The sequence below is a fragment of the Perissodus microlepis genome, chromosome 20 (genome assembly GCF_051167445.1).
Source record: "Perissodus microlepis isolate ML-2025 ecotype Zambia chromosome 20, ASM5116744v1, whole genome shotgun sequence".
NCBI lineage: Eukaryota > Metazoa > Chordata > Actinopteri > Cichliformes > Cichlidae > Perissodus > Perissodus microlepis.
This window is the reverse complement of record NC_140480.1, coordinates 12,479,389-12,551,385: the sequence shown is the minus strand read 5'-3', so window position 1 is coordinate 12,551,385 and position 71,997 is coordinate 12,479,389. Positions and strand designations below refer to the sequence as shown.

At 38.6% G+C, this 71,997-nt stretch overlaps 2 protein-coding genes and 2 long non-coding RNA genes across 12 annotated transcripts; 2 read left to right on the top strand and 2 right to left on the bottom strand.

The window, feature by feature from the left end:
* Positions 1-16,307: 16,307 nt before the first annotated feature.
* LOC146364219 (uncharacterized) lies at positions 16,308-20,311 on the bottom strand. Its single transcript, XM_084916736.1, has 2 exons — positions 20,234-20,311; positions 16,308-17,168 (listed from the first exon to the last, which is right to left on the bottom strand). Exons 1-2 carry the CDS (start codon positions 20,309-20,311, stop codon positions 16,476-16,478), a joined length of 771 nt encoding a protein of 256 aa, XP_084772862.1. The 3' UTR covers positions 16,308-16,475.
* LOC146364218 (kinesin-like protein KIF1B) lies at positions 18,566-38,936 on the top strand. 6 transcript variants are annotated; one of them, XR_014798861.1, is made up of 12 exons: positions 18,566-18,679; positions 20,126-20,343; positions 23,118-23,199; positions 24,205-24,424; positions 25,130-25,207; positions 26,394-26,439; positions 26,529-26,595; positions 26,743-26,827; positions 29,291-29,405; positions 29,504-29,636; positions 29,737-29,798; positions 29,893-38,936. XR_014798861.1 is itself a non-coding variant. In XM_084916398.1 (11 exons), exons 6-10 carry the CDS (start codon positions 25,183-25,185, stop codon positions 29,383-29,385), a joined length of 318 nt encoding a protein of 105 aa, XP_084772524.1. In that variant the 5' UTR covers positions 18,566-18,679; positions 20,126-20,343; positions 23,118-23,199; positions 24,205-24,424; positions 24,928-25,024; positions 25,130-25,182; the 3' UTR covers positions 29,386-29,405; positions 29,504-38,936. The 6 variants fall into 6 exon arrangements, 3 of the variants coding, with proteins under 3 accessions (XP_084772524.1, XP_084772522.1, XP_084772523.1); XR_014798860.1 differs by having other exon boundaries at positions 29,737-38,936; XR_014798859.1 differs by having other exon boundaries at positions 29,504-30,361; positions 30,541-38,936.
* Positions 38,937-45,761: 6,825 nt separating this feature from the next.
* LOC146364217 (uncharacterized) lies at positions 45,762-50,803 on the top strand. Of its 2 annotated transcripts, XR_014799086.1 has the most exons (4): positions 45,762-47,940; positions 48,667-48,824; positions 49,250-49,307; positions 50,256-50,803. It is a non-coding gene; the product is annotated as an uncharacterized LOC146364217 (long non-coding RNA). The 2 variants fall into 2 exon arrangements; XR_014799085.1 differs by having other exon boundaries at positions 45,762-48,824.
* Positions 50,804-52,710: 1,907 nt separating this feature from the next.
* Positions 52,711-56,157, bottom strand: LOC146364216 (uncharacterized). 3 transcript variants are annotated; one of them, XR_014799000.1, is made up of 5 exons: positions 55,116-56,157; positions 54,469-54,625; positions 54,108-54,216; positions 53,881-54,002; positions 52,714-53,738 (listed from the first exon to the last, which is right to left on the bottom strand). It is a non-coding gene; the product is annotated as an uncharacterized LOC146364216 (long non-coding RNA). The 3 variants fall into 3 exon arrangements; XR_014798999.1 differs by having other exon boundaries at positions 52,711-53,738; positions 54,108-54,625; XR_014799001.1 differs by having other exon boundaries at positions 52,711-53,738; positions 54,108-54,620.
* Between the last annotated feature and the right edge of the window lie 15,840 nt (positions 56,158-71,997).

Here is a 71,997-nt window from a genome sequence, read left to right as displayed (position 1 = left end):
AAATGTTTTATAAAAATGGGCAAACTTGATTTAATGACATTAGAAAGAAAAAATGGGATGTTTAAAAAGGTAATAAATAAAAATGATTTTTATATTACTTGAAAAAATGATGTTGGTTAGTGCAGCTGTATTTGGAAAAACTGCTGGGTCACTAGTAAGATGAGATTTAATGTGATAAACTGAGGATAGGTAATATAATCTGCACACTCGCTATTATTGTTGTAATCCACACACCACCATTATTGTTGCATCCATACACCAGCTAATGTTTTATCAAACATTAATCATAATTGGTGATCAATGCAAGTTTTAAGCAATTATATTTATTTGGATTCAAAACCAATTTACAAAATATAAAAAAGAATCTTGTTTTTTTTAAGATAAAAAGACGTTTCTAACTGACTTCAGTTAGCTGAGCTGTAGAGGAGATTGATGAGCACGCAATAAAGTGAACTTGTTAGGGAGAGTTTGCAATCAACTCAAATTTTGATGATAGACACAGATAAAAATGAGCGTTTTTTTAGACACTGATGTGTGGACCGATCACATGGTTATAAACCAGGTGAAAATTGACTTCAAACTTTTGAGCTGTGCTGTAGATTGATTACAATGATAGCGTATAGTTATCTATTACAGAAGAATATATAGAAGTATGAGGACAGAGAGACACTGTTAAAAGGTTATGAGCTGTCTTGATGCAGAGAAAGTGGAGTTTGTCATCCTGGAGCTGTTGCCAAGATTGAACGATGCTCTGGCTCTGTGGTCAAGTTCAGACATAGGCTTTAAGCAACCATGAGCCACTGATAAGCGTGATAGATTAATAAGCATGTATAAAGTGGACTTGTTAAACAGCTCTGATAGGAGAAAGTCAATGAGCACGCAATAAAGTGGACTTGTTAGGGACAGTTTACCATCAGCCTTGATAAAGTTTAACTTCATTTGTATTGAAAGACAGACTTTAAAGAAGATTCTTATTTGAAACTGGTGATAACATCCAGGTCAGATACAGTTACATACAAGCATACAGTACACACTACTGCTCAAAGGTCAGAGGTCAGTTAGAAAAGACCCTGATTTTAATAGAAAATTGGCTTTAATGCAACATCACATGAAGTTTATCAGTAATGTTTCACAGCTTTAATCAAATCCTTCATCATCCATAAATTGTGAAGGAAAAATGTCTGCAAGCGTGCAGGAGCCCATTTTTAGAGACAATCATTCCTGTGTTATAATGCTCATTGAAGTTTATCAGGTCAGACGACCAACAGATGATAAGAAATATAATCTTACTAATTATTCGAGTTGAAAAGTACTTTGCTAAGAAAAATTCAATGAGGTTAGGCTGGAGATTGAGACGTTAACATAAAAGGGTCAGTTGGTGATGCATGAAAAAAAAGAATTTCTTCTAAAAATCTATTGGAGAATTCTGATTGTAAGAAATGAAAAATATTCAAATACTTAAACTGTTAAAAAAAGTGAAGGTTTTGTGCAGCTGGGTGTTGCAGCCCCTTTAGAGGAAAATGGAAACTTGGTTTCATGAGGGTAAAAACAAACACTGGGATGATCCAGACACATTTATTGTTTCTTTAATCACCACAATAGTTTCAGTTTGTGCTAAAATCTCTTAAAAAGCTGTTTTGAGTGATAAGTTTGGCTTTAATGTGTTAAGCTTGCATTAGATAAGACAACGTACCACTGAACACAGGAGGGATTATTGCTGAAAATGGGTCTCTGAACACCTCTGTAGATATTCTATTAAAAATCATTCATGATTTGTGATCAGTGTTAATATTAAGCATTTATATGATTATTTTGATAAATTGCTGTGATTCAATCTGAAACCAAATTTGAGTCTATTCTGAAAACAAGACATTTCTAATTCACCTCTGACTTTTGAGCTGTAGTCTACATTGTAATGATAGTGTATGGTTATTGATTAGAGCAGATGATATGAGACTATCAGAAGAGACTGTTAAAAAGTTATGAGCTGTCTTGATGCAGAGAAAGTGGAGTTTGTCATCCTGGAGCTGTTGCCAAGATTGAACGATGCTCTGGCTCTGTGGTCAAGTTCAGACATAGGCTTTAAGCAACCATGAGCCACTGATAAGCGTGATAGATTAATAAGCATGTATAAAGTGGACTTGTTAAACAGCTCTGATAGGAGAAAGTCAATGAGCACGCAATAAAGTGGACTTGTTAGGGACAGTTTACCATCAGCCTTGATAAAGTTTAACTTCATTTGTATTGAAAGACAGACTTTAAAGAAGATTCTTATTTGAAACTGGTGATAAAATCCAGGTCAGATACAGTTACATACAAGCATACAGTACACACTACTGCTCAAAGGTCAGAGGTCAGTTAGAAAAGACCCTGATTTTAATAGAAAATTGGCTTTAATGCAACATCACATGAAGTTTATCAGTAATGTTTCACAGCTTTAATCAAATCCTTCATCATCCATAAATTGTGAAGGAAAAATGTCTGCAAGCGTGCAGGAGCCCATTTTTAGAGACAATCATTCCTGTGTTATAATGCTCATTGAAGTTTATCAGGTCAGACGACCAACAGATGATAAGAAATATAATCTTACTAATTATTCGAGTTGAAAAGTACTTTGCTAAGCAAAATTCAATGAGGTTAGGCTGGAGATTGAGACGTTAACATAAAAGGGTCAGTTGGTGATGCATGAAAGAAAATAAATTTCTTCTAAAAATCTATTGGAGAATTCTGATTGTAAGAAATGAAAAATATTCAAATACTTAAACTGTTAAAAAAAGTGAAGGTTTTGTGCAGCTGGGTGTTGCAGCCCCTTTAGAGGAAAATGGAAACTTGGTTTCATGAGGTTAAAAACAAACACTGGGATGATCCAGACACATTTATTGTTTCTTTAATCACCACAATAGTTTCAGTTTGTGCTAAAATCTCTTAAAAAGCTGTTTTGAGTGATAAGTTTGGCTTTAATGTGTTAAGCTTGCATTAGATAAGACAATGTACCACTGAACACAGGAGGGATTATTGCTGAAAATGGGTCTCTGAACACCTCTGTAGATATTCTATTAAAAATCATTCATGATTTGTGATCAGTGTTAATATTAAGCATTTATATGATTATTTTGATAAATTGCTGTGATTCAATCTGAAACCAAATTTGAGTCTATTCTGAAAACAAGACATTTCTAATTCACCTCAGACTTTGGAGCTGTAGTCTACATTGTAATGATAGTGTATGGTTATTGATTAGAGCAGATGATATGAGGCTATCAGGAGAGACTGTTAAAAAGTTATGAGCTGTCTTGATGCAGAGAAAGTGGAGTTTGTCATCCTGGAGCTGTTGCCAAGATTGAACGATGCTCTGGCTCTGTGGTCAAGTTCAGACATAGGCTTTAAGCAACCATGAGCCACTGATAAGCGTGATAGATTAATAAGCATGTATAAAGTGGACTTGTTAAACAGCTCTGATAGGAGAAAGTCAATGAGCACGCAATAAAGTGGACTTGTTAGGGACAGTTTACCATCAGCCTTGATAAAGTTTAACTTCATTTGTATTGAAAGACAGACTTTAAAGAAGATTCTTATTTGAAACTGGTGATAAAATCCAGGTCAGATACAGTTACATACAAGCATACAGTACACACTACTGCTCAAAGGTCAGAGGTCAGTTAGAAAAGACCCTGATTTTAATAGAAAATTGGCTTTAATGCAACATCACATGAAGTTTATCAGTAATGTTTCACAGCTTTAATCAAATCCTTCATCATCCATAAGTTGTGATGGAAAAATGTCTGCAAGCGTGCAGGAGCCCATTTTTAGAGACAATCATTCCTGTGTTATAATGCTCATTGAAGTTTATCAGGTCAGACGACCAACAGATGATAAGAAATATAATCTTACTAATTATTAGAGTTGAAAAGTACTTTGCTAAGCAAAATTCAATGAGGTTAGGCTGGAGATTGAGACGTTAACATAAAAGGGTCAGTTGGTGATGCATGAAAAAAAATAAATTTCTTCTAAAAATCTATTGGAGAATTCTGATTGTAAGAAATGAAAAATATTAAAACAGTGAAACTGTTAAAAAAAAGTGAAGGTTTTGTGCAGCTGGGTGTTGCAGCCCCTTTAGAGGAAAATGGAAACTTGGTTTCATGAGGTTAAAAACAAACACTGGGATGATCCAGACACATTTATTGTTTCTTTAATCACCACAATAGTTTCAGTTTGTGCTAAAATCTCTTAAAAAGCTGTTTGAGTGATAAGTTTGGCTTTAATGTGTTAAGCTTGCATTAGATAAGACAATGTACCACTGAACACAGGAGGGATTAATGCTGAAAATGGGTCTCTGAACACCTCTGTAGATATTCTATTAAAAATCATTCATGATTTGTGATCAGTGTTAATATTAAGCATTTATATGATTATTTTGATAAACTGCTGTGATTCAATCTGAAACCAAATTTGAGTCTATTCTGAAAACAAGACATTTCTAATTCACCTCAGACTTTTGAGCTGTAGTCTACATTGTAATGATAGTGTATGGTTATTGATTAGAGCAGATGATATGAGGCTATCAGGAGAGACTGTTAAAAAGTTATGAGCTGTCTTGATGCAGAGAAAGTGGAGTTTGTCATCCTGGAGCTGTTGCCAAGATTGAACGATGCTCTGGCTCTGTGGTCAAGTTCAGACATAGGCTTTAAGCAACCATGAGCCACTGATAAGCGTGATAGATTAATAAGCATGTATAAAGTGGACTTGTTAAACAGCTCTGATAGGAGAAAGTCAATGAGCACGCAATAAAGTGGACTTGTTAGGGACAGTTTACCATCAGCCTTGATAAAGTTTAACTTCATTTGTATTGAAAGACAGACTTTAAAGAAGATTCTTATTTGAAACTGGTGATAAAATCCAGGTCAGATACAGTTACATACAAGCATACAGTACACACTACTGCTCAAAGGTCAGAGGTCAGTTAGAAAAGACCCTGATTTTAATAGAAAATTGGCTTTAATGTAACATCACATGAAGTTTATCAGTAATGTTTCACAGCTTTAATCAAATCCTTCATCATCCATAAGTTGTGATGGAAAAATGTCTGCAAGCGTGCAGGAGCCCATTTATAGAGACAATCATTCCTGTGTTATAATGCTCATTGAAGTTTATCAGGTCAGACGACCAACAGATGATAAGAAATATAATCTTACTAATTATTAGAGTTGAAAAGTACTTTGCTAAGCAAAATTCAATGAGGTTAGGCTGGAGATTGAGACGTTAACATAAAAGGGTCAGTTGGTGATGCATGAAAGAAAATAAATTTCTTCTAAAAATCTATTGGAGAATTCTGATTGTAAGAAATGAAAAATATTCAAAGAGTGAAACTGTTAAAAAAAAGTGAAGGTTTTGTGCAGCTTCGTGTTGCAGCCCCTTTAGAGGAAAATGGAAACTTGGTTTCATGAGGTTAAAAACAAACACTGGGATGATCCAGAGACATTTATTGTTTCTTTAATCACCACAATAGTTTCAGTTTGTGCTAAAATCTCTTAAAAAGCTGTTTTGAGTGATAAGTTTGGCTTTAATGTGTTAAGCTTGCATTAGATAAGACAATGTACCACTGAACACAGGAGGGATTATTGCTGAAAATGGGTCTCTGAACACCTCTGTAGATATTCTATTAAAAATCATTCTTGACTTGTGATCAGTGTTAATATTAAGCATTTATATGATTATTTTGATAAATTGCTGTGATTCAATCTGAAACCAAATTTGAGTCTATTCTGAAAACAAGACATTTCTAATTCACCTCAGACTTTTGAGCTGTAGTCTACATTGTAATGATAGTGTATGGTTATTGATTAGAGCAGATGATATGAGGCTATCAGGAGAGACTGTTAAAAAGTTATGAGCTGTCTTGATGCAGAGAAAGTGGAGTTTGTCATCCTGGAGCTGTTGCCAAGATTGAACGATGCTCTGGCTCTGTGGTCAAGTTCAGACATAGGCTTTAAGCAACCATGAGCCACTGATAAGCGTGATAGATTAATAAGCATGTATAAAGTGGACTTGTTAAACAGCTCTGATAGGAGAAAGTCAATGAGCACGCAATAAAGTGGACTTGTTAGGGACAGTTTACCATCAGCCTTGATAAAGTTTAACTTCATTTGTATTGAAAGACAGACTTTAAAGAAGATTCTTATTTGAAACTGGTGATAAAATCCAGGTCAGATACAGTTACATACAAGCATACAGTACACACTACTGCTCAAAGGTCAGAGGTCAGTTAGAAAAGACCCTGATTTTAATAGAAAATTGGCTTTAATGCAACATCACATGAAGTTTATCAGTAATGTTTCACAGCTTTAATCAAATCCTTCATCATCCATAAGTTGTGATGGAAAAATGTCTGCAAGCGTGCAGGAGCCCATTTTTAGAGACAATCATTCCTGTGTTATAATGCTCATTGAAGTTTATCAGGTCAGACGACCAACAGATGATAAGAAATATAATCTTACTAATTATTCGAGTTGAAAAGTACTTTGCTAAGCAAAATTCAATGAGGTTAGGCTGGAGATTGAGACGTTAACATAAAAGGGTCAGTTGGTGATGCATGAAAGAAAATAAATTTCTTCTAAAAATCTATTGGAGAATTCTGATTGTAAGAAATGAAAAATATTCAAATACTTAAACTGTTAAAAAAAGTGAAGGTTTTGTGCAGCTGGGTGTTGCAGCCCCTTTAGAGGAAAATGGAAACTTGGTTTCATGAGGTTAAAAACAAACACTGGGATGATCCAGACACATTTATTGTTTCTTTAATCACCACAATAGTTTCAGTTTGTGCTAAAATCTCTTAAAAAGCTGTTTTGAGTGATAAGTTTGGCTTTAATGTGTTAAGCTTGCATTAGATAAGACAATGTACCACTGAACACAGGAGGGATTATTGCTGAAAATGGGTCTCTGAACACCTCTGTAGATATTCTATTAAAAATCATTCATGATTTGTGATCAGTGTTAATATTAAGCATTTATATGATTATTTTGATAAATTTCTGTGATTCAATCTGAAACCAAATTTGAATCTATTCTGAAAACAAGACATTTCTAATTCACCTCAGACTTTTGAGCTTTGGTCTACATTGTAATGATAGTGTATGGTTATTGATTAGAGCAGATGATATGAGGCTATCAGGAGAGACTGTTAAAAAGTTATGAGCTGTCTTGATGCAGAGAAAGTGGAGTTTGTCATCCTGGAGCTGTTGCCAAGATTGAACGATGCTCTGGCTCTGTGGTCAAGTTCAGACATAGGCTTTAAGCAACCATGAGCCACTGATAAGCGTGATAGATTAATAAGCATGTATAAAGTGGACTTGTTAAACAGCTCTGATAGGAGAAAGTCAATGAGCACGCAATAAAGTGGACTTGTTAGGGACAGTTTACCATCAGCCTTGATAAAGTTTAACTTCATTTGTATTGAAAGACAAACTTTAAAGAAGATTCTTATTTGAAACTGGTGATAAAATCCAGGTCAGATACAGTTACATACAAGCATACAGTATACACTACTGCTCAAAGGTCAGAGGTCAGTTAGAAAAGACCCGGATTTTAATAGAAAATTGGCTTTAATGTAACATCACATGAAGTTTAGCAGTAATGTTTCACAGCTTTAATCAAATCCTTCATCATCCATAAGTTGTGATGGAAAAATGTCTGCAAGCGTGCAGGAGCCCATTTTTAGAGACAATCATTCCTGTGTTATAATGCTCATTGAAGTTTATCAGGTCAGACGACCAACAGATGATAAGAAATATAATCTTACTAATTATTAGAGTTGAAAAGTACTTTGCTAAGCAAAATTCAATGAGGTTAGGCTGGAGATTGAGACGTTAACATAAAAGGGTCAGTTGGTGATGCATGAAAGAAAATAAATTTCTTCTAAAAATCTATTGGAGAATTCTGATTGTAAGAAATGAAAAATATTCAAAGAGTGAAACTGTTAAAAAAAGTGAAGGTTTTGTGCAGCTGGGTGTTGCAGCCCCTTTAGAGGAAAATGGAAACTTGGTTTCATGAGGGTAAAAACAAACACTGGGATGATCCAGAGACATTTATTGTTTCTTTAATCACCACAATAGTTTCAGTTTGTGCTAAAATCTCTTAAAAAGCTGTTTGAGTGATAAGTTTGGCTTTAATGTGTTAAGCTTGCATTAGATAAGACAATGTACCACTGAACACAGGAGGGATTATTGCTGAAAATGGGTCTCTGAACACCTCTGTAGATATTCTATTAAAAATCATTCTTGACTTGTGATCAGTGTTAATATTAAGCATTTATATGATTATTTTGATAAATTGCTGTGATTCAATCTGAAACCAAATTTGAGTCTATTCTGAAAACAAGACATTTCTAATTCACCTCAGACTTTTGAGCTGTAGTCTACATTGTAATGATAGTGTATGGTTATTGATTAGAGCAGATGATATGAGACTATCAGGAGAGACTGTTAAAAAGTTATGAGCTGTCTTGATGCAGAGAAAGTGGAGTTTGTCATCCTGGAGCTGTTGCCAAGATTGAACGATGCTCTGGCTCTGTGGTCAAGTTCAGACATAGGCTTTAAGCAACCATGAGCCACTGATAAGCGTGATAGATTAATAAGCATGTATAAAGTGGACTTGTTAAACAGCTCTGATAGGAGAAAGTCAATGAGCACGCAATAAAGTGGACTTGTTAGGGACAGTTTACCATCAGCCTTGATAAAGTTTAACTTCATTTGTATTGAAAGACAGACTTTAAAGAAGATTCTTATTTGAAACTGGTGATAAAATCCAGGTCAGATACAGTTACATACAAGCATACAGTACACACTACTGCTCAAAGGTCAGAGGTCAGTTAGAAAAGACCCTGATTTTAATAGAAAATTGGCTTTAATGCAACATCACATGAAGTTTATCAGTAATGTTTCACAGCTTTAATCAAATCCTTCATCATCCATAAATTGTGAAGGAAAAATGTCTGCAAGCGTGCAGGAGCCCATTTTTAGAGACAATCATTCCTGTGTTATAATGCTCATTGAAGTTTATCAGGTCAGACGACCAACAGATGATAAGAAATATAATCTTACTAATTATTAGAGTTGAAAAGTACTTTGCTAAGCAAAATTCAATGAGGTTAGGCTGGAGATTGAGACGTTAACATAAAAGGGTCAGTTGGTGATGCATGAAAGAAAATAAATTTCTTCTAAAAATCTATTGGAGAATTCTGATTGTAAGAAATGAAAAATATTCAAATACTTAAACTGTTAAAAAAAGTGAAGGTTTTGTGCAGCTGGGTGTTGCAGCCCCTTTAGAGGAAAATGGAAACTTGGTTTCATGAGGTTAAAAACAAACACTGGGATGATCCAGACACATTTATTGTTTCTTTAATCACCACAATAGTTTCAGTTTGTGCTAAAATCTCTTAAAAAGCTGTTTTGAGTGATAAGTTTGGCTTTAATGTGTTAAGCTTGCATTAGATAAGACAATGTACCACTGAACACAGGAGGGATTATTGCTGAAAATGGGTCTCTGAACACCTCTGTAGATATTCTATTAAAAATCATTCATGATTTGTGATCAGTGTTAATATTAAGCATTTATATGATTATTTTGATAAATTGCTGTGATTCAATCTGAAACCAAATTTGAGTCTATTCTGAAAACAAGACATTTCTAATTCACCTCAGACTTTTGAGCTTTGGTCTACATTGTAATGATAGTGTATGGTTATTGATTAGAGCAGATGATATGAGGCTATCAGGAGAGACTGTTAAAAAGTTATGAGCTGTCTTGATGCAGAGAAAGTGGAGTTTGTCATCCTGGAGCTGTTGCCAAGATTGAACGATGCTCTGGCTCTGTGGTCAAGTTCAGACATAGGCTTTAAGCAACCATGAGCCACTGATAAGCGTGATAGATTAATAAGCATGTATAAAGTGGACTTGTTAAACAGCTCTGATAGGAGAAAGTCAATGAGCACGCAATAAAGTGGACTTGTTAGGGACAGTTTACCATCAGCCTTGATAAAGTTTAACTTCATTTGTATTGAAAGACAGACTTTAAAGAAGATTCTTATTTGAAAATGGTGATAAAATCCAGGTCAGATACAGTTACATACAAGCATACAGTACACACTACTGCTCAAAGGTCAGAGGTCAGTTAGAAAAGACCCTGATTTTAATAGAAAATTGGCTTTAATGCAACATCACATGAAGTTTATCAGTAATGTTTCACAGCTTTAATCAAATCCTTCATCATCCATAAGTTGTGATGGAAAAATGTCTGCAAGCGTGCAGGAGCCCATTTTTAGAGACAATCATTCCTGTGTTATAATGCTCATTGAAGTTTATCAGGTCAGACGACCAACAGATGATAAGAAATATAATCTTACTAATTATTAGAGTTGAAAAGTACTTTGCTAAGCAAAATTCAATGAGGTTAGGCTGGAGATTGAGACGTTAACATAAAAGGGTCAGTTGGTGATGCATGAAAAAAAAGAATTTCTTCTAAAAATCTATTGGAGAATTCTGACTGTAAGAAATGAAAAATATTAAAACAGTGAAACTGTTAAAAAAAAGTGAAGGTTTTGTGCAGCTGGGTGTTGCAGCCCCTTTAGAGGAAAATGGAAACTTGGTTTCATGAGGTTAAAAACAAACACTGGGATGATCCAGACACATTTATTGTTTCTTTAATCACCACAATAGTTTCAGTTTGTGCTAAAATCTCTTAAAAAGCTGTTTTGAGTGATAAGTTTGGCTTTAATGTGTTAAGCTTGCATTAGATAAGACAATGTACCACTGAACACAGGAGGGATTATTGCTGAAAATGGGTCTCTGAACACCTCTGTAGATATTCTATTAAAAATCATTCATGATTTGTGATCAGTGTTAATATTAAGCATTTATATGATTATTTTTGATAAATTGCTGTGATTCAATCTGAAACCAAATTTGAGTCTATTCTGAAAACAAGACATTTCTAAGTCACCTCAGACTTTTGAGCTGTAGTCTACATTGTAATGATAGTGTATGGTTATTGATTAGAGCAGATGATATGAGGCTATCAGGAGAGACTGTTAAAAAGTTATGAGCTGTCTTGATGCAGAGAAAGTGGAGTTTGTCATCCTGGAGCTGTTGCCAAGATTGAACGATGCTCTGGCTCTGTGGTCAAGTTCAGACATAGGCTTTAAGCAACCATGAGCCACTGATAAGCGTGATAGATTAATAAGCATGTATAAAGTGGACTTGTTAAACAGCTCTGATAGGAGAAAGTCAATGAGCACGCAATAAAGTGGACTTGTTAGGGACAGTTTACCATCAGCCTTGATAAAGTTTAACTTCATTTGTATTGAAAGACAGACTTTAAAGAAGATTCTTATTTGAAACTGGTGATAAAATCCAGGTCAGATACAGTTACATACAAGCATACAGTACACACTACTGCTCAAAGGTCAGAGGTCAGTTAGAAAAGACCCTGATTTTAATAGAAAATTGGCTTTAATGCAACATCACATGAAGTTTATCAGTAATGTTTCACAGCTTTAATCAAATCCTTCATCATCCATAAGTTGTGATGGAAAAATGTCTGCAAGCGTGCAGGAGCCCATTTTTAGAGACAATCATTCCTGTGTTATAATGCTCATTGAAGTTTATCAGGTCAGACGACCAACAGATGATAAGAAATATAATCTTACTAATTATTAGAGTTGAAAAGTACTTTGCTAAGCAAAATTCAATGAGGTTAGGCTGGAGATTGAGACGTTAACATAAAAGGGTCAGTTGGTGATGCATGAAAGAAAATAAATTTCTTCTAAAAATCTATTGGAGAATTCTGATTGTAAGAAATGAAAAATATTCAAAGAGTGAAACTGTTTCACACAGTAGAAATTTGTATTCATCGTTTATATTGTTTTTTTTTCTGATTTTAGTGTTTATTTGTGAGTGTTGTTTTTATTTGCATGATTTTATTCTGTTTGTATCACATTGTTTCAGTGTGTTATTTTACATTGTTTTAATCCACTGTGGATTGGCTGGCAATGGGACAAATTAGCTGATAGTGATCACATGTTGAGGCATGGGTGTGTCCAGAGGTGTCCTTTCAGCTGTTTAAAGGTCGTATTAAAAGGAAGCAAGCTGAGCACTGGGAGGAGAGAGGCCCTAGATTGGAAGAGGAACGCATGAAGGCCAGGTGGAAAAGAGGGAGCCGCTGCGTGATCGTGGGGGGTGCGACGCCTCGTCTGGAGACCGGTCAGCGTGATGTGGTGACCCAGTCCCGACAGCAGGAACGGCGACAGTAGGAGACAACGTCTGTGATTGACATCAGGGCAGATGTATACTGCCTGCATTTGTGAGTAGTGTCTCACTGTTGTTCACTGGGTGCAGCCGTGTTGGGAGAGGGTCGCCATGGCTATAAGCCAGGGCAGCTTCCGGGATGATGGTTCTGGCTCCTATTTGTTTTTACTTACAGGTGATGACGTGAGGGGAGCCGCGGTGGTATCGAGCGACGGACTCCAATGCAGAATGCGAACTGGGTTGGGATGTGATGGACCCAGTTGACGGACGAGACTGGGACAGGAGGCTCCTCGTCTGCCTGACACGAGGCTGGCGTGGACCCCGCTCAGCAAGAGGAATTTCTGTCCAGCTCAAGAACACACAAGGAATATTTGTCCTGGGTTGTGGGACTGGGTGGGATTTCTGTGCATGAAGAGAATTGTATTTTGACCAGTTTTAGAATAATCTTATCCAGTCTCAGTGGGAATTTTAGCATATCGAGAATATTTCATTGTATACTTTATTTCTTAGTATCTGGTTTGTTCTATTCCTGCTGTCCACCTCGTGGAATAAACATGAATGAAACAATACTTTCCTGTCAAAAACAATATTTTAGTCAGGGCTAGCGGAAAGTTTCATATATATCATGAACATCTTTCCTCTTTGTCTTCCTATAGTTTCGTTTCATTTTCTTACCCCAACCGGTGGAGGCAGATGGCCGCCCCTCCCTGATTCTGGTTCTGCCGAAAATGGAGTTTTCTTGCTCATAGGGGGTCATTTGATCGTTTGGGCTTCCTCTGTATTATTGCACAACCTTTATCTTACCATATATTTCAAGTTTATATGTTGTGAATTGGCTTGATTTAAATCAAATTGAACTCATTCAATTAAAACCAAATATAACTTGTAATCGAATCTATTCAAATGTAAAGTCATCTCACTCAATTTGTACAACTAGCACTGAAACATACACTGACATCCTCTGTTTCCCAATTAGCAGATCAGAGGTTGCTGTTTTATTCATGACTCAATACTTGAATGGTTTTAATAAACATTTAAAAAGTACATTGCTTCATTGTATGATTAATTCTTTGTCTGTGTCAGTCCTTAATACACACATGTATACAATAATTCTAGTTGCCACAGTCTCCGGAGATCCTATGCTCCCTTTTCTCATACTTTTCTTCACTGTTTACCTCATTTTGCGGAATAAAATGTATATTTTTGTAAACAATGACTTGTTTTGGGCCATTAAAAAAACTGTCTCCATATGAGGACGTACTTGAAGAGAAAAACTCATCACTTTGCATTTTACAAATCAAGTAAACAAACACGGGGCTGTTTATCATATAACTAACTTTTAGGTCTGTGGGATGGAAGGACAGGAGCTTTAAATGTTGTGCCTCCATAATTATTCTAGAGTCTTTACAGTGTTCAGCGCCTGCTGTGATTTAGTGCTACATACATAAACTTGAAATGAATGAATCCACCTGTTCACAGGAGATCACAGGAAGATGACACCAAACATCAGAAGATCTTATTGTGCGCCACAGGGTGGTTTCTTGGGGCTAAAAGCACATAATAAACTACAGCAGAAGCTCACATAAAGCAGGAAATAAGCAGGCACCACTTGATCTGCTAATGCACGTTTCCCACTTTTATTGTTGCCTCATTCACTAACAGTTCAATGGTGCAAGATTACCATACACAGAATTAGGATATCTGCATGACACATCTATGCTGTACAGCTAATGGATTATAATTATTACAAATACAGTAAACATATTTACATTTTAGTTCAAGCTCCATACAACATAGATATTTACAAAGCATGAAAATGAAACCGGTCTGACAAATAATAAACAGCGTTAATGACGTTTTATTTTTATTTTCTTTTGGTGAACAAATCTGAAAGGGGGCGGGGTTAACTGATATTAATTGTCAGAGGGGGAAGGTGGAAAATATCATGGCTAGTTTTGTTTGAAAGGCATCAACAGAAAAATAAACACACAGAAAAAAGTGATGAGGTGAAGAAAGACACAATAAGTCTGCTGTCGTTTTAGATGTCACCAGCTACTTTGTATAGTCCTATATCTCTGATATTAGAAAAAATTAAAATGAGTTCAAATACACCTTTATTTTGATAGAGCTCAGATGGATGCCTCGCATGACTAATGAGTAGACCTCCTCCAAAAAAATAACAGACTTCTAATTCACTCAAACCGCTTTCTAATAAAGAGGAAGCACTAATGTAACTCACCTCCTCAGTCGAGCTGCAGGGGTTACATGTTAGGTCTGCTTTTCCTTTCCCCCCTCTCTTACATTCAAAGCCTCTCTTAGTTCACACTAGAACAGGCCGCCACACCATCATTTGGTTTAATATGAGTGGAACAACTAAACCGCACAGACTTTATTTGATCAGTTAGTTGAACCTTTTATTAATATGTGCAAAGAGCTGCAAACTAATATTTAAAGATTGCAAACAATAAATACACAATCCAAAATAAAAACACCTCTGCAAATGCAGTGGAAACGTTTGCTCTGGCAGCGCTTCGCATCAACATGTATATGAGGTACATTGCACTTTTCAGACTTGATCTGTGCATAGGTGCATCTTTGATGTGCAGCTCAGAGATCCACAATCCAGCACGTTTCTGTTTCTCTGACCGTCAGGCTGGCTGACCCGAGGTCACGTCAGAGCTTTATTTTTTATCTATATGTAACAGACAGTTGGTACCTCTCCTTCCATCCATTTCATACGACACAGCAGGCAGACTGCTGGTTGGTTGACCAGAGTTTTTCAATACCTTTCTGCATTAACACATCTCGAGAGGCGTAGGTACCAAAAAGTGAATCCGAAGCCGAATGTAGCAGCTGCAGCACGGCACACAGAGCAAATATTTTCATGGGGTAGTATCAGAAATAAGACCTTTGAATATGTAGTCCCTTTAACTTCTTTCCTTCTATTAAACCATTCATTCATTCTTTTTCCTTAAGTCCTTCTAACCTTTTCACTGTGTTTTCTTTGCGTCTTTACAACAAGAGTGTAAAGTTAATAGCAGTAAATGTCAAGGCTTTCTGATTCTCAGTGAGATAGAGCGAGCTAGAGGAGCAGAGAGGAATGTGTTAAATGAGGGTTAACTACCACACTGATCCCAGAACAGACTGCATGTACAAATCAAGTTCTCTCCTTAGTTTGTTTTCATCCTCCTAGTCCTCGTCCTCATCTCCTTGTAACCCTGTTTTTTTTCCTTGGGATGAAAAAGCAAAAAGGGGCCCAAATCTACTCCTGCAGGAACAATCGGTCATTGTTTGTTTTTTAAACTGCTGAGATATGAAGCGATCCGCGCTTGTTTGTCTCTAGTTAGTCTGCAGTTTTTATGTTAACACAAATGCATGAGTATTTTACTGACTCACTAACTGACACTGGCACTTTCGGGGGTTTAGAGGCGGCGTATGTACACAGATTGAGGAGGATCTAAGTATGACGTGGATGACAGTGGAAATCGGGCGTGGCCCTCCTGTCAAAGTTCATTCCCACTTTGAGTTTTTGTTTCAGAGACGGTTCAGCCTGATGCAAATTCACTGCGAGAAGAAAAATACCCTATAAATCTATTAGCAGCTATAGTTTAGGTAGCAGAGCGTAAACTAACACGTCACTTGGAGATGTAAGCTGTCTGATTTGGTTCATTTTTGTTTTTTGTTTGAAACTGAGTAAACCTGGTCTTCTCCTGAGGACTGCTGCAGGTATCATGCGAGCATGTTAATTTAATAAAAAACCAACAACAAAAAAACCCAAAATAGAATGAAACTCATTTCAGGAGACAAATAAAACTGATAGAGGCAGGGGCAGACCCAAGACAGGCTGAGAGATTATATCTCCCGGCTGGCCTGGGAACGCCTTGGTGTTCATATTCATATTAATATTCTTATTCTTCTATGACAAAAAGTACAAGTGTTCATTTAAGGAAATAAACAGAGCAGTAAGAGATATTTTTCAATTTTTTATTTTTTTATTTTTGATTTGCCGCCAATTACATGTTTTTATTTGTAATTTTTGTAGTGCTCCCTACTATGTGAACCCCTCACCTGATGTTTTATGTTTATTAGTTTAGTTTAGATTCTAAACTATCAACCCCAACAATCGAATGATCTCCTTTAATAGCAAGCGCTTGGCAACGGTGGAAAGGAAAAACTCCCTTATAAAAAGGGAGAAACCTTTGACAGAACCAGGCTAAGAAAGGGGCAGCCATCTGTCGTGACTGGTTGGGGGGTGAGAGGCAGAGGAAAAGAAAAAAGAGAGCACATGTTAGCTATATGTTGCTCACATTGCCTAAAATGAACAACGTATGGTTTTCTGGACTGTTCATTTCCTTTCTTGGAGAAATGAACTCCGTTGCGCAAAAAAATGGAGTTGTCGAAAAACCTGATATGCGGATGCTCAATAATCACTCCATCGAAGCGGTCGACAGCCTTTCTAATGCTGGCATTCACAGTCTTCCTGTCCTTATTGATTTTGCCTGGATTTCCATATATCCACACTTGACGCTCGTTGATGGATGAATATGCAATTGTCATTGAGGGGAACTCTGTGTGCAATTGCATTAATTCCTTCTCAATGACAGAAGAAAGTTTATAAGCAGAAAAGAGTCCCAAATCATTGCCCCCAGCATGGATTACCAGTATGTCAGGTGGGCTCTGTGTGGATAGCTCCTTATAAAAACGAGGAAGGACTCCCCACCAGCGCATTCCTCCTTTGCCAAACCACTGGACTTTGGTATTAAGTCCGAAATTTTCTCCGAAAATCTCTTTTGCTTCACCCTCGGCTCGTCTGATGTAACTGGACCCAATGATCCACACATTTGTTTCTCTCTGGTCTTCTGGGCTCTCTTTCTATTTCGGTGTGTTTTCACAGGTGTTGGTATCACTCAAGGCCGTATTGTTTGTTTTCTGACGTGGGAGTCGGATAGTCCTGGACCAGGGACTTTTTTGGATGCTCTGTGTCACTACTGCTTGTTCTGGCCTCTTGTTGTCTTTCAGTGTGTTTTCAGAGGTTTTGGTATCACTCAAGGCCGTATCGTTTGTTTTCTGACCTGGGAGTCGGATAGTCCTGGACCAGGGACTTTTTTGGCTGCTCTGTGTCACTGCTGCTTGTTCTGGCCTCTTGTTGTATTTTGGAGTGTTTTCAGAGGTTTTGGTATCACTCGAGGTCGTAACGTCCATTTTCTCAACTACGTGTTGGATAGTCCTTGACGAAGAACTTTTCTGGATGCTCTGTCTAACTGCTGCTTGTTCTGGCCTCTTGTTGTATTTTGGAGTGTTTTCAGAGGTTTTGGTATCACTCGAGGTCGTAACGTCCATTTTCTCAACTACGTGTTGGATAGTCCTTGACGAAGAACTTTTCTGGATGCTCTGTGTCACTGCTGCTTGTTCTGGCCTCTTGTTGTCTTTTGGTGTGTTTTCAAAGGTTTTGGTATCACTCAAGGTCATATTGTTCATTTTCTCAACTAGGAGTCGGATAGTCCTTGGCGAACAACTTTTTTGGCTGCTCTTTGTCACTGCAGCTTGTTCTGGCCTCTTGTTGTCTTTTGGTGTGTTTTGAGAGTTTTTGGTATCACTCAAGTTCATATCGTTCTTTTTCTGAACTTGGAGTTGGATAGTCCTTGAAGAAGAACTTTTTTGGATGCTCCGAGTCACTGCTGTTTCTTTTTTCTCAGTGTCTATTCTCATCCTCTTTCTCTCTGGAGAGTAGCTCTCAGAGTTGTTTTTGCTGCCTTTGGAAATCTGACTGTATTTTCTTTTCAACACAGTTTTTTCTTCACAGATTCGTCTTTTTTTCCTTGGTGGAGAGCAGCTGTCGTCACTTCTGCAATTCTGTGCAACATAATTCGGGCCTCGCTTCCTCTTGAGTGGAAGCTGGAAATGTGTTTCATCAGAATTTGGCTCTGGATTTTGGTGGTCCATTGTAGTAAAGCCTTTGCCGTGTTTACTCTGAGACATGTCAGAGTGTTGATGAAGTGACTGTCTTAAAGATTCAACTGTTTTAAAATTTTTCTCAGGCGTACCTTTGAATGCTGCAATCTCGAGTGTTACAAGTAAACTGCATGAAAGTTTGGGCTTCTTACCCGGATTTAAGGATTCACAGATCAAAGGCATGTTATGACATCATGATGATGTCATAACATAATGTAACAACAACATTCTTTTTTTCTTCTTTTTTTAAAAATTTGGTTCTATTGTCTATGGGGCTTTGGAGCGTGATGTCACGGCAGGGGGCGTGGCCGCCGGGGCGCCAATTTAGCAGGCCAAACAAAGCTGCAGTCATGGAGAAACTTGCTTATCTCTGTTCGGGAATGGCAGATAGAGCAGGACGCTGAGAGGAGGTCCGCTGCTTGTTTTTTCTGGTAAGTTAAATGTGTTTGTCAGTAACTACCGTCCTTGCTAGGTCCTGAAATCTAGGCAGGTAAGATGAGAAGTGGGCTCTTCGGGGAAACTTGTTATGTAAAGTTGGTTTAGCTAATCCATAGAAGGGAGTCATTGATGCTAGCTAAGAGGATGTAATAAAGGCACGGTAGCAGAGATGAAAAAGGAGTGGTTGTTGAGAAATAAGTGTAGAAAGAGGTGTGCAGGGAAAAAAGCAGGTGTGGGTGTGTGAAATTTGTTGAGTATTTGAGTGCAAAAATGTGTGGTCTCCAGCTAATTTGGAAAGGCTGGTTGCGCGATGTGCACGTTGTGCTCTTTAAAAGTGTTTCCCTGAGCTTTTACTTGCAGCTTGAAATCTAAATAAATGGTAATGGAAAAAAAAGCTGGAAAAAGGAGGAGCCCGGAGCTTCGTCTTTCGCTCGGCCTACCCCGCTGTAGCAGACAGACCGTCAGAGACTCGAACTTGGCCGTTAAACTCTGGGGTCTGAATGCTGGCCTGTTAACGCTGTGCACCACACAGCAGGCCAGTTAACGATATAAAAAAAGGACATTTATCTTCTGTTCTTCAACAATTTTTTTTTTCGTTTTTCTAAATCTATTTAGCTTCTTGTGCAGTATTGTTCCACACAAATTACACATGGAAACCTAGTTATTTTTTTAATTGGCTTTCACAAAATGGGACTGCCAATGTTGGAGGTGGTACCCAGAGCCTTCCTGCTAGCCGGAAACCTGCTGGCAGCGCCACTATGTTCTCAACACACTCTTCAGCTTTGTTGCCTCTTTTCGGCACACCTACCTAGTCCCACTCATCCACTTTATCTGCTCATGGCTTTACCCACACTGACCACTCCTTCCATTAAGGTAAATTCAAGCAGGTCATTATAAAAAAGACACACAGCTTATCATCTTATCCTTGGGCAACACCTAAAACCACTCTGTTCATTTGTTTGCTAGATTAGCCGCTAGCATACACACACTGTGTTAGAGGCTTGTTGCTACCTAGTTAGCGATGCTACACACCTGTTACTGTGTATTTTTCAATGATTCAGCACTCCTTGGATTTTTAGACAGTAATGAGATCATCTGCACACTCCACAGAGGTCCAGAGTTACTGTTAATAGCAAAAATGTAATGCTGTCCTTAGGAGATTTTCACATAAGACTGTGAGTGTGTAATGGATTTAAAAGTGTTAAAATGTTCAGAGCACTCTACAGCCCGGTAACATGGAAAGTTTGAAAAGAGCAGCAGAAGGTATCAGTACTGTAGTGTAACTTGTTCTTTTCATTTCATAATAGTGAAGAGAGTGCAGATTATTATGAACAGCTACATCCACCCGGGGTGAAAGTAGTGTGGGAGACCATCAGGACCCAGCTGGGTTTCGTTAGCCCAGAGGTTTGGAGAAACTTCTTCCTTTTCTTTCATCACAGCTGTCCTGTGCCAGATGTTCTGTTGACCCACTGAAAGAGGCATCTTTGAGAAACATCAGAAAGACTGAAGCTCATGGCAGGAATCAAGGAGGACATTGTGATCTTCACCAGCAGCTCCCTCACAAGGAACTCTTCAGAACTCCACTGCAGGCACGCCCCAGAAGATGGATAAAGCCAGCGTTTCATGAAGACACTGGAACCAATCTATCTTCATAACAGTGAGTTTTGTCAACAGATCATATGCTCTTGAGACATAGTCTGGTGATAACGATTATACACAAATCGTTGGTGCGTTTAAATTATAGCAGCTATGTGGTGTAGCTTATAGCAACATGTACTGTGTGCTCTGGATGTTGTAGGTGAAAGCAGCATAGTTCACTACAAAAAGCTTTCATGATCAACATTTCTGCCACTATAAAGCAAAAATGTATGAGGAATTCATAGATCAAACTTAATGAGTCCCTCAGGTGGGTTCAAACTATCATGCATTTTAATCTCCTTTACAATAAACACACAGTGACATGATTTGAAACTTGAAATTGTTACCAATTAACCAACTTGTTTCATTTGAGTTTATCTGATTAAAAAAATGCTGCTAAGTAAGCTTGTTACAGTATTGGATGTAAATTGTGTATGCTGTTGAAATATCTAACAGACCAAAATATTTTTCAGTGGTGAATGATATTAGGAAAACCCGTAGATCTTATTTTATAACTGCATTATAAGTAGCAGATAATAAGGGATGGCGTTCAGCTGCAGTTAAAGAGGTTAATGTTTAGAGCTGTACCCAAGCTGGCCCCCTGCCTTTGGCCACACAGCTGTGTAAATAAATTTGGCAAGGTGGCTTGGTCTGACTGTAGACTGAGTTTAAATGACAGTTGCACTTTCACTGGGTGAGTGATCTCCATTTCCTGTGCAAATGCAAATTCCTCGCTGACAGTTTGACCAAAAGGCATTTCCAGTGGAAATTGGCCGACATATCCTCAGCATAACCATGTATAATATCCACAAAACTTAAAAAGAGGTTATACACACACAATACGGTAATATTATGTTGAAGCACAGTACGTATCACTCCGCAAGGCGCCTGCCTACGATAGCCGTAATGCTCCGACAATCCATCAAGCGGTGCGGGTTCGTAGCTTAGCAAAGTCGTACTAAAACATTTGACAGATTTTCGAGCGCCATGTACATACAATCGTTTCGAGGTCAGTAAACACAACCAGAATTTATACATAAGGCCCATTGGATTATAAGGGGCACTGTCGATTTTCAGAAAATTCTAAGGATTGATTTTAAGTGTGCCGTATTTTCCAAAAAACACAGTAATAACTAGGGATGGGTACCGGTATCCGGTGCCATGATGGCACCGGTTCTGACATAAACCGTAGTAACCAGACCGAAAAGCAGCGCACATTTCGGTGCTTTTTTTTCCTGAGCTGTGATACACTTTAGATTCTAGCCAATCATCTTACGTTTCCGAGGATAGTAGGCGGGCCCAGGTACGTACGTTCTTTTAGAGCAGAGCTACAGATTAAAAATGCCCAAGGCGAAGCGGTCAAAAGTCTGGCTGTACTTCACAGCAAAAGATGGAAACTCAGCAGCCTGCAACAAGTGCTTTAAGGTGATACTGTGATACTGTCAAAGGAGGTAACACCTCAAATCCGATGAAACACCTGGCGACGCATAGCGTTTTTTTTAAAAAGCCGAAAAATGCGCCGTATTTGATAGCTTGCTGCGAGACCTCACACCGTGCGCATCTACTGCGGGTGTGGTGCCTGTTATCGGTCCTGGAGTTAGCAACATCCCCCAAAATCCCGAAGAGGAGAGTCCTGGCCCCTAGCCCTGCCAGTGTAGCAGAAATGATGACGGATGATGATGGCAGCAGCAGCCGTTCTTCTCTGCGTGAGTAGCTTAATGTTGTTCGTGTATAATTTACGTTGAGTAGGCTAACCACGTTATTACATTAATGCATGTAAGGTGAACTAGCAAACATCATCATAGCTACATGCGGCTGTCTTCTTGTTTGATGGCAGATACTCCCTTCACCCTGGCCAAAAAGGCTAAAATGACCAAAGAAAAAGTGGAAAACAGTTAAACATGAGAGGTTTTTGGACAAAGTTTTTTCCATTGTTTAAGCACTGCTTCCAGCCAAGAGTGATACCATATATGCCCCATAGCTGCAGAAAAGGCTAACATTGTTATCTTTTTACAAAAAAACAGCTGAACATGAGAGGTTTTTGGACCAAGTTTGTGTTCTCCATTCTTTAAGCATCGGTTTAAGCACCGGCACCGTTTCAAAAGTACCGGTTTGGCACCGGTATCGGATAAAACCTAAACGATACCCATCCCTAGTAATAACGACGGCCCGCTAGCATGCGCTACCAAAAATAGTGCTTTGTTGTGTGTCTGACGGACGAAAGCCAAACCAGTTCCACACCACTGAAGTTGCAGCATTTTTACAAACCAATTCTGGTTCATCCGTTTCATTCAACGATTTGCTTTCGCCGCCATGCTTTTTCCGACGTGTGCATATGAAAACAAAGGCACTGCGCGTGCGCGTTTTACCCAGATTCTATCGCGATATTTCATTTTTCTATCGTTGCCCAAAATTATACCGGTATTACCGTTAACAGTATGATATGGCCCAGCCCTACTGACAACTACACTTCTGAACAGGTCCAACTTTTGATTTGCACTCAGAATGATTACATCAAAGAGTTTAGTTAAAAACACTAAAATGAAACCTGCAGACTTGCGATTCATGATTCGTATTCATGAGCAACTGGAACGACATTATCATTGAGTTTATTTTTTTCACGTCTAAGCAACACCAAGTCTAGCCCTGATTGGATGATATAAGTGACAACAGACCTGTCGCTGTGTCAGTCTGTGTACATAATCCTCACCTGGGTGTTGCTGTTCAGTGTAAGCAATATCATTTGCATTTTATTCCTCTGATTTATTTCTCTGTGGTTGCGCTCGTCTACAGGGTCCAGAGAGGGACAAAACAGTATCAATGGCCTTGTCAGCAGCAGAACGGTTTGTCTTGAAGTCTCAGCGAGAAGGAGGAGGTACAGCGGGGGGATAGAAGCATCTTTAAAAATGTTGAAAACTTCTGTTTATTGCTCACCCTTTGTTAAACTAGGGAAGTTTAAGCAGTGCATGTGTGGATCTGCACACACATGCAGCATTTTTCTTGCATTCCATGTATGAGCTAGCCTCAGTCAAAACAGTGACGACACATACATGACTGCCTGCTGTTTTGCATTACTGTGTATCTACTGTGATTCATGCATGCTGTACTGTGACTGAGATAATAGTGTATGTGAGACACACTTGACAACAACATTGATCAGGATGTGAAAAAGCTACCAGATACAAGTTGTCAGCAGGTTATGGCTGACTAACCACCCTGCCTTACATCACTCTGGGCTAATACTGTAAAAAGCAATCATTAGTTTGTAATATCAGATCATTTGTTTTGATAAATACATAGTCCAGTATCAGGGTTCATATGAGCTATTTTAGCAGTAATTTTACACCTCCACTATGATAGTATTTAGCTGTTAATCATGTTAGCAAGGAAGCTCGGGTTTGCAATTCATTCTTAATTTAGCCACGCTGCATGAATTTGGATGATACGATTTTTGAAAATGACAGTTTCATTTATCGGGCGTTTATAAAATCGTATTTCTTAGGCTGGCTTTTAAGGAAGGAGAAAAGGTATGTATCAGTTGGCTGGGAAGAAAGATGGAGGTGGAAAGGATGTGCGAGCTATGGGACAAAGTTGCTGAGACTAGGTTAAAAAGAGGTGAGGATCAGTGAGCAGGAGTGTGGCTTTGTGCTGAAAAGAGCACAACAGATTGTCTGGAGAGAAGGTGAAGGAAAGTCAGCTGAAGCAAGACAGTTTGTGGAGTTTGTGTTGGACTGTATGTTATGCTGGGAGCCTGGGGATTAGTGGACTTTGATTCCAAGTTAATACTAGCTAGTGTTTCTCACTGGTTTTTGGGTGGTGGAGTAAAAGGGATTGGTTGGTGGCTGTTTCTAATGTTAGCCTTTTCTTGCTTTTCTTACAGGCAGGGTAAAGACATGGTGATGAATGAGTGTGTGGGCCGTCTGCTGAGGACCAAGAGCTCAGGACAGTCAGACGGGGGCGTCGCAGCAGGAGTCACCGTGCTCGACAATCCTCTGCTGTTCTGAGATGTCACACTCCTGCCTGCACATACAAACCACAGTGAAGTCAAAGTTCCACCTGCACCTCCACCTGTTCTTGCAAAAGCATGAAAACTGACAGAGGTGAGACAGCAGAAAAGTTCTTGTTTATTTCTTTTTTTACTAAGTTAAGGAATTAAGTTAAGAAGAGTGATTAAATAAATTGTTTCTTGCATTTTTGGTTTAATGATTGTGTTTAGGATTATTTCAGAAACATGTTAAGAGGATCTTTGTAAGCCTGTATTTACTTTAAAAGAAGGGAAGCACTTCTTCATTCTACAGAAAAGGTGACACATTACAGATGAGTTCATAAAAAGTGTCACTGTCACTCTTTCAGGGCTCTGTCACTTTTTCTTTTTTACTGGAACAGCATGGTAAAGTAGGCCTAGGCTGCCATCTTGTGGCAGTGTTTTGTTACTACAACATATGAAATTGTGTTTCTATTGGAAATATAATTCAGCACCACCGAGCTGCTCTCTCAGTTACAAACTGAACCTGTTTTTTAGACATATAAATCACTAAGTACAGTGAAGCTTTTGGTTTTGTAAAAGTGTTTCTTATTCTAAATGCATGTTGATTTTTATAAGGGTGAAGAGCAGTTAGCAGTGCATTCATGGACATCTTTAAACTATTAACTGAAGAATCTTTGGTCATGATGGCATGAACTAGAAACGTGAGCTCCAGGTGAGACTGCACAGAAGAACAAGTGTCCTTAAACTGCATCAACTGATGACGTCTTACAATTTTATTCTACTGTGTGTTTTTATCATTGAACGTTTCTGTCTTCAGGTTTCTCTCAGATCAAGATTGAATGTGATGACAAGGGTGATGGATGGTGTGACATGTGCTGCTGGCCCACAGAACCAGGTGAGTATGCTGTCCATGTGCTCTGCAACAATGAGGACATCCAACACTCTCAGTTAAGATTAGTTTTCATGATTGTTGCTTCAAGGCCTGAGATCATGGTGGTGGGCTTGTGATGGACACACTTTTCATGGCTGAAACCTCTCCTGTAGAGGCTAAGCCTAGGCTTGAAGCCACTGGGGTGTTCGTTGGCGACGGTGACGCGATGTCACTGGTATGCATGAAGTTATTAAACTTGATAGAGTCCAATAACTCCAGCCTTACTCATCTTGTCCTTCAGATTCTTTGTTTCCAGGATTTAACAGCAGCTCAGTGGTCACAAACTGTTTGCTTCCCCCCGATCAACAACACAGCTGCCGCTAATTACGTGTGTCTACCTTAAATATCTTCACAAACTCAAAATGTGACCTCTAGCACCAAACGCTTGCTGCAGTTCTTGGTGTCAGAGGTGACACACAAGGTATCGGGTTTTCACTGCAATTACTTTTTCATATAGGACCAAGTATGTTTGGATAGCTTTTTGCCCTTGAAAACTGCCGTTTCATATTAGACATTCTTGTCTAATGTTATAAATGTATTGATCTGAAAGGTGTAAGTGTGACAAATATGCAATAAGATACAAAATCAGAAAGGAGGCAAATACTTTTTCACAGCGCTATAGTCTGTAAATGGTCTTCTTTTGGCTATAGTAGATCTTTTACTTGTTCCTTTCTTAATTGTTTGTTTGAAATTGTTTTTTCGATCATATTGAGTATAGACGAATGCAACTGTGAGCTTTAGCGATTAGCCCGTTTCAACAGGACCGTGATCCTGATGTGTGAGACAGCAGGGTGCTGCCACTGGTGTTGTAATGTGTGATTTAGTTCCTCCTAACATTTCAGTTTGCTTCCAGTATCTATCCTCTGTGATTACTGGCTCTTTAGACAGATTTAATAGAAGTGTGTGAGCTATTGGCTCAGTATAAAGGGTCAGTAGTGTTTTCATGTCACCTATCCATCCTCCATTTAGTCACCCAAAGCATGTAGTAAATACTCCTCACTTTTATTCACCTTCTCTTAAATTCAGACAAATTCCCACTTGTTAACATTGAGCTTGTGTGTGTGTGTGTGTGTGTGTGTGTGTGTGTGTGTGTGTGTGTGTGTGTGTGTGTGTGTGTGTGTGTGTGTGTGTGTGTGCGCGCGCACGCAAGTTCCAGCCACCAAGTTGAATGAACACCATCACCAAATCCAACCTGGGTCAGTGTGTCAGCAAGATTTAAAGAAAACATAAAAATTATATTGTCTCCTCGAACGGATGTTGTGTCACCTCCTCCCTCCATGCACAGGTACATCCCAGCCATCGTGGATCACAGTGGAGGCCTGCCCTGCCATGGTACCTACCTGCTGCACCAGGTACAGGATTGGTGCACATGTTGTTTTCTTATTACTCACACAGTGGTAACTGCTTCCTTTGTATACAGTTGAATCTCTTCTTTTAAAGCGTAATGTTGCTCTAGCTGTGCCCACTGTGATCCTGAGCTCCTGTTATGTTTGCTGCAGGGGATCCAGCGGAGGATCACAGTGACCCTCATCCACGAGAAGGGCAGCGAGCTCCATTGGAAAGATGTTCGTGAGCTGCTTGTAGGTGAGCAGCCTACCTTTAGGGTCTAGTCGTACTATACCTCTCTGTAGTAAACAAAAACCCCAAAGCTCAGAAACAATGTTTTATAGTGTTTGTGTGCTTTTGATAGAAGAAGACAGGACAGAACATCATTAAAGGGATTTGACTTTGTGAGATCACACTGAAAACGCACCACTCGGTTCACTCTGAGATATTTTCAGTCTGGAAAGATGAATCTGTCGGGCTTTAGGCTGCTTCTCACTTTAAGCAGTTCATGCTGTAGCTGATGGACCAAAAAAATTACATTTCATATTTTAGACATTCAGCTGCTGACTCTGAAGCCAACAGGGCTCTTGAGTGTGGATGATTGTGTTGGTACTGGATGCTGTGATCAAACAGCTGTTCTGATCTGTCTTCATTCATGCCTGTCGATATTAAGCCTCCTAAGCTCCAAACCAGTAAAAGCGATCTTTGGAGGCAACACCCTTTGTAGTACTTTTCTGTATTTGTTTGTGATTGTGTGACACTGAACCACAGTGCTATGTATATCCTCTGTAACACTCAGACGTTTCCAGATCAATGTTTTCCCCCTCAGCTGTTTCTCACTATAGAGCAGGGGTAGGCAACTCCAGGCCTCGAGTGCCAGTGTCCTGCAGGTTTTAGATGTGTCCTTGATCCAACACAGCTGATTCAAATGGCTAAATTACCTCCTCAACATGTCTTGAAGTTCTCCAGGGGGCTGGTAATGAACTAATCATTTGATTTAGGTGTGTTGACCCAAGGTGAGATCTAAAACCTGCAGGACACCGGCACTCGAGGCCTGGCGTTGCCTACCCCTGCTATAGAGTCTTACCTCAGTAACAATGAGGCACCAGCAGAGCATATCTGGCTCTCAGTCTGTGGCTGATAGTGCCCCCTGCTGTTAATAACAGGAACAGTGTAACCTTGTATAGAGCTCATAGTGATGGTCTTAAGATTGCTGCTGCAAGGCACTAATTTGTATCCATGTGTGCTGTATATTCTGAGCATATGCAGTTATGTGAGCTCTCAGGTTTTATGTATCAGGACATAATTAAAAAAAATCAGGTCCTTAGTAGGTCTTAATATGAGGTAAATGCAACCTCAGATGAACAACACATAACACATTATACCAGGTCATTATTTATTTAACAAACACTGAGCCGAAATTCAGATGTTTAAAAAACTAAGTACATCCAAGACTATTTCCATAATTAGTTAAGAGGGTCAGTATCAGCCAGGTGCTAATCAAATGCAATAGATCATCAGTAAGTGTAACCACTACTGTCAGTTTGCTGGTGTGGCGTATTCAGGTAAGTGGTAACATACTGAGGAGGAGAGAAGCAGTTGTTGATACCCATGAATGTGGGAAGGCTTTGAAGTCCATCATTTTACAGCAAGAAAGATTATTTGCAAGTTCAAAAAATCAAAGACTGTTTCCAATCTTACCAGGAGTGGACGTCCCAGAAAATTCACCCCACACATCTGAGGCTCTACAGGCCACAGTTAGCATGCTAAATGTTGGAGTTCATGGCAGTGCAATTAGAAAAAGACTCAACATATATGGCCTGTTTGGAAAGGCTTCCAGGAGAAACCATTTTCCCTCTAAATACAACATGGCAGCATGGGTTAGGTTTGCAAAGTTGAAAACCTAAGCCCTAATGCACAGCTTCAACATTGGTAAAAACCAAACACGGCATATCAGCACAAACACCTCATACCAACGGTTTTGCTCGGGTGATGATTATTTGGGCTTTTTTTTGCTGGCAAAGAACCTGCAAAGTGTCCAGGTCACTGAGTGAGCCATGAAGTACTCTAGAGTCAAAGAGATCATCGTTGGGTCTGACTCCAGAGCGCAGCAGCAAAGCAACAACAGAGTGGTGCTGCAGTGGCTCAAAGTTGAGACTTTAACATGATTGAATGTTAAGAAAGCTGTGAATGAATAAATATCTGCAAACTTCAATGAACCGAAGAACCATTGTAAAGACAAATGGGCCAGAAATCCATCCACACTGCTGTGAAACACTAATAAAAAATGATTACCTCAAGTTTGTGCTGCTAAAGTTGGTTCCATCAGCTGCTGCATCACAGGTATAATGATGATGTGGTGTAATAATCTAGATCCAGATCCTTAAACTGCTTTTTCACGTGTCTGTAAATGAATTTCTTATCATTGTCCTGATTGGTGTCGGCTGACACTTGACACTCTGTGGCTCCTGATTTATCTGTTGTCAAGGTCTCACCTCAGTGCGATTCCTCACGTTTTGTCATGATTCAAGGATGAATGTGAACACCGCTTCAGTCACTGTGTTCACTTCCTGATATGTCAGAACTGTGCTCACGTCACTCACTTTTTTTTAACAGCATGACACACTGCTGTAAACAGAGACCCTGTAATGTTAGCACCAAGTAGGACTTCATAAAAAATAATGCTGTCAAGCTAACTTTTCCTCTTTCTGTCTTTTTCAGCACTTTCTATCGCTTTGAGGCAGTGTGGGACAGATCCCTGCACAACTCCCTCCTGCTCAACCGCGTCACTCCCTATGGAGAGAAGATCTACATGACCTTATCTGCGTATCTGGAGGTCAGCCGCTGCTCCGCCGTGTTGTACCTGTTTGTACGTGTTTTTAAGTGTCTTGATGTCATCGTGTCTAACACACACCCTTTATCTCCTCTCTGCAGCTGGACCATTGCATCCAGCCTGCCATTATCACCAAAGACATCTGCATGGTCTTTTACTCCCGAGACGCCAAGTTGTCCCCACCTGTTCTCTCAAGAACCTCTTTGGGACTGGATACTCCAAAACTCCTGACTGGTAAATCTGGGCTGCTGCACTGTGGCCATCTCTGTTTCACAATCAAAGATATCTGCCCTGTTACAAAGTTTCCTTGTTCATAACTTCTGCTTCATTATAGCAACCGAGTGACTGGGATCTACGAGCTGAGCTTGTGTAAGATGTCTGACACTGAAAGCCCAGGTGGGCGGCCATGAAACATGTTTAAAGAACAGCAGCTGTTTTATCATAATTCTGTGGAGAGCTTCATCCTAATGAGGGCTCATGTCCGGAGCAGGGATGCAGAGGAGGAGGAGGAAGGTCTTGGACACATCAGTGGCTTACGTGCGAGGAGAGCCTCGCTGGCTGGAGGCCCAGAGGAGATAGCCTCATCCTAGAGCAGCGGTCCCCAACCCCCGGGCCTCGGACCGGTACCGGTCCGTGAGTCGTTTGGTACCGGGCCGCGAGAGTTGAGGCTCGGGTGAAAAATGTATGGTTTTCAGGGTTTTTATCGGTTTTCAGCGTTATTTTGTTATCGTTTTTATCGTTAACTCGGTTTTCCTGGGTCTTTTCACGTGTGTTCTGAATAAATCTTCTTTTTTTCGGTACCGGTACTGGTTTTATTTTGTTGTATTTATCCGTGACACCTTAAAGGCCGGTCCGTGAAAATATTGTCGGGCATAAACCGGTCCGTGGCGCAAAAAAGGTTGGCGACCGCTGTCCTAGAGCACCAGTGGGAGCTAGAGAAGATGGAGCAGCTGCAGGAGGTGGGGCCTTAAAAGATTTATAAAGAAATGAATCTCTGTTTAATATCGTAGAGGGAAAAAGACTTTTCAACTCAAAGACCAAAGTGCTATTCTAAAAAGTTTTTTTTAGAGTACAGACTTTACATGACTAACCCTCCCCTTTTCTCCCCACCTCACATTCGCCCCCATCCTTCGTCCAGGTGGATGAAAAGACCCGTCACCTTCTGGCGCTGAGAGAGAAGCTGGGAGAGGCGGCTCCCGTGGGAACAGCTCCCACCTCCAAGTCCCTGAGCGAGTCTCTGTCCCCCAGTGTGAGCTCGGGTACTCTGTCCACGTCCACCTCCATCTCCTTGCAGATCTCAAGCACCACCTTTGAAAGCGCCATCACGCCGAGCGAGAGCAGCGGCTACGATTCCGCTGACATGGAGAGCTGGTGGATCGTGAGAAGGAGCTGGCCACCAAGGTGAGAAAAACGTCGGAGGCAGGATAGACATAAAACTCTCCCAGCAGATCTAAGCTGGCGAGGCGGCGTGGCAGCCTGACGAAGAACTGATCGGGCGGAGCGGTACGCGGGAAAACCACCGCTTCCATCCTTTCTGAAAAGCCTTTGAAAATACAGAAAATACCAAGTGTTAAAACTTAGTAATCATTGTGATTCTTGACGGTTTTCTCTTGTAAGTAGACTTGTGGCTTAAGTCTCTTTTCATGCAACTCAAACGTTTAAGTTCCACAGAACTTTTGCCTCCCCGCTTCCCTCCAGCAACCCCGCTGCCAGCTTAGCTTTCCTCCTCTCTATTCCCTCCCCTCAGCTTTTTGTGTTTTTGTTTCGATGACAATGTTTGGGTCTAATTTTGTTCCGCTTGGTTGTCATTCCCAAACTCCCCTAACTAAGTAGCATGTTGTAGTAGTCTACTTGTGTGTGCACGACTCTTTAGAAACTTTCCGTTTGCCAATCATCTGTACAAAAAAAATGTCTCTATCAGTTTTATTTGTCTCCTGAAATGAGTTTCATTCTATTTTGGGTTTTTTTGTTGTTGGTTTTTTATTAAATTAACATGCTCGCATGATACCTGCAGCAGTCCTCAGGAGAAGACCAGGTTTGCTCAGTTTCAAACAAAAAACAAAAATGAACCAAATCAGACAGCTTACATCTCCAAGTGACGTGTTAGTTTACGCTCTGCTACCTAAACTATAGCTGCTAATAGATTTATAGGGTATTTTTCTTCTCGCAGTGAATTTGCATCAGGCTGAACCGTCTCTGAAACAAAAACTCAAAGTGGGAATGAACTTTGACAGGAGGGCCACGCCCGATTTCCACTGTCATCCACGTCATACTTAGATCCTCCTCAATCTGTGTACATACGCCGCCTCTAAACCCCCGAAAGTGCCAGTGTCAGTTAGTGAGTCAGTAAAATACTCATGCATTTGTGTTAACATAAAAACTGCAGACTAACTAGAGACAAACAAGCGCGGATCGCTTCATATCTCAGCAGTTTAAAAAACAAACAATGACCGATTGTTCCTGCAGGAGTAGATTTGGGCCCCTTTTTGCTTTTTCATCCCAAGGAAAAAAAACAGGGTTACAAGGAGATGAGGACGAGGACTAGGAGGATGAAAACAAACTAAGGAGAGAACTTGATTTGTACATGCAGTCTGTTCTGGGATCAGTGTGGTAGTTAACCCTCATTTAACACATTCCTCTCTGCTCCTCTAGCTCGCTCTATCTCACTGAGAATCAGAAAGCCTTGACATTTACTGCTATTAACTTTACACTCTTGCTGTAAAGACGCAAAGAAAACACAGTGAAAAGGTTAGAAGGACTTAAGGAAAAAGAATGAATGAATGGTTTAATAGAAGGAAAGAAGTTAAAGGGACTACATATTCAAAGGTCTTATTTCTGATACTACCCCATGAAAATATTTGCTCTGTGTGCCGTGCTGCAGCTGCTACATTCGGCTTCGGATTCACTTTTTGGCACCTACGCCTCTCGAGATGTGTTAATGCAGAAAGGTATTGAAAAACTCTGGTCAACCAACCAGCAGTCTGCCTGCTGTGTCGTATGAAATGGATGGAAGGAGAGGTACCAACTGTCTGTTACATATAGATAAAAAATAAAGCTCTGACGTGACCTCGGGTCAGCCAGCCTGACGGTCAGAGAAACAGAAACGTGCTGGATTGTGGATCTCTGAGCTGCACATCAAAGATGCACCTATGCACAGATCAAGTCTGAAAAGTGCAATGTACCTCATATACATGTTGATGCGAAGCGCTGCCAGAGCAAACGTTTCCACTGCATTTGCAGAGGTGTTTTTATTTTGGATTGTGTATTTATTGTTTGCAATCTTTAAATATTAGTTTGCAGCTCTTTGCACATATTAATAAAAGGTTCAACTAACTGATCAAATAAAGTCTGTGCGGTTTAGTTGTTCCACTCATATTAAACCAAATGATGGTGTGGCGGCCTGTTCTAGTGTGAACTAAGAGAGGCTTTGAATGTAAGAGAGGGGGGAAAGGAAAAGCAGACCTAACATGTAACCCCTGCAGCTCGACTGAGGAGGTGAGTTACATTAGTGCTTCCTCTTTATTAGAAAGCGGTTTGAGTGAATTAGAAGTCTGTTATTTTTTTGGAGGAGATCTACTCATTAGTCATGCGAGGCATCCATCTGAGCTCTATCAAAATAAAGGTGTATTTGAACTCATTTTAATTTTTTCTAATATCAGAGATATAGGACTATACAAAGTAGCTGGTGACATCTAAAACGACAGCAGACTTATTGTGTCTTTCTTCACCTCATCACTTTTTTCTGTGTGTTTATTTTTCTGTTGATGCCTGTGATGGACCGAGTTGAAAAACAGGAGGAGTCCCAGGAATTATTAGAAAAATATAGTTTCCATTTATTTAACCCCCAAAATTATATTTACAAGAGTAATGAATGTTGAGCTCATAAAAGAGGTCAAAGAAACAAAACTGAACTCAGGCAAAGACTGCAAACTTAACAAACCAAATGACTGCTACAAACAAACATAACTGACCTAAAACATGAAATGACATACAAAGGTATATATAATGGCTGATCAGACCATTGTGACACATGAGGGGTAACAAACAAAACACAATCATAAATCACAAACAATGCAGTACAATCTAGTTTGTTAATAAACTAAACACCAAAGAAGAAAATCAAAAACCCCATTAAACCCTAAACTCAAATATTTAATTAAATACAAATACTTTGTTTTTAAAGTAAAGAAAACACACATTCCCCCTTCAGCAGGAAGTGGTGGTGTGGTCCAATTATCTTCCTTTGCATTTAATGGTTTCAAACCCTGGCTACCATCTTTTGTCCAGCAACGACTTTAGAGTGTGGCCACGGGTTTGGCCATCACACACCCCCCCACTTCTGGATCTTCCATCAGGCAGCGAGAGAGGTAATCAGCAGTGGTGTTGTCTTTACCAGGGATATAGTGAACCTTAAACCGGTATGGCTGCATAGCCAGATACCACCTGGTGATTCTCCCATTAGTGTCTTTCATTCTTTCCAGCCACTGCAGGGCTTTGTGGTCAGTTTGAAGGATGAATTCTCTTCCCAGCAAATAATATTTGAAAGAGTCAAGTGCCCATTTAATGGCCAAGGCTTCCTTCTCAACCGTTGCGTAGCGGCTCTCCCTTGGTAGCAGCTTACGGCTGATGTAAGCGACAGGATGTCGATCCTCTGGTGGTCCCTGCAGAAGCACTGCTCCCAAACCCCTTTCAGAAGCATCAGTCTGCAATGTAAAGTCTTTTGTGAAATCTGGTGAGTGCAGAACAGGGTTCTTACTCAGGGACTGGCGAAGGTCTTTGAAAGCTGCAACGGCTTCAGCTGTCCACCGAATCTTATTGGGACATCTTGAGCCAATCCTGTCCGTCAGTGGGGCTGCTCTAGCTGAGAAGTTGGGAATGAATCTGTTGTAGAACGCAGCCATGCCGAGGAAGGATCGCAGCTGTTTCCTGGTTTGTGGAAGAGGACATGATGCAATTGCATTAATTTTGTCAACCTGTGGTTTAATTGTCCCACCTCCAACAGTAAACCCGAGGTACTGGACTTCAGTCCTAGCAAGAGCACACTTTGCTGGATTGATGGTAAGGCCTGCGGAACACAGCCGATCCAGCACGATCCTTAGGTGATCCACATGCTCTTCCCAAGTTCCACTGAAAACAACAACATCATCAAGGTACGCACAGGTGAATGCTGAGAGCCCACAGAGTATCTTATCCATTAGTCTTTGAAATGTTGCTGGGGCCCCATGCAGACCAAATGGCAAGACTGTGAACTCGAACAATCCCCACAGAGTACGGAATGCTGTCAACTCTTGAGACTGTTTAGTGAGAGGTACTTGCCAGTATCCCTTGGAGAGATCAATGGTCGTTAGATATTTTGCCTTCCCCAAACGCTCAATGAGATCGTCAATGCGTGGCATCGGGTAAGAGTCAAATTTTGATATGGAATTGAGGTACCTGAAGTCGATGCAGAAACGTATCGTGCTATCCTTTTTCGGAGCCAACACAACAGGGTTGCACCACTCACTTGTTGAAGGTTGGATGATTCCAAGAGACAGCATGAGGTCCACCTCCTCCTTTAACTCCACCAGGAAGCGTTCCGGTATCCTGTAACTCATACGCTTCACAGCTGCATCAGGTTTTAAAACAATGTCATGCTCCACCAGACTCGTGCGACCTGGGTACTTTTGAAATATGTCTGAATTAATCAGAGGTGTTACCTGAGACTGTTGCTCACTGGTGAGATGGCTCAGGTCCAGGACAGAGACTGTTACTGAAGGCAAGTAGTCATTAACTTCTTCCTCCTCATCCACGCTGTGAATAAGCAAACCCTCCGTTTTATTCTCAGTGCGTGGAATCCATTCCTTAAGAAGGTTAACATGGAGCACTCTACTCCCTCGCTGGAGACCTGGTGTGGAAACTTTGTAGGTAGTAGGTCCAAGTTTCTTCTGTACTTCAAAGGGTCCCTGCCACTTTGCCAGCAACTTGCTGTCAGAAGTTGGCAACATTACCAAAACCTTCTGGCCAGGGACAAAACTCCTGTGGCGAGCTTTTTTATCAAACAAAGTCTTTTGTTGCCTCTGAGCAGCTGCCATATGGCTCTGAGCCAGTTCACTCATCTGCTGAAGCTTTTCTCTCATATGAATGACATATGAAATAACATTGACCGATTCCTCTTTAACTTGCTCTCCCTCCCATGAGTCCTTTAGCAGGGTCAATGGGCCTCTCACCTCATTGCCATAAAGAAGCTCAAACGGGGAGAAGCAAGTGGAGGCTTGAGGAACTTCCCTGTAGGCAAAAAGGAGGTATGGCAGCCACTGGTCCCAATCAGACCCTGTATCATTGACAAACTTTCGGAGCATTTGTTTGAGAGTTTGGTTGAAGCGCTCCGTCAGTCCATCTGTCTGTGGGTGATAAGGGGTTGTCCGCACACTCCTGATGCCTAACAGCTTATAGACCTCTTTCAACAGTGTGGACATAAAATTAGTGCCCTGGTCAGTTAAAATCTCCTGTGGGAATCCAACCCTTGAGAACAGTTGAATCAATGAGGAAGCTACAGTTTTTGCTTTAACAGTTTTTAGTGGAAAGACTTCAGGATACCTCGTAGCATAGTCTGTAATGACTAGCATAAAGCGATTTCCAGATTTACTTGTTTCTACAGGACCAACTACGTCCATGCCAAGACGCTGAAATGGTATACCAATGATTGGGAGAGGTTGGAGTGGTGCTTTGGTGGGGACCCTAATTGAAGTCTTCTGACATTGAGGACAACTCCTGCAAAACATAGCAACATCTGAGCGCAAAAACCAGGCCAGAAAAAATATCGCTTGATGCGAGCGGTGGTCTTATGCTTCCCCAGGTGGCCAGCCCAGGGAATAGAGTGCCCCAAAGTAAGCACTGTTTCACGGGCTACTTTAGGGACCACTAACTGTTTAACCTGGCCGTGCTGGTGGTATAAAATGCCATCTTGCAGAATGTACAGCTCTTTATTTGTGTCAGATTCAACAGAGTCCTTTTCCTTAGCCCTCAGCAACATGGCAGACAAAGTTGGATCAGCCTGCTGCATTTGTCTAATGTTTGTAGGTACTGAAAAACCTAAAGGCATATCTGGAGCAGCCTGAACTGATGTATTTCCAACAGTGTGTTGAAATTTTTCACTTCTTCTTTGACTGCGTGGCTTCCGAGACTTCCCGGGTTCTGTCTCTAGTTCAGCCTCAAAGAAGGGTAAAGCACTGAGGGTTGCATAATGCTCATCCTGATTTTTAGTTTGAGCCCTTGTTATAGCAACATTACACTCATGTACTTCCCTCAACAGATCATAGATGACTGGCAGATCCTCCCCAAGAACTACAGGATAGGGCAGATTATCAGCTACACCAACCTTTAACAGATAGGGTGTCCCCTGCACTTCAATAAACAGATCAGCAGTAGGGTATGGTCTTTCATCACCATGTATACAGCAAACTGATATGGTTTCAGAGGAGCATGTGTAATCGTTTGACACATATTTCCTGTGTACCAGAGTCTGTGTGCTGCCAGTATCTATTAAAGCATTAATTTCTTGTCCATTAATCTTAACTGTGGTGATTTTATTTGACTGCTTTCTCTCAGATGTAATATCCACATTCTGGTGAGGCACAAAACACATCTGAGATAATTTGCTTTGATTATTAGGACACATGGGCTTAGTGTGACCTTCCTGTCCACAAAGGTAGCACACTGGTGGCCTTTTACCTGGCTTCAAGGTATTCAGAGGCTGCTTTTCCCTTGTAAAGGGCTTACCCACACCCGTCGCTGACCTCTGAGGATGCTGAGGGGGTTGCGACCGACGTGAATCTCTGGCAGCCTTCCATGCACTGTTGCTCCATGGCTGACTCTTACTTCGGGCAGCTACAAACACATCAGCCAGGGTGGCAGCCTCTGCAGCAGACTTTGGATTATGCTCCTTAATCCAGACCTGAAGCTCAGGACACAGCATTCTTAAAAACTGCTCCAAGATAATAATTTCACCAACTTCTTTTACAGTTCTGTTTTTTGGCTGAATCCATTTTTCATAAAGTTCTTTCAGTCTTGCATACAGTTCCTTGGGACTCTCATCAAAAACTTCAAGACAGCGAAATCTTTGCCTGTATGTTTCTGGGTTTATATCATATTTTTGCAAAATGGCAGCTTTTACCTTATCATATTGCAGTGAATCGTCCACATCCATATTAACATAGGCACTTCGAGCCTTACCAGTAAGAAGAGGAATGAGGTGAAAAATCCAGTCTGACTCTGGCCAGCGACAAGCAGCTGCAATTCTCTCAAAAGTGGTCAGAAAATGTTCAACATCATCTTCAACAGCTAGTTTCTCTAGTTTAGGATGATGAATATGCACAGACTGACCTGTTAATATGGAGGCTGAGCCAGAACCCTCATGCTGAGATGTTGCTTGTGTCTGATAATCAGCTGGAGTTTCAACAGGCTCTGGATCAGTTGATGTGGGCTCTGGAAGTGGGGTGGTTCTGGCCTGCACTTCCATTTGCAAAAGCCGAAACTGGTGTTGCAAACTCTTAAAACGCTGTTCTTGCAGTATAGCATCCTCTCTCTGCTTTTTATCTCGAACTTCCTGCTGTCCCATGAAAGCCTGAAGAATCCCAGCAATATCAAGCAGAGTTGGCTCCCTGGAATCCTCTCCTTCAGTGTCTCCAGCCACAACTGAAATTCCTTCTTCCATCTCCCTCTCTGGCTGCTGCAAGGCCTCTTTGGCCTCCATTTTATTTCCTCTCTTTGGGCGCACAGCATTCTGCATGGCTCAAAAAGTTTGTCAGGGGACAAAAAAGGGCAGAAAAATGCAAAAAAAAAATCCTGTCTCCTCAACTGAAGGATCCCACTTCTGACACCACATGTGATGGACCGAGTTGAAAAACAGGAGGAGTCCCAGGAATTATTAGAAAAATATAGTTTCCATTTATTTAACCCCCAAAATTATATTTACAAGAGTAATGAATGTTGAGCTCATAAAAGAGGTCAAAGAAACAAAACTGAACTCAGGCAAAGACTGCAAACTTAACAAACCAAATGACTGCTACAAACAAACATAACTGACCTAAAACATGAAATGACATACAAAGGTATATATAATGGCTGATCAGACCATTGTGACACATGAGGGGTAACAAACAAAACACAATCATAAATCACAAACAATGCAGTACAATCTAGTTTGTTAATAAACTAAACACCAAAGAAGAAAATCAAAAACCCCATTAAACCCTAAACTCAAATATTTAATTAAATACAAATACTTTGTTTTTAAAGTAAAGAAAACACACATTCCCCCTTCAGCAGGAAGTGGTGGTGTGGTCCAATTATCTTCCTTTGCATTTAATGGTTTCAAACCCTGGCTACCATCTTTTGTCCAGCAACGACTTTAGAGTGTGGCCACGGGTTTGGCCATCACAATGCCTTTCAAACAAAACTAGCCATGATATTTTCCACCTTCCCCCTCTGACAATTAATATCAGTTAACCCCGCCCCCTTTCAGATTTGTTCACCAAAAGAAAATAAAAATAAAACGTCATTAACGCTGTTTATTATTTGTCAGACCGGTTTCATTTTCATGCTTTGTAAATATCTATGTTGTATGGAGCTTGAACTAAAATGTAAATATGTTTACTGTATTTGTAATAATTATAATCCATTAGCTGTACAGCATAGATGTGTCATGCAGATATCCTAATTCTGTGTATGGTAATCTTGCACCATTGAACTGTTAGTGAATGAGGCAACAATAAAAGTGGGAAACGTGCATTAGCAGATCAAGTGCTGCCTGCTTATTTCCTGCTTTATGTGAGCTTCTGCTGTAGTTTATTATGTGCTTTTAGCCCCAAGAAACCACCCTGTGGCGCACAATAAGATCTTCTGATGTTTGGTGTCATCTTCCTGTGATCTCCTGTGAACAGGTGGATTCATTCATTTCAAGTTTATGTATGTAGCACTAAATCACAGCAGGCGCTGAACACTGTAAAGACTCTAGAATAATTATGGAGGCACAACATTTAAAGCTCCTGTCCTTCCATCCCACAGACCTAAAAGTTAGTTATATGATAAACAGCCCCGTGTTTGTTTACTTGATTTGTAAAATGCAAAGTGGTGACTTTTTCTCTTCAAGTACGTCCTCATATGGAGACAGTTTTTTTTTAATGGCCCAAAACAAGCCATTGTTTACAAAAATATACATTTTATTCCGCAAAATGAGGTAAACAGTGAAGAAAAGTATGAGAAAAGGGAGCATAGGATCTCCGGAGACTGTGGCAACTAGAATTATTGTATACGTGTGTGTATTAAGGACTGACACAGACAAAGAATTAATCATACAATGAAGCAATGTACTTTTTAAATGTTTATTAAAACCATTCAAGTATTGAGTCATGAATAAAACAGCAACCTCTGATCTGCTAATTGGGAAACAGAGGATGTCAGTGTATGTTTCAGTGCTAGTTGTACAAATTGAGTGAGATGACTTTACATTTGAATAGATTCGATTACAAGTTATATTTGGTTCTAATTGAATGAGTTCAATTTGATTTAAATCAAGCCAATTCACAACATATAAACTTGAAATATATGGTAAGATAAAGGTTGTGCAATAATACAGAGGAAGCCCAAACGATCAAATGACCCCCTATGAGCAAGAAAACTCCATTTTCGGCAGAACCAGAATCAGGGAGGGGCGGCCATCTGCCTCCACCGGTTGGGGTAAGAAAATGAAACTAAACTATAGGAAGACAAAGAGGAAAGATGTTCATGATATATATGAAACTTTCCGCTAGCCCTGACTAAAATATTGTTTTTGACAGGAAAGTATTGTTTCATTCATGTTTATTCCACAAGGTGGACAGCAGGAATAGAACAAACCAGATACTAAGAAATAAAGTATACAATGAAATATTCTCGATATGCTAAAATTCCCACTGAGACTGGATAAGATTATTCTAAAACTGGTCAAAATACAATTCTCTTCATGCACAGAAATCCCACCCAGTCCCACAACCCAGGACAAATATTCCTTGTGTGTTCTTGAGCTGGACAGAAATTCCTCTTGCTGAGCGGGGTCCACGCCAGCCTCGTGTCAGGCAGACGAGGAGCCTCCTGTCCCAGTCTCGTCCGTCAACTGGGTCCATCACATCCCAACCCAGTTCGCATTCTGCATTGGAGTCCGTCGCTCGATACCACCGCGGCTCCCCTCACGTCATCACCTGTAAGTAAAAACAAATAGGAGCCAGAACCATCATCCCGGAAGCTGCCCTGGCTTATAGCCATGGCGACCCTCTCCCAACACGGCTGCACCCAGTGAACAACAGTGAGACACTACTCACAAATGCAGGCAGTATACATCTGTCCTGATGTCAATCACACACGTTGTCTCCTACTGTCGCCGTTCCTGCTGTCGGGACTGGGTCACCACATCACGCTGACCGGTCTCCAGACGAGGCGTCGCACCCCCCACGATCACGCAGCGGCTCCCTCTTTTCCACCTGGCCTTCATGCGTTCCTCTTCCAATCTAGGGCCTCTCTCCTCCCAGTGCTCAGCTTGCTTCCTTTTAATACGACCTTTAAACAGCTGAAAGGACACCTCTGGACACACCCATGCCTCAACATGTGATCACTATCAGCTAATTTGTCCCATTGCCAGCCAATCCACAGTGGATTAAAACAATGTAAAATAACACACTGAAACAATGTGATACAAACAGAATAAAATCATGCAAATAAAAACTACACTCACAAATAAACACTAAAATCAGAAAAAAAACCAATATAAACGATGAATACAAATTTCTACTGTGTGAAGCAGTTTCACTCTTTGAATATTTTTCATTTCTTACAATCAGAATTCTCCAATAGATTTTTAGAAGAAATTCTTTTTTTTCATGCATCACCAACTGACCCTTTTATGTTAACGTCTCAATCTCCAGCCTAACCTCATTGAATTTTGCTTAGCAAAGTACTTTTCAACTCTAATAATTAGTAAGATTATATTTCTTATCATCTGTTGGTCGTCTGACCTGATAAACTTCAATGAGCATTATAACACAGGAATGATTGTCTCTAAAAATGGGCTCCTGCACGCTTGCAGACATTTTTCCATCACAACTTATGGATGATGAAGGATTTGATTAAAGCTGTGAAACATTACTGATAAACTTCATGTGATGTTACATTAAAGCCAATTTTCTATTAAAATCAGGGTCTTTTCTAACTGACCTCTGACCTTTGAGCAGTAGTGTGTACTGTATGCTTGTATGTAACTGTATCTGACCTGGATTTTATCACCAGTTTCAAATAAGAATCTTCTTTAAAGTCTGTCTTTCAATACAAATGAAGTTAAACTTTATCAAGGCTGATGGTAAACTGTCCCTAACAAGTCCACTTTATTGCGTGCTCATTGACTTTCTCCTATCAGAGCTGTTTAACAAGTCCACTTTATACATGCTTATTAATCTATCACGCTTATCAGTGGCTCATGGTTGCTTAAAGCCTATGTCTGAACTTGACCACAGAGCCAGAGCATCGTTCAATCTTGGCAACAGCTCCAGGATGACAAACTCCACTTTCTCTGCATCAAGACAGCTCATAACTTTTTAACAGTCTCTCCTGATAGTCTCATATCATCTGCTCTAATCAATAACCATACACTATCATTACAATGTAGACTACAGCTCAAAAGTCTGAGGTGAATTAGAAATGTCTTGTTTTCAGAATAGACTCAAATTTGGTTTCAGATTGAATCACAGCAATTTATCAAAATAATCATATAATTGCTTAATATTAACACTGATCACAAATCATGAATGATTTTTAATAGAATATCTACAGAGGTGTTCAGAGATCCATTTTCAGCATTAATCCCTCCTGTGTTCAGTGGTACATTGTCTTATCTAATGCAAGCTTAACACATTAAAGCCAAACTTATCACTCAAACAGCTTTTTAAGAGATTTTATCACAAACTGAAACTATTGTGGTGATTAAAGAAACAATAAATGTGTCTGGATCATCCCAGTGTTTGTTTTTAACCTCATGAAACCAAGTTTCCATTTTCCTCTAAAGGGGCTGCAACACCCAGCTGCACAAAACCTTCACTTTTTTTTAACAGTTTCACTGTTTTAATATTTTTCATTTCTTACAATCAGAATTCTCCAATAGATTTTTAGAAGAAATTCTTTTTTTTCATGCATCACCAACTGACCCTTTTATGTTAACGTCTCAATCTCCAGCCTAACCTCATTGAATTTTGCTTAGCAAAGTACTTTTCAACTCGAATAATTAGTAAGATTATATTTCTTATCATCTGTTGGTCGTCTGACCTGATAAACTTCAATGAGCATTATAACACAGGAATGATTGTCTCTAAAAATGGGCTCCTGCACGCTTGCAGACATTTTTCCATCACAACTTATGGATGATGAAGGATTTGATTAAAGCTGTGAAACATTACTGATAAACTTCATGTGATGTTGCATTAAAGCCAATTTTCTATTAAAATCAGGGTCTTTTCTAACTGACCTCTGACCTTTGAGCAGTAGTGTGTACTGTATGCTTGTATGTAACTGTATCTGACCTGGATTTTATCACCAGTTTCAAATAAGAATCTTCTTTAAAGTCTGTCTTTCAATACAAATGAAGTTAAACTTTATCAAGGCTGATGGTAAACTGTCCCTAACAAGTCCACTTTATTGCGTGCTCATTGACTTTCTCCTATCAGAGCTGTTTAACAAGTCCACTTTATACATGCTTATTAATCTATCACGCTTATCAGTGGCTCATGGTTGCTTAAAGCCTATGTCTGAACTTGACCACAGAGCCAGAGCATCGTTCAATCTTGGCAACAGCTCCAGGATGACAAACTCCACTTTCTCTGCATCAAGACAGCTCATAACTTTTTAACAGTCTCTCCTGATAGCCTCATATCATCTGCTCTAATCAATAACCATACACTATCATTACAATGTAGACTACAGCTCAAAAGTCTGAGGTGAATTAGAAATGTCTTGTTTTCAGAATAGACTCAAATTTGGTTTCAGATTGAATCACAGCAATTTATCAAAAATAATCATATAAATGCTTAATATTAACACTGATCACAAATCATGAATGATTTTTAATAGAATATCTACAGAGGTGTTCAGAGACCCATTTTCAGCAATAATCCCTCCTGTGTTCAGTGGTACATTGTCTTATCTAATGCAAGCTTAACACATTAAAGCCAAACTTATCACTCAAAACAGCTTTTTAAGAGATTTTAGCACAAACTGAAACTATTGTGGTGATTAAAGAAACAATAAATGTGTCTGGATCATCCCAGTGTTTGTTTTTAACCTCATGAAACCAAGTTTCCATTTTCCTCTAAAGGGGCTGCAACACCCAGCTGCACAAAACCTTCACTTTTTTTTAACAGTTTCACTGTTTTAATATTTTTCATTTCTTACAATCAGAATTCTCCAATAGATTTTTAGAAGAAATTCTTTTTTTTCATGCATCACCAACTGACCCTTTTATGTTAACGTCTCAATCTCCAGCCTAACCTCATTGAATTTTGCTTAGCAAAGTACTTTTCAACTAATAATTAGTAAGATTATATTTCTTATCATCTGTTGGTCGTCTGACCTGATAAACTTCAATGAGCATTATAACACAGGAATGATTGTCTCTAAAAATGGGCTCCTGCACGCTTGCAGACATTTTTCCATCACAACTTATGGATGATGAAGGATTTGATTAAAGCTGTGAAACATTACTGATAAACTTCATGTGATGTTACATTAAAGCCAATTTTCTATTAAAATCAGGGTCTTTTCTAACTGACCTCTGACCTTTGAGCAGTAGTGTGTACTGTATGCTTGTATGTAACTGTATCTGACCTGGATTTTATCACCAGTTTCAAATAAGAATCTTCTTTAAAGTCTGTCTTTCAATACAAATGAAGTTAAACTTTATCAAGGCTGATGGTAAACTGTCCCTAACAAGTCCACTTTATTGCGTGCTCATTGACTTTCTCCTATCAGAGCTGTTTAACAAGTCCACTTTATACATGCTTATTAATCTATCACGCTTATCAGTGGCTCATGGTTGCTTAAAGCCTATGTCTGAACTTGACCACAGAGCCAGAGCATCGTTCAATCTTGGCAACAGCTCCAGGATGACAAACTCCACTTTCTCTGCATCAAGACAGCTCATAACCTTTTAACAGTGTCTCTCTGTCCTCATACTTCTATATATTCTTCTGTAATAGATAACTATACGCTATCATTGTAATCAATCTACACCACAGCTCAAAAGTTTGAAGTCAATTTTCACCTGGTTTATAACCATGTGATCGGTCCACACATCAGTGTCTAAAAAAACGCTAATTTTTATCTGTGTCTATCATCAAAATTTGAGTTGATTGCAAACTCTCCCTAACAAGTTCACTTTATTGCGTGCTCATCAATCTCCTCTACAGCTCAGCTAACTGAAGTCAGTTAGAAACGTCTTTTTATCTTAAAAAAAACAAGATTCTTTTTTATATTTTGTAAATTGGTTTTGAATCCAAATAAATATAATTGCTTAAAACTTGCATTGATCACCAATTATGATTAATGTTTGATAAAACATTAGCTGGTGTATGGATGCAACAATAATGGTGGTGTGTGGATTACAACAATAATAGCGAGTGTGCAGATTATATTACCTATCCTCAGTTTATCACATTAAATCTCATCTTACTAGTGACCCAGTAGCTTTTCCAAATACAGCTGCACTAACCAACATCATTTTTTCAAGTAATATAAAAATCGTTTTTATTTATTACCTTTTTAAACATCCCATTTTTTCTTTCTAATGTCATTAAATCAAGTTTGCCCATTTTTATAAAACATTTGGACCTCCACATCTTTTTAGCGTTCAGTTATTTCCTCAGTGTCACACATGGATTAGTTTTCGTCTCTTTCAATAAGAAAGTCAAATCTTCAGACCTTAAAGCAATCTTTGTTTCTTTCAATCATCTTAATATTTTTAATCTCCTGTAATATAATTGCAGTTAACCAGAGCTTAGCTACTCTGATCTACAGTGATTTTGGGGGTTTGGATTTGTTTTTCACAGGTGCAGAGCCTTTTTCTACAAAATTATGAATAAACTGCATTTTTTAAAAGTACCATTAATCATGTAGACTGACAAGTAACTAAACATGTAACACAGTGATCAGTAGAGAAGAAAGAAAATAACCCATTTACACATTTCTAGTTCAGATCAAAATTATTGTTCTGATTAAGGAAACAGTAAATTTGGCCACGTTATTGTCCTGATCCTCCAATTTTCCCTTTTCAATGTGACTAAATAAAATTCAACTTTTTTTTTTTTTTTTAAATAAAAGCAGATGCACACCCAGATATTTCTTACAGTAAGAATCCTCCAACAACCTTTCAAAAGAAACATTTTTTGTCTTTCCTCAATTTTGAGAGCAACTGAACCCACAAACCTGAAGCTCGAGACCCCAAACTAACCAAATGTAATGTTTCCTTAATCAGCACAGTCATTTTTAACTTTTTGTGTGTTATGTTTACTCACAGTTTTGATGCTTGCTTCTTCGACTTGATCCATGATTAGCTTTTCACCGTCGCTCTGCTGTTTTCTCTCTCCTCATGCTTCTCCTTCATGCGTCCTGTCCTCAAATATAATCCAACCTGCCTCCTTGTTTCCTCCTTGACTTGTATTAGCAAAATTTCCAGGTAAATTAAGAGAAATCCAAAAAAGTTTTCCTGTTTCAAAAGCTCTTCCAGTTGCCTGTCTTCTTGTCCTCCTTCAAATGTGCATTTTTCGACTTATGTATTTATTTGAATTCATATTGCCATGACAACATAGCACAGAGCATCATGGTAGTTTAAAGCAGGTGGTTCTGTCCTCTGCAGAAATGCTGGTGTTCCATAGTGATGTAGAAGTATGTTAATAGTCTTGAAACAGACACTCACTGATCCGGTAAGAGCAGGAATTTAACTACAAACCCTCATAGTCCCCATCAGTATTCTTCATTTTGCTCTGCAGCAATGGTCACAGTGGCTGCTTTAAGTACGTTTGCCCCATAGAAATCCACTGATGTTCAGTGAGTCCCTTTGATACATATTTAGACCTTCATCATTTTCAGGGTGCATGAGTGTTATATCTCCATCTCATCCTAAACATTTTACCAACCAACACGTTCTCACTCCCAACTCGTCAAACGTGTGACGCATGGTCAGGCTCCCTCTGCTTCACTTATTGACGTGCAGGGTCCTCTCATTGAATACTATAGAGCTCCCTTAACGTTGCTTATTGACGACAAGAGATTGCCGCGGAAGAGCCTGTTGTCCGTATATTTATATATTTCCGAAATCACATTGTATTTATAGAATGACTATTAAAAGTCAGCGAGTGTCAGTAATGTTAATGTGGTTATGTTAGTAATACACCGAGTGCTAATATAACAGCTTTAAGATGCATTTGTAGATATTATTACGTGTTTTACCGTCTTTATGGTGCTAGCTTAAAGTTACGGTGTAAACGTTAGCTTATATTGTAGTAAAGCTGTTACTGTTTAAACGATGTTAGCACAGAAATATTAGCTTCTGTCATGACTGATGAAGTTACTAGTTAATAAAGTTTTCAGTAAAGTGTTTAATCGCAGCCACAGATTGACAGCAAATATCTCGATTAGCTTCAGTGCATCTATAATAAATATGTGCAAGTTTCAGTGCTTCGTTTAAACTGTATGATACTTATACTGATCCAGGGTCAGTGTAAAATACAATCCTAGCTGTGTGAACAAAGCCTGGCTCCTTTAATCCTGCATGACAAACCTCAGAATGCAGGTTATTATTACTCTTTCCTGCTGGCACACCTGTCACACCTGAGAGTCAGCTAGAAACTTACAGTGACGTGGACATCATGCAAAGACTGCCAGACTCTGTAATACTGCAAATGATCAGTGACTCATGTTAACACTAAACTTTAAACAGTACCTCTGTGTCTCTGTGTGCTGAACATCTAGGATTGAGTCAGGCTGCATTGACTGTGGGACTTTAATGTGTTAAAAGCAGGTTGAAGACGGCTCAGAAACATTTGAAGATTAAAATTTAGCATTATGGCTGCTGGTGGTTTGTAAAGCCTCTACTCAGCTGTATTTTTGTTACTAATTTATGTTTGTTGTTGTTTAACACAGATTTCAGAAGAGCAAATATGCTTAATAGTTTAACTAGATTTCATTTGTCAGTGTGGGTCTGCTGAGTCACCTGAAGAACTCATTTCATTCATTCTCCACATGATGTTCATTTACAGAAATGTTTCACAGGAACTGATTTCTCCCAAAGGGTGAACTAGTGTGTTTCCATAGATTACCTCTGTATGAATGTACTTCTTAAATGAAGGCAAGTGTTTGTCCTTTTTTGTTCCTCAGGTACAGTACGTGATATCAAGGGCAGGCGGTCAACACTGGGGGTAGACAAGAAGCAGACGTACTTCCAAGAGGGAGCTGCAGTGAGGACACAGCCAGGTCACTGAGGTCAGAGGTCAGAATCTGAAACAGCTCAGGTTTGGATTTTAGGTGTTATAAAAAATCAAAATGTATTTATAAAGAAACCTTTAAATAATAGTCATAATTATGATTATTATAAGAAATATCAAACATTTAAGTGGATTTTCTGTTACACATATTGTGTTAGCCCTGCAATAAACTGGCAGCCTGTCTTTGTCCTGTATCAGCTGGGATAGGCTTCATCCTCCCGCAACCCTGAATTGGATACATTGTATTCCAATTATGTAATCTGATCATTTACAAACTCAAGGTATCTAATCAAAATGTAAGTAATAATTATAAAATGGGAAAGCAGAAATAAGTGTGACATGAATGTGATTGTGTGAGCTGACATAGAGGACAGCTAAATGTAGTCTGAAAAACCTTTGTTGTCAAGTTTGCAGGTATATCAGCACGAGACATTCTTACATAGAAGAGACTGTTAAAGTCTCTAACTCAGTGAAGCATTATTGGTCCCGTCTGTTTGGATAAATATAGTAAGTTGATGTATGTCCATTTATTGACACATTTTCTTAAGTGCTTATCCAGTTCAGGATCACAGTGGAGCTGCAGCTGGATATGTTCACTAAATAAACCTTACAAAAGTTAACAATAAACCTGCATCCATGTACGTTGTTGTCCACAGGATGAGAAAATCAAACTGGAAGACTGTGGAACATGTTAATAAATGTTTGTGTGTTTATGCCTGTGTCTTTCACAGGAGGCGCTGGAAGGTTTCCCTAATAGTTCCTGGTGAATCAAAGCAGAACCATAAAGGTTGCTGGATTGCATGATGGCCTTACCCCTGAGCAGTCATCCTGTTAAAGGAGGAACCACTTAGAAGCTGTTTTCAAAGTAGCTGAGCAGATTTCATCTCAAGTAAGCAATTAACTGTTTGTTCGTTTGTTCTGCCACTTAAAGAGCATTTAAGGACATCTTTTGAGTGTCCAGTTGAATTAATTCTACTGGCTCTCATGGTCATTTGTTATTATAGACATATTTTTCATGTTCATCCAGCTATTTAGTAAATTCTATCTATTTAGTAATATCCGTCAGCTATAAAATGTAATATAAATATAAAAATATGTAAATATCTCCTGTCCTTTATGTTTTAATGATGGAAGTCTGTTATCGTGTTACATTAGCATTCCTCACATATCAATGAGATGCTGTACAGTACAATCCTACTGACACAGCAGAGGGATAACGACGGCTATTCAACATCGTTACACGACACATTCGAGCTGCATGACGCAGACAAAGTGACTAAATCATCTTTTTGTGGTTTATTGTCTTCAAACCAGCAGACAAAGCCGATTGCAGAAGATGTCAGAGAAGAACTTCAGGCCGTGTACTGAAAAGGTATTTTTTCTTGCTATCAAAAGACATTTGGAGTGGCAGCTTCTACAACTGGTTGTGCTAAAGTAAAGCTTGCAGTCTAAGAAATCACAGTGTTGATATTCAGCACAAAGAGAAAAGCTCACTTGTTTGAATTTATTTACAATCATAGCTTTATAAATTCTGACTGTAAACAGCTTTTACAGCTTTGATATTGTTTGACACTCGATATCAGGTGATAGGGTTTAATTTAAAGGTTTCTGTGTCCCAATGAGCCATTTACACTGATCAGTGTCAGTTTAACTGTAACACATTCATTATTTAGATTCAACAAAGAAATAACTGAATGTAAAAAATGGCAGCCCTCAGGCCAGGTTTAGAGAGATATATGCATGCATTATGAAATTTATGTATCCCAGATAATTGTTATTCATCTAGTCATGGCAGACCTACCTCTTCCTCCCAAGTTAACTGCAACCCAAAAGAACTAGTGGGGCTATTTACACACTCACAACCAGTGTGGGGTAAAAAGAGCCACCAAAAAGCTGTCAGCAACAGATGTGCTAGAAGAGTTAGAAACTCTACTTATGGAGAAACTTTCTAAGTCTAACAGGGGACAGGTACTCCTGCCCAAATAACATGATATAACCCCACGTACAGCCCAGCCATAAAATGAACCAAGTCATTTAGTTAAAGACAGCATGGGACCAAATGCATGTAACCAGCCTGCATCAACCTGACATTTCTTCCTCCTGAATTAAATGAATGAATGGATGAAAGTTAAATGACTACAAACCTAAAGCCACTAGTTCCCACACTGGAGCTCCCTGACACTGTGTGTTAACCGTATTTAGCTTGTATCAACAGTTGTAACAGGCTAAGCCACCTGAGACACTGCATTGAATGATTGTTCCTGTCTTAATGATTTCAGCTGACTGGTTTCAGCTCAGATGTTCTGCTTTTTCCTTTCAGTAGATCAAAGCAGCTCGTGCTCCTTCTGCTTCCATTTTAGAAGAAGAAGAAGAAGAAGAAGGCGAAGGCTTCAGCGAAGTGGCGTTCATGGTCTCAGTGAACAGTCACGGTCACACACTGCATGTGGTTTTAAAAGCAACATGTCTGTTCACCACAACAATGGAGATGTGTAATATTAGTGCAGCTACGGTTTGTTTTTGAACATCAGTTCTGTTTTCTACTTTGATCACTTAGACCAAAAAAGTGTTGTTTTCAGATTCTTTCTTTTACATCTATAAACCACCTGTTCATTTTTTTTTATTACAATTAGTTTCACATAAATGTTAGTTTTTCCTTTATGATCTTTTAATGCTTACACTACACTGTACATGTCTACATTAGAGACATTTCTGTTACCTGTTTCTGTTGACTCAGAGTTGTGAAATGTTCTTTTATTTGATACACAATATGAAGTTCATAATTTTCTTACAAATAAAACTCTAATGACAAACATGAACAGCTGTGCTTATTTCTGAGACATAAGTTTTTGAATGTGTTGATATTTAGACAGTGTGCATCTGTATGCTGAAACTGTAATGGTGAACCTGAGGTGATGGTCAACAGAAGGCAAATATATATCAATATAAAACAATATTGAAGTAATGTCTTTACCCCCTGCAGCGTGTGGACGCTGTGCACGCAATCACCTTATTCACTGTAGTAAACATGCACCGCTAGCTCACGTGACTGACTGTCTCCATGGTTACATCGTATATTATTAGCTATGTAAACAGCTTCCAAAGATACCGCCATAGCTCTCTGCAGCTGTAACACTTAAACACTTTGCAAACCATTTCATGTTTTTGATAGTTATGAAGACAGAATATGTTTTTAAGGTCATGCTAGGCGGTTGCTATGGTGGTTGCTGTGGACTTGGGTGGACCGCGTCCGATTCCTGTTATTAGCTGTCCGCCGTAGGAAGGCTGCGTTCCATTTACAAGTAGTGACAGTCTGCCGCAACTCGAACTCAAACCCCGCTTTGTTCTTTAATTATAGGCCTTTTATAGCCGTTCATGACACGCACACACACACATAAAGCACTTTGCCTCACCATGAGAATGCAACTTTACCTAACCTAACCTTTAAAGTATCTGATATAGGATAGATAGAAAAATGAAGCAACCAGAGATTTAATGATGAATACTCTGGGTTCTGTAGTTCACGTTTTACAGTCCTGAATGACTCTTTGCATATAATTTATTGAAGAGGAGTTTAGAATGCACTTTACATTTAGACTGTTGCTGTTTAATTTTTTACATTGTTGCCGTGTTATGTCATGAATAAGGTTCACCTGCTGGGGGTTTGATGGATCAGCTGGACAATACAGTCAAAGACAGACTTCATTCATCATATGCAAGAATCCTAGTTGGATTTTTGTTGTCACTCATGTTTTTGAACCAAATATTGAAAACAATTCTGACAGACTGGATACCTGGTCAGGGTGTACATTACCTTGTACTCAAGCATCCCAGGACAGAGCCCTGCCCTACCATGAGCCTGGGTGGATACGTGGTTATAATATAAAAGGACCAATACTGAATATGAATATTTCATGAAAATTGAATTATAATACAAATTAGTAATAAGGCTTTCTCTGCGCCCTTATCTACCCCATACTCAAAGAGCTGCGGGCAGAGAGGGTGACAGGAGAGGATGGCACTGAAGAGAAGATGCTCGGTTTCTGGAGTCTCCTGGTCCTGTCAGTATTAGTAGGATGCATCTGCTGTGTCTTCTCGTGGATGCTCACCTACCTTGACTCGTTCCAGCCTGGTATGGATTTCCCAACACTGCGGACAGTGGCCCACGTCAGAGACGTTTAATATTGATTACATATGTCTGAATTGCTAACCCTAACCCTAGCTCAACAGACCACAATGCCCTGGACTGTCAGTATTATTACATGCTGTGAACATAAGTAGCTTTGATCACAGTTTATGTTGTAAAAGAGAAGGAATATTGGAAAAAAAGATCAACATTGTGATATTATTTCTTCCAAACTGACCAGAAACATGCTTGTCAGACTCTCACAGCAAAGGATCAGACTCACTGTGCATGACAGCTCAGGCCAATGATGTCTGTTAGATTGTCAGTTGTTTAGTGTGCTTCTGTACGGTTAGGGTCACCATCTCTATTTCAGAATAATTAATATGCGGAAAACACTAAAAGTTGATTGTCTTCCAGTATTCTAGCATAATTAAAAAACTTTGACTTTGTAAGTACATATTATTAGTCCTAATGCCAGTATGATTCTTCATAACTCCTGCTTTGAAATACTGAACTTTATTTGACTTTATTTGAAAATTTACCTGATGAAAGATAATTTACAGTGGCAGTCTGTCAGGATAATTCTGACTATAAGATCACTTTATTAATCTGAATCCTTCTGAAATGTGCTGTGGATGAATGCTGATGCAACTCACTGTGTGAAAACTGTTAATAAAATGAATCTGTGACACATGCAACACATTCACAGAGGAAGAGGACACAAAGGGAGGACACGCAGAGGCTGTGTTGAAGTCAGAAATCCAAATCTTTAGTCAAAAACAGGCGGCGGTAACAAACAGGAAGACAAGCAGTCCATCAAACAGTCTACAGGGTCAAACATACAGAGAATTCAAACAGCCGTAAAAAATAACTGGCCTGGCCTGCATTTGTATAGCGCTTTTCTAGTCCATAGGACCCCAAAGCGCTTTACGCTACATTCAGTCATTCACCCAGTCACACACACATTCACACACTGGCGATAGCAAGCTACATTGTAGCCACAGCTGCCCTGGGGCGCACTGACAGAGGCGAGGCTGCCGGACACAGGCGCCACCGGGCCCTCTGACCACCACCAGTAGGCAAACATGGGGTTAGTATCTTGCCCAAGGATATTTGGCATGCATCCAGGAGGCAGCCTGGGATCAAACCACCGACCTTCTGATTAGTGGCTGACCTGCTCTGCCACCTGAGCTACAGCCAACTGGACACTGAAAAACTTAAAGCAATGTGTGACGCAATAAAAGGAAGCAGCGCAGTATATTCACTGAATTATCATCAATTACGAAAGAGAAAAATGACGATTTCTAAGGATTATTTTCTTAAATGCAGTTAGAGTGTGGCTGGTAAAGATGGAAACATACAGAATGTAAACTGTGTGAGTTTGGTGAACTTTGTTAGTAACAAATGAGGTAAAAAAACAACAACCCCAAAACAGACAAAACACAGAAAGAGGCTCTCAGTATTCATTAATAATTAGAAAGAAAAATTGTGGTCGTGGATTTTTACAGTCTTAGTTCCGCTCGCTGTCATCATTATAATCATCATGATCAATGGCGAGGTCCTTAGGTGGGTGGGGCTGTCTCTGGTGATGTCACCATGAAGGAACAGCATCTGGCACGTGTTGCTGAAACATCCCAGTACACTGGTGTAGTTTCCTCTCCAGCTGTTGGACATTTGACACTTGAACATTAAGGGGAAGAAGAAGAAACAGTGTTAGGTCAGGTGACCACATGGTTTCTAAAGTAACTGACAGGAAGTAACCAGGCCGTTAGAAATGGATGGCATGTGTTTAGAGTTACTGGAGTTGGGTAACTCTACTTACCAAAAGCAGAAGCACACAGATGACAGATCAGATGCTGAATGTTGCAGGAACATGCTCATGTGTGGTGGTCATTCAGTGCTGCTCCGGCAGGTTAGACAGTCCAAGACTGATATCCTGCCCATCTGAGAGTTTGAAAACACACATGCAAAGATTTATTTTGTATTACAGTCAAAGTTGGATGTTCATTTTTGTCCTTTAAAAATGTTTGTGTATTTGAAAGCACTAACATTTAAGGATGACTTGGATTGTCTCCTTTAAAGGGGAGACAAGTGTATCCACTGATCTATGTCACTTAAACTGGATGATGACTCCTCTCCCCCTCACTCAGAAACACTCCTAATATAACCAAGCAAATAAATAATATTGAAGATTTACTTACATCATTACAAAAACATCAAAAACATCTCCCTTTGATTCTATTTCTCCATTCCTGCTGAACATCAGGCAACAAATATCTCAATAAATCACAGTAAAATGTAAAGCACATATTTTCTCTGCTTTGTCTAACCTCTGCAGAGCCTCTGTCAAGAAAAACATATCTGTAAGCATAAAACAAATATACATTTCATAACACGTCACTGGACAAACCTCGGTCAGTTGATTTCCTCTGTGCAGTGCAGACGAACATCAGTCAGCAAGTCAAGGTGGGCAGATGGACTGGTGTCCTTTGTGACTCTGCTGGTTCTTCTGAGGAAACACCACCGTCTCTCCACACCGTCACCATCTGTGAGCACAAACTGCTGCTCTGCCAGCATGTAGGAAATCAGATATCACACACACAGGGGTGAAGAAACATTAGAGCTCAACTTTGGATACTTTAGATCTAAACAGATCAAAGTAGCTCTTAGTTTCAACAATCAGTGAGCAGACAAACAATGATACCATACTGATTCTGTATGAATACAATATGGTATTTTCAATACAGGTGTCAAATTAATTTATTAAAACTAATACAGATATATGTATATATATTTTTTGATAAATTAGTTTGCTAAATTATAAGAATATATTTTTATTTTTTTTTCATTTAACAATTGCAACTGAAAGAAATTAAATATTGAACAAAAATATATTGTCACATTCTGAGCATGCTCAGCACGCTGACAGACTTGAAGTTGCTACAGATTTTAAGAAGTGATAATTATAGGGAAAAAACTTCTCTTTTTCATCCGTTTAATCAAACATTTGATGCCTCAGCTGTCTCAGTCCTATAGCGTTCTGCAACTACAACTAACCTGAAGCTTGGATTTGGCTGCAGGTGCCCCTGTACATCCTTCTCAGCAGCACACATGTGGGTACCATTTAATCCCACTTCTTCCTGAGCTTTGCTTCATCACAAGACCAAAGGTGGCATCCCGTGTCACAGTCTTATCATCATCCAGAAGAAACATTTGAAGAAACATCATGAAGAAGAAACATTTACACGCCTCCTGGTTTTGTTTTCTGATCCTGCAAAAAGACTGAGGACAACGAAGCCCAGAGAACACGAGATACACAACATCCAACATTCAGACTCAACAGCCTCCATAAATGAAGAGCACCAGGTTGGTTCAGTTATAGTAGATATAAGCATACTTCACATTACTGGGTATGAATAATAATGAGGGGGCAAACTTTGAAGATGCAGAGCATGATGTCCCATCATCAGACTGCAAACAAACATCCACCAGGCTTCTTTGTTGCCAAAATTGATGATTCTCCTATCAGGGATCAGTAGCGTGTATTAACCTGTGGTATAAGCAGCAGTCACTGAAATATTACTGTTTCAGATAAGAAATCTAGGACATAAAAGCCAGGGTGGGAGGGATCTCTGCAAACTGACTTACCTCTGCAAGTGTGAAGCTCAACAAAAATCTGACTCTCCAGTCACAGACAAACAAAAAACTCCAGCTGGGAGATAGAAAACGCTGTCTGGGTCTTGCTGGATGTTGCTGGTCAGAGTCCACACATTAGCAGAGTGCTTCTTGGTCCCACTGACCCATGTGGACAGCGACTGTGGAGAACTGTTCTGGAAAACAGAGAAGAGAATTAAAATAACAAAAAGCCAAACAGGATTTCCACAAAGACTCTCTTGGAATCAGCAATCAAAAAATCACTGGTTCATATTTCAATTAAATATGAACAGGTTCCTTAAATGTACGCAGTTCAGATCTGATTTAATTTAATTTCCTTCACACAGCACATTTGTCCAGGCTGACAGGTAAACATAGAATTAATCTCAGGTAACATGACTCATAGTAGAGATTCAGTAAGAAAGATTGCTAGCTCTAATATTATTACCACACAATCCAACCTGTGGTATAAGCAGCAGTCACTGAAATATTACTGTTTCAGATAAGAAATCTAGGACATAAAAGCCAGGGTGGGAGGGATCTCTGCAAACTGACTTACCTCTGCAAGTGTGAAGCTCAACAAAAATCTGACTCTCCAGTCACAGACAAACAAAAAACTCCAGCTGGGAGATAGAAAACGCTGTCTGGGTCTTGCTGGATGTTGCTGGTCAGAGTCCACACATTAGCAGAGTGCTTCTTGGTCCCACTGACCCATGTGGACAGCGACTGTGGAGAACTGTTCTGGAAAACAGAGAAGAGAATTAAAATAACAAAAAGCCAAACAGGATTTCCACAAAGACTCTCTTGGAATCAGCAATCAAAAAATCACTGGTTCATATTTCAATTAAATATGAACAGGTTCCTTAAATGTACGCAGTTCAGATCTGATTTAATTTAATTTCCTTCACACAGCACATTTGTCCAGGCTGACAGGTAAACATAGAATTAATCTCAGGTAACATGACTCATAGTAGAGATTCAGTAAGAAAGATTGCTAGCTCTAATATTATTACCACACAATCCAAGGACACACCAACAGCTCAGATTTGTAGAACTATTTAAACAAATGTCTTCTGAATATTCAATTCAGGTTCACAGTGGGAGGGTGGGGGGTGTCGTGGAATTTTTTAAATAAAGTCTGCAACACAGAAAGAGCTGTGATCAAGCTATTTATTACTGCGCCAACACACATCAAACATCACAGTTCAGTCATGTCAGCGCTGCCACAGAAGTTGTGCTCCTACTCCTTTATGCATTCCAAGGAAGAGGGAGGAAGTTACAAACTGATCCTACCACACTTCACGTGTCTCGCTATGAAACCTAACGGATCAATGGTTATGCTGTTTTGTGCCCTTGGCCTTATCAGCACCTGTAAAGGGAGTTGTTTTCTCAAACTGCTGACGCTGAAGTAAGTTCATCTAGTTTTAGAAACTTTCACTGAACAGTCTATAACAGTGTCACAACTAAGCATATGCATAAGCACTTAAATACTTTAAATGAGAATAACAGAAAATTTCTTTTACAGAGGCTAGAGCCTGTCCCAGTAGTCATAGGTAGAGCACACCTGGACAGGTCACCAGTCTGTCAGAGGACAAACACAGAGACAGACATCAGAGTAACAAATCTATTTAAAATTAATGTAAGTTTGCTGCAGCTGTATGTATGAACATGTGTTTCTGTGCTCACAGTCCACCTCTCAGGAACCTGCAGTTCATTTTTAGTCTACTTTAAACAGACCTCACAAAAGGCTGATGTGGCTGGATCAGTAGTCTGATTTAAGTACGATACCTTTGGCCAGGGATTAATCTGGTACATCGCTTCACTGCAGTCTTACGTATTTTCCCCACACCTGAATGAAAAAAATACTGATATATACAAATAACAGCTTCAGCTGATGCAGCCTGACTCAATCCTAAATGTTCAGCACACACAGAGAGACACAGAGATACCGTTTAAAGTTTAGTGTTAACATGAGTCACTGATCATTTGCAGTATTACAGAGTCTGGCAGTCTTTGCATGATGTCCACGTCACTGTAAGTTTCTAGCTGACTCTCAGGTGTGACAGGTGTGCCAGCAGGAAAGAGTAATAATAACCTGCATTCTGAGGTTTGTCATGCAGGATTAAAGGAGCCAGGCTTTGTTCACACAGCTAGGATTGTATTTTACACTGACCCTGGATCAGTATAAGTATCATACAGTTTAAACGAAGCACTGAAACTTGCACATATTTATTATAGATGCACTGAAGCTAATCGAGATATTTGCTGTCAATCTGTGGCTGCGATTAAACACTTTACTGAAAACTTTATTAACTAGTAACTTCATCAGTCATGACAGAAGCTAATATTTCTGTGCTAACATCGTTTAAACAGTAACAGCTTTACTACAATATAAGCTAACGTTTACACCGTAACTTTAAGCTAGCACCATAAAGACGGTAAAACACGTAATAATATCTACAAATGCATCTTAAAGCTGTTATATTAGCACTCGGTGTATTACTAACATAACCACATTAACATTACTGACACTCGCTGACTTTTAATAGTCATTCTATAAATACAATGTGATTTCGGAAATATATAAATATACGGACAACAGGCTCTTCCGCGGCAATCTCTTGTCGTCAATAAGCAACGTTAAGGGAGCTCTATAGTATTCAATGAGAGGACCCTGCACGTCAATAAGTGAAGCAGAGGGAGCCTGACCATGCGTCACACGTTTGACGAGTTGGGAGTGAGAACGTGTTGGTTGGTAAAATGTTTAGGATGAGATGGAGATATAACACTCATGCACCCTGAAAATTATGAAGGTCTAAATATGTATCAAAGGGACTCACTGAACATCAGTGGATTTCTATGGGGCAAACGTACTTAAAGCAGCCACTGTGACCATTGCTGCAGAGCAAAATGAAGAATACTGATGGGGACTATGAGGGTTTGTAGTTAAATTCCTGCTCTTACCGGATCAGTGAGTGTCTGTTTCAAGACTATTAACATACTTCTACATCACTATGGAACACCAGCATTTCTGCAGAGGACAGAACCACCTGCTTTAAACTACCATGATGCTCTGTGCTATGTTGTCATGGCAATATGAATTCAAATAAATACATAAGTCGAAAAATGCACATTTGAAGGAGGACAAGAAGACAGGCAACTGGAAGAGCTTTTGAAACAGGAAAACTTTTTTGGATTTCTCTTAATTTACCTGGAAATTTTGCTAATACAAGTCAAGGAGGAAACAAGGAGGCAGGTTGGATTATATTTGAGGACAGGACGCATGAAGGAGAAGCATGAGGAGAGAGAAAACAGCAGAGCGACGGTGAAAAGCTAATCATGGATCAAGTCGAAGAAGCAAGCATCAAAACTGTGAGTAAACATAACACACAAAAAGTTAAAAATGACTGTGCTGATTAAGGAAACATTACATTTGGTTAGTTTGGGGTCTCGAGCTTCAGGTTTGTGGGTTCAGTTGCTCTCAAAATTGAGGAAAGACAAAAAATGTTTCTTTTGAAAGGTTGTTGGAGGATTCTTACTGTAAGAAATATCTGGGTGTGCATCTGCTTTTATTTCAAAGAAAAAAAAAAAGTAGAATTTTATTTAGTCACATTGAAAAGGGAAAATTGGAGGATCAGGACAATAACGTGGCCAAATTTACTGTTTCCTTAATCAGAACAATAATTTTGATCTGAACTAGAAATGTGTAAATGGGTTATTTTCTTTCTTCTCTACTGATCACTGTGTTACATGTTTAGTTACTTTTCAGTCTACATGATTAATGGTACTTTTAAACAATGCAGTTTATTCATAATTTTGTAGAAAAAGGCTCTGCACCTGTGAAAAACAAATCCAAACCCCCAAAATCACTGTAGATCAGAGTAGCTAAGCTCTGGTTAACTGCAATTATATTACAGGAGATTAAAAATATTAAGATGATTGAAAGAAACAAAGATTGCTTTAAGGTCTGAAGATTTGACTTTCTTATTGAAAGAGACGAAAACTAATCCATGTGTGACACTGAGGAAATAACTGAACGCTAAAAAGATGTGGAGGTCCAAATGTTTTATAAAAATGGGCAAACTTGATTTAATGACATTAGAAAGAAAAAATGGGATGTTTAAAAAGGTAATAAATAAAAACGATTTTTATATTACTTGAAAAAATGATGTTGGTTAGTGCAGCTGTATTTGGAAAAGCTACTGGGTCACTAGTAAGATGAGATTTAATGTGATAAACTGAGGATAGGTAATATAATCTGCACACTCGCTATTATTGTTGTAATCCACACACCACCATTATTGTTGCATCCATACACCAGCTAATGTTTTATCAAACATTAATCATAATTGGTGATCAATGCAAGTTTTAAGCAATTATATTTATTTGGATTCAAAACCAATTTACAAAATATAAAAAAGAATCTTGTTTTTTTTAAGATAAAAAGACGTTTCTAACTGACTTCAGTTAGCTGAGCTGTAGAGGAGATTGATGAGCACGCAAAAAGTGAACTTGTTAGGGACAGTTTGCAATCAACTCAAATTTTGATGATAGACACAGATAAAAATGAGCGTTTTTTTAGACACTGATGTGTGGACCGATCACATGGTTATAAACCAGGTGAAAATTGACTTCAAACTTTTGAGCTGTGGTGTAGATTGATTACAATGATAGCGTATAGTTATCTATTACAGAAGAATATATAGAAGTATGAGGACAGAGAGACACTGTTAAAAGGTTATGAGCTGTCTTGATGCAGAGAAAGTGGAGTTTGTCATCCTGGAGCTGTTGCCAAGATTGAACGATGCTCTGGCTCTGTGGTCAAGTTCAGACATAGGCTTTAAGCAACCATGAGCCACTGATAAGCGTGATAGATTAATAAGCATGTATAAAGTGGACTTGTTAAACAGCTCTGATAGGAGAAAGTCAATGAGCACGCAATAAAGTGGACTTGTTAGGGACAGTTTACCATCAGCCTTGATAAAGTTTAACTTCATTTGTATTGAAAGACAGACTTTAAAGAAGATTCTTATTTGAAACTGGTGATAAAATCCAGGTCAGATACAGTTACATACAAGCATACAGTACACACTACTGCTCAAAGGTCAGAGGTCAGTTAGAAAAGACCCTGATTTTAATAGAAAATTGGCTTTAATGCAACATCACATGAAGTTTATCAGTAATGTTTCACAGCTTTAATCAAATCCTTCATCATCCATAAGTTGTGATGGAAAAATGTCTGCAAGCGTGCAGGAGCCCATTTTTAGAGACAATCATTCCTGTGTTATAATGCTCATTGAAGTTTATCAGGTCAGACGACCAACAGATGATAAGAAATATAATCTTACTAATTATTAGAGTTGAAAAGTACTTTGCTAAGCAAAATTCAATGAGGTTAGGTTGGAGATTGAGACGTTAACATAAAAGGGTCAGTTGGTGATGCATGAAAGAAAATAAATTTCTTCTAAAAATCTATTGGAGAATTCTGATTGTAAGAAATGAAAAATATTCAAAGAGTGAAACTGTTAAAAAAAGTGAAGGTTTTGTGCAGCTGGGTGTTGCAGCCCCTTTAGAGGAAAATGGAAACTTGGTTTCATGAGGTTAAAAACAAACACTGGGATGATCCAGACACATTTATTGTTTCTTTAATCACCACAATAGTTTCAGTTTGTGCTAAAATCTCTTAAAAAGCTGTTTTGAGTGATAAGTTTGGCTTTAATGTGTTAAGCTTGCATTAGATAAGACAATGTACCACTGAACACAGGAGGGATTATTGCTGAAAATGGGTCTCTGAACACCTCTGTAGATATTCTATTAAAAATCATTCATGATTTGTGATCAGTGTTAATATTAAGCATTTATATGATTATTTTGATAAATTGCTGTGATTCAATCTGAAACCAAATTTGAATCTATTCTGAAAACAAGACATTTCTAATTCACCTCAGACTTTTGAGCTGTAGTCTACATTGTAATGATAGTGTATGGTTATTGATTAGAGCAGATGATATGAGGCTATCAGGAGAGACTGTTAAAAAGTTATGAGCTGTCTTGATGCAGAGAAAGTGGAGTTTGTCATCCTGGAGCTGTTGCCAAGATTGAACGATGCTCTGGCTCTGTGGTCAAGTTCAGACATAGGCTTTAAGCAACCATGAGCCACTGATAAGCGTGATAGATTAATAAGCATGTATAAAGTGGACTTGTTAAACAGCTCTGATAGGAGAAAGTCAATGAGCACGCAATAAAGTGGACTTGTTAGGGACAGTTTACCATCAGCCTTGATAAAGTTTAACTTCATTTGTATTGAAAGACAGACTTTAAAGAAGATTCTTATTTGAAACTGGTGATAAAATCCAGGTCAGATACAGTTACATACAAGCATACAGTACACACTACTGCTCAAAGGTCAGAGGTCAGTTAGAAAAGACCCTGATTTTAATAGAAAATTGGCTTTAATGTAACATCACATGAAGTTTATCAGTAATGTTTCACAGCTTTAATCAAATCCTTCATCATCCATAAGTTGTGATGGAAAAATGTCTGCAAGCGTGCAGGAGCCCATTTTTAGAGACAATCATTCCTGTGTTATAATGCTCATTGAAGTTTATCAGGTCAGACGACCAACAGATGATAAGAAATATAATCTTACTAATTATTAGTTGAAAAGTACTTTGCTAAGCAAAATTCAATGAGGTTAGGCTGGAGATTGAGACGTTAACATAAAAGGGTCAGTTGGTGATGCATGAAAGAAAATAAATTTCTTCTGAAAATCTATTGGAGAATTCTGATTGTAAGAAATGAAAAATATTCAAATAGTTAAACTGTTAAAAAAAAGTGAAGGTTTTGTGCAGCTGGGTGTTGCAGCCCCTTTAGAGGAAAATGGAAACTTGGTTTCATGAGGTTAAAAACAAACACTGGGATGATCCAGACACATTTATTGTTTCTTTAATCACCACAATAGTTTCAGTTTGTGCTAAAATCTCTTAAAAAGCTGTTTTGAGTGATAAGTTTGGCTTTAATGTGTTAAGCTTGCATTAGATAAGACAATGTACCACTGAACACAGGAGGGATTATTGCTGAAAATGGGTCTCTGAACACCTCTGTAGATATTCTATTAAAAATCATTCATGATTTGTGATCAGTGTTAATATTAAGCATTTATATGATTATTTTGATAAATTGCTGTGATTCAATCTGAAACCAAATTTGAGTCTATTCTGAAAACAAGACATTTCTAATTCACCTCAGACTTTTGAGCTGTAGTCTACATTGTAATGATAGCGTATGGTTATTGATTAGAGCAGATGATATGAGGCTATCAGGAGAGACTGTTAAAAAGTTATGAGCTGTCTTGATGCAGAGAAAGTGGAGTTTGTCATCCTGGAGCTGTTGCCAAGATTGAACGATGCTCTGGCTCTGTGGTCAAGTTCAGACATAGGCTTTAAGCAACCATGAGCCACTGATAAGCGTGATAGATTAATAAGCATGTATAAAGTGGACTTGTTAAACAGCTCTGATAGGAGAAAGTCAATGAGCACGCAATAAAGTGGACTTGTTAGGGACAGTTTACCATCAGCCTTGATAAAGTTTAACTTCATTTGTATTGAAAGACAGACTTTAAAGAAGATTCTTATTTGAAACTGGTGATAAAATCCAGGTCAGATACAGTTACATACAAGCATACAGTACACACTACTGCTCAAAGGTCAGAGGTCAGTTAGAAAAGACCCTGATTTTAATAGAAAATTGGCTTTAATGCAACATCACATGAAGTTTATCAGTAATGTTTCACAGCTTTAATCAAATCCTTCATCATCCATAAGTTGTGATGGAAAAATGTCTGCAAGCGTGCAGGAGCCCATTTTTAGAGACAATCATTCCTGTGTTATAATGCTCATTGAAGTTTATCAGGTCAGACGACCAACAGATGATAAGAAATATAATCTTACTAATTATTAGAGTTGAAAAGTACTTTGCTAAGCAAAATTCAATGAGGTTAGGCTGGAGATTGAGACGTTAACATAAAAGGGTCAGTTGGTGATGCATGAAAAAAAAGAATTTCTTCTAAAAATCTATTGGAGAATTCTGATTGTAAGAAATGAAAAATATTAAAACAGTGAAACTGTTAAAAAAAAGTGAAGGTTTTGTGCAGCTGGGTGTTGCAGCCCCTTTAGAGGAAAATGGAAACTTGGTTTCATGAGGTTAAAAACAAACACTGGGATGATCCAGACACATTTATTGTTTCTTTAATCACCACAATAGTTTCAGTTTGTGCTAAAATCTCTTAAAAAGCTGTTTTGAGTGATAAGTTTGGCTTTAATGTGTTAAGCTTGCATTAGATAAGACAATGTACCACTGAACACAGGAGGGATTAATGCTGAAAATGGATCTCTGAACACCTCTGTAGATATTCTATTAAAAATCATTCATGATTTGTGATCAGTGTTAATATTAAGCATTTATATGATTATTTTGATAAATTGCTGTGATTCAATCTGAAACCAAATTTGAGTCTATTCTGAAAACAAGACATTTCTAATTCACCTCAGACTTTTGAGCTGTAGTCTACATTGTAATGATAGTGTATGGTTATTGATTAGAGCAGATGATATGAGGCTATCAGGAGAGACTGTTAAAAAGTTATGAGCTGTCTTGATGCAGAGAAAGTGGAGTTTGTCATCCTGGAGCTGTTGCCAAGATTGAACGATGCTCTGGCTCTGTGGTCAAGTTCAGACATAGGCTTTAAGCAACCATGAGCCACTGATAAGCGTGATAGATTAATAAGCATGTATAAAGTGGACTTGTTAAACAGCTCTGATAGGAGAAAGTCAATGAGCACGCAATAAAGTGGACTTGTTAGGGACAGTTTACCATCAGCCTTGATAAAGTTTAACTTCATTTGTATTGAAAGACAGACTTTAAAGAAGATTCTTATTTGAAACTGGTGATAAAATCCAGGTCAGATACAGTTACATACAAGCATACAGTACACACTACTGCTCAAAGGTCAGAGGTCAGTTAGAAAAGACCCTGATTTTAATAGAAAATTGGCTTTAATGCAACATCACATGAAGTTTATCAGTAATGTTTCACAGCTTTAATCAAATCCTTCATCATCCATAAGTTGTGATGGAAAAATGTCTGCAAGCGTGCAGGAGCCCATTTTTAGAGACAATCATTCCTGTGTTATAATGCTCATTGAAGTTTATCAGGTCAGACGACCAACAGATGATAAGAAATATAATCTTACTAATTATTAGAGTTGAAAAGTACTTTGCTAAGCAAAATTCAATGAGGTTAGGCTGGAGATTGAGACGTTAACATAAAAGGGTCAGTTGGTGATGCATGAAAGAAAATAAATTTCTTCTAAAAATCTATTGGAGAATTCTGATTGTAAGAAATGAAAAATATTAAAACAGTGAAACTGTTAAAAAAAAGTGAAGGTTTTGTGCAGCTGGGTGTTGCAGCCCCTTTAGAGGAAAATGGAAACTTGGTTTCATGAGGTTAAAAACAAACACTGGGATGATCCAGACACATTTATTGTTTCTTTAATCACCACAATAGTTTCAGTTTGTGCTAAAATCTCTTAAAAAGCTGTTTTGAGTGATAAGTTTGGCTTTAATGTGTTAAGCTTGCATTAGATAAGACAATGTACCACTGAACACAGGAGGGATTATTGCTGAAAATGGGTCTCTGAACACCTCTGTAGATATTCTATTAAAAATCATTCATGATTTGTGATCAGTGTTAATATTAAGCATTTATATGATTCTTTTTGATAAATTGCTGTGATTCAATCTGAAACCAAATTTGAGTCTATTCTGAAAACAAGACATTTCTAATTCACCTCAGACTTTTGAGCTGTAGTCTACATTGTAATGATAGTGTATGGTTATTGATTAGAGCAGATGATATGAGGCTATCAGGAGAGACTGTTAAAAAGTTATGAGCTGTCTTGATGCAGAGAAAGTGGAGTTTGTCATCCTGGAGCTGTTGCCAAGATTGAACGATGCTCTGGCTCTGTGGTCAAGTTCAGACATAGGCTTTAAGCAACCATGAGCCACTGATAAGCGTGATAGATTAATAAGCATGTATAAAGTGGACTTGTTAAACAGCTCTGATAGGAGAAAGTCAATGAGCACGCAATAAAGTGGACTTGTTAGGGACAGTTTACCATCAGCCTTGATAAAGTTTAACTTCATTTGTATTGAAAGACAGACTTTAAAGAAGATTCTTATTTGAAACTGGTGATAAAATCCAGGTCAGATACAGTTACATACAAGCATACAGTACACACTACTGCTCAAAGGTCAGAGGTCAGTTAGAAAATACCCTGATTTTAATAGAAAATTGGCTTTAATGCAACATCACATGAAGTTTATCAGTAATGTTTCACAGCTTTAATCAAATCCTTCATCATCCATAAGTTGTGATGGAAAAATGTCTGCAAGCGTGCAGGAGCCCATTTTTAGAGACAATCATTCCTGTGTTATAATGCTCATTGAAGTTTATCAGGTCAGACGACCAACAGATGATAAGAAATATAATCTTACTAATTATTAGAGTTGAAAAGTACTTTGCTAAGCAAAATTCAATGAGGTTAGGCTGGAGATTGAGACGTTAACATAAAAGGGTCAGTTGGTGATGCATGAAAAAAAAGAATTTCTTCTAAAAATCTATTGGAGAATTCTGATTGTAAGAAATGAAAAATATTAAAACAGTGAAACTGTTAAAAAAAAGTGAAGGTTTTGTGCAGCTGGGTGTTGCAGCCCCTTTAGAGGAAAATGGAAACTTGGTTTCATGAGGTTAAAAACAAACACTGGGATGATCCAGACACATTTATTGTTTCTTTAATCACCACAATAGTTTCAGTTTGTGCTAAAATCTCTTAAAAAGCTGTTTTGAGTGATAAGTTTGGCTTTAATGTGTTAAGCTTGCATTAGATAAGACAATGTACCACTGAACACAGGAGGGATTATTGCTGAAAATGGGTCTCTGAACACCTCTGTAGATATTCTATTAAAAATCATTCATGATTTGTGATCAGTGTTAATTTTAAGCATTTATATGATTATTTTTGATAAATTGCTGTGATTCAATCTGAAACCAAATTTGAGTCTATTCTGAAAACAAGACATTTCTAATTCACCTCAGACTTTTGAGCTGTAGTCTACATTGTAATGATAGTGTATGGTTATTGATTAGAGCAGATGATATGAGGCTATCAGGAGAGACTGTTAAAAAGTTATGAGCTGTCTTGATGCAGAGAAAGTGGAGTTTGTCATCCTGGAGCTGTTGCCAAGATTGAACGATGCTCTGGCTCTGTGGTCAAGTTCAGACATAGGCTTTAAGCAACCATGAGCCACTGATAAGCGTGATAGATTAATAAGCATGTATAAAGTGGACTTGTTAAACAGCTCTGATAGGAGAAAGTCAATGAGCACGCAATAAAGTGGACTTGTTAGGGACAGTTTACCATCAGCCTTGATAAAGTTTAACTTCATTTGTATTGAAAGACAGACTTTAAAGAAGATTCTTATTTGAAACTGGTGATAAAATCCAGGTCAGATACAGTTACATACAAGCATACAGTACACACTACTGCTCAAAGGTCAGAGGTCAGTTAGAAAAGACCCTGATTTTAATAGAAAATTGGCTTTAATGCAACATCACATGAAGTTTATCAGTAATGTTTCACAGCTTTAATCAAATCCTTCATCATCCATAAGTTGTGATGGAAAAATGTCTGCAAGCGTGCAGGAGCCCATTTTTAGAGACAATCATTCCTGTGTTATAATGCTCATTGAAGTTTATCAGGTCAGACGACCAACAGATGATAAGAAATATAATCTTACTAATTATTAGAGTTGAAAAGTACTTTGCTAAGCAAAATTCAATGAGGTTAGGCTGGAGATTGAGACGTTAACATAAAAGGGTCAGTTGGTGATGCATGAAAAAAAAGAATTTCTTCTAAAAATCTATTGGAGAATTCTGATTGTAAGAAATGAAAAATATTAAAACAGTGAAACTGTTAAAAAAAAGTGAAGGTTTTGTGCAGCTGGGTGTTGCAGCCCCTTTAGAGGAAAATGGAAACTTGGTTTCATGAGGTTAAAAACAAACACTGGGATGATCCAGACACATTTATTGTTTCTTTAATCACCACAATAGTTTCAGTTTGTGCTAAAATCTCTTAAAAAGCTGTTTGAGTGATAAGTTTGGCTTTAATGTGTTAAGCTTGCATTAGATAAGACAATGTACCACTGAACACAGGAGGGATTAATGCTGAAAATGGATCTCTGAACACCTCTGTAGATATTCTATTAAAAATCATTCATGATTTGTGATCAGTGTTAATATTAAGCATTTATATGATTATTTTGATAAATTGCTGTGATTCAATCTGAAACCAAATTTGAGTCTATTCTGAAAACAAGACATTTCTAATTCACCTCAGACTTTTGAGCTGTAGTCTACATTGTAATGATAGTGTATGGTTATTGATTAGAGCAGATGATATGAGGCTATCAGGAGAGACTGTTAAAAAGTTATGAGCTGTCTTGATGCAGAGAAAGTGGAGTTTGTCATCCTGGAGCTGTTGCCAAGATTGAACGATGCTCTGGCTCTGTGGTCAAGTTCAGACATAGGCTTTAAGCAACCATGAGCCACTGATAAGCGTGATAGATTAATAAGCATGTATAAAGTGGACTTGTTAAACAGCTCTGATAGGAGAAAGTCAATGAGCACGCAATAAAGTGGACTTGTTAGGGACAGTTTACCATCAGCCTTGATAAAGTTTAACTTCATTTGTATTGAAAGACAGACTTTAAAGAAGATTCTTATTTGAAACTGGTGATAAAATCCAGGTCAGATACAGTTACATACAAGCATACAGTACACACTACTGCTCAAAGGTCAGAGGTCAGTTAGAAAAGACCCTGATTTTAATAGAAAATTGGCTTTAATGCAACATCACATGAAGTTTATCAGTAATGTTTCACAGCTTTAATCAAATCCTTCATCATCCATAAGTTGTGATGGAAAAATGTCTGCAAGCGTGCAGGAGCCCATTTTTAGAGACAATCATTCCTGTGTTATAATGCTCATTGAAGTTTATCAGGTCAGACGACCAACAGATGATAAGAAATATAATCTTACTAATTATTAGAGTTGAAAAGTACTTTGCTAAGCAAAATTCAATGAGGTTAGGCTGGAGATTGAGACGTTAACATAAAAGGGTCAGTTGGTGATGCATGAAAAAAAAGAATTTCTTCTAAAAATCTATTGGAGAATTCTGATTGTAAGAAATGAAAAATATTCAAAGAGTGAAACTGTTAAAAAAAAGTGAAGGTTTTGTGCAGCTGGGTGTTGCAGCCCCTTTAGAGGAAAATGGAAACTTGGTTTCATGAGGTTAAAAACAAACACTGGGATGATCCAGACACATTTATTGTTTCTTTAATCACCACAATAGTTTCAGTTTGTGCTAAAATCTCTTAAAAAGCTGTTTTGAGTGATAAGTTTGGCTTTAATGTGTTAAGCTTGCATTAGATAAGACAATGTACCACTGAACACAGGAGGGATTATTGCTGAAAATGGGTCTCTGAACACCTCTGTAGATATTCTATTAAAAATCATTCATGATTTGTGATCAGTGTTAATATTAAGCATTTATATGATTCTTTTTGATAAATTGCTGTGATTCAATCTGAAACCAAATTTGAGTCTATTCTGAAAACAAGACATTTCTAATTCACCTCAGACTTTTGAGCTGTAGTCTACATTGTAATGATAGTGTATGGTTATTGATTAGAGCAGATGATATGAGGCTATCAGGAGAGACTGTTAAAAAGTTATGAGCTGTCTTGATGCAGAGAAAGTGGAGTTTGTCATCCTGGAGCTGTTGCCAAGATTGAACGATGCTCTGGCTCTGTGGTCAAGTTCAGACATAGGCTTTAAGCAACCATGAGCCACTGATAAGCGTGATAGATTAATAAGCATGTATAAAGTGGACTTGTTAAACAGCTCTGATAGGAGAAAGTCAATGAGCATGCAATAAAGTGGACTTGTTAGGGACAGTTTACCATCAGCCTTGATAAAGTTTAACTTCATTTGTATTGAAAGACAGACTTTAAAGAAGATTCTTATTTGAAACTGGTGATAAAATCCAGGTCAGATACAGTTACATACAAGCATACAGTACACACTACTGCTCAAAGGTCAGAGGTCAGTTAGAAAAGACCCTGATTTTAATAGAAAATTGGCTTTAATGCAACATCACATGAAGTTTATCAGTAATGTTTCACAGCTTTAATCAAATCCTTCATCATCCATAAGTTGTGATGGAAAAATGTCTGCAAGCGTGCAGGAGCCCATTTTTAGAGACAATCATTCCTGTGTTATAATGCTCATTGAAGTTTATCAGGTCAGACGACCAACAGATGATAAGAAATATAATCTTACTAATTATTAGAGTTGAAAAGTACTTTGCTAAGCAAAATTCAATGAGGTTAGGCTGGAGATTGAGACGTTAACATAAAAGGGTCAGTTGGTGATGCGTGAAAAAAAATAAATTTCTTCTAAAAATCTATTGGAGAATTCTGATTGTAAGAAATGAAAAATATTAAAACAGTGAAACTGTTAAAAAAAAGTGAAGGTTTTGTGCAGCTGGGTGTTGCAGCCCCTTTAGAGGAAAATGGAAACTTGGTTTCATGAGGTTAAAAACAAACACTGGGATGATCCAGACACATTTATTGTTTCTTTAATCACCACAATAGTTTCAGTTTGTGCTAAAATCTCTTAAAAAGCTGTTTTGAGTGATAAGTTTGGCTTTAATGTGTTAAGCTTGCATTAGATAAGACAATGTACCACTGAACACAGGAGGGATTATTGCTGAAAATGGGTCTCTGAACACCTCTGTAGATATTCTATTAAAAATCATTCATGATTTGTGATCAGTGTTAATATTAAGCATTTATATGATTCTTTTTGATAAATTGCTGTGATTCAATCTGAAACCAAATTTGAGTCTATTCTGAAAACAAGACATTTCTAATTCACCTCAGACTTTTGAGCTGTAGTCTACATTGTAATGATAGTGTATGGTTATTGATTAGAGCAGATGATATGAGGCTATCAGGAGAGACTGTTAAAAAGTTATGAGCTGTCTTGATGCAGAGAAAGTGGAGTTTGTCATCCTGGAGCTGTTGCCAAGATTGAACGATGCTCTGGCTCTGTGGTCAAGTTCAGACATAGGCTTTAAGCAACCATGAGCCACTGATAAGCGTGATAGATTAATAAGCATGTATAAAGTGGACTTGTTAAACAGCTCTGATAGGAGAAAGTCAATGAGCACGCAATAAAGTGGACTTGTTAGGGACAGTTTACCATCTGCCTTGATAAAGTTTAACTTCATTTGTATTGAAAGACAGACTTTAAAGAAGATTCTTATTTGAAACTGGTGATAAAATCCAGGTCAGATACAGTTACATACAAGCATACAGTACACACTACTGCTCAAAGGTCAGAGGTCAGTTAGAAAAGACCCTGATTTTAATAGAAAATTGGCTTTAATGCAACATCACATGAAGTTTATCAGTAATGTTTCACAGCTTTAATCAAATCCTTCATCATCCATAAGTTGTGATGGAAAAATGTCTGCAAGCGTGCAGGAGCCCATTTTTAGAGACAATCATTCCTGTGTTATAATGCTCATTGAAGTTTATCAGGTCAGACGACCAACAGATGATAAGAAATATAATCTTACTAATTATTAGAGTTGAAAAGTACTTTGCTAAGCAAAATTCAATGAGGTTAGGCTGGAGATTGAGACGTTAACATAAAAGGGTCAGTTGGTGATGCATGAAAAAAAAGAATTTCTTCTAAAAATCTATTGGAGAATTCTGATTGTAAGAAATGAAAAATATTCAAAGAGTGAAACTGTTAAAAAAAAGTGAAGGTTTTGTGCAGCTGGGTGTTGCAGCCCCTTTAGAGGAAAATGGAAACTTGGTTTCATGAGGTTAAAAACAAACACTGGGATGATCCAGACACATTTATTGTTTCTTTAATCACCACAATAGTTTCAGTTTGTGCTAAAATCTCTTAAAAAGCTGTTTTGAGTGATAAGTTTGGCTTTAATGTGTTAAGCTTGCATTAGATAAGACAATGTACCACTGAACACAGGAGGGATTATTGCTGAAAATGGGTCTCTGAACACCTCTGTAGATATTCTATTAAAAATCATTCATGATTTGTGATCAGTGTTAATATTAAGCATTTATATGATTATTTT

Bases quoted from the DNA above. Each gene is read 5' to 3' on its own strand.
- LOC146364219 (XM_084916736.1), bottom strand. From the start codon at position 20,311: ATGAAACGCTGGCTTTATCCATCTTCTGGGGCGTGCCTGCAGTGGAGT. The intron at 17,169-20,233 runs GTGAAGATCACA...ACACCGAAATAG, and splicing joins TCCTTGTGAGGGAGCTGCTG to AAAGAGAGCCCAGAAGACCA.
- LOC146364218 (XM_084916397.1), top strand. The intron at 25,208-26,393 runs GTGAGTATGCTG...CGCGCACGCAAG, and splicing joins CTGCTGGCCCACAGAACCAG to TTCCAGCCACCAAGTTGAAT. The intron at 26,828-29,290 runs GTGAGCAGCCTA...TGTCTTTTTCAG, and splicing joins TGTTCGTGAGCTGCTTGTAG to CACTTTCTATCGCTTTGAGG.